This window comes from Vipera berus (assembly GCF_964194415.1).
Source record: "Vipera berus genome assembly, chromosome: 1".
Lineage (NCBI taxonomy): Eukaryota > Metazoa > Chordata > Lepidosauria > Squamata > Viperidae > Vipera > Vipera berus.
This window is the reverse complement of record NC_138202.1, coordinates 241,660,003-241,732,091: the sequence shown is the minus strand read 5'-3', so window position 1 is coordinate 241,732,091 and position 72,089 is coordinate 241,660,003. Positions and strand designations below refer to the sequence as shown.

At 38.5% G+C, this 72,089-nt stretch overlaps 1 protein-coding gene across 2 annotated transcripts; it reads left to right on the top strand.

The window, feature by feature from the left end:
- The first annotated feature begins 31,439 nt into the window (after window positions 1-31,439).
- On the top strand, window positions 31,440-63,795 carry TBX18 (T-box transcription factor 18). 2 transcript variants are annotated; one of them, XM_081326692.1, is made up of 8 exons: window positions 31,440-31,829; window positions 34,802-34,979; window positions 37,941-38,042; window positions 44,010-44,181; window positions 52,431-52,598; window positions 53,705-53,769; window positions 60,000-60,094; window positions 62,784-63,795. In XM_081326692.1, the coding sequence occupies exons 1-8, from the start codon at window positions 31,526-31,528 to the stop codon at window positions 63,506-63,508; spliced, it is 1,809 nt and encodes a 602-aa protein (XP_081182818.1). In that variant the 5' UTR covers window positions 31,440-31,525; the 3' UTR covers window positions 63,509-63,795. The 2 variants fall into 2 exon arrangements, with proteins under 2 accessions (XP_081182818.1, XP_081182817.1); XM_081326691.1 differs by having other exon boundaries at window positions 31,440-31,853.
- Window positions 63,796-72,089: the final 8,294 nt, after the last annotated feature.

Below are 72,089 nucleotides of genomic sequence, written 5' to 3'. Positions count from 1 at the left end.
GCAGAGCACATCATGAGAAAGGCAGGGCTAGATGAATCAAAAGTTGGAATTAAGATTGCCGGAAGAAATATCAACAACCTAAGATATACAGATGATACCACTCTAATGGCAGAAAGTGAAGAAGAACTAAAGAGCCTCTTGTTGCGGGTAAAGAAGGAGAGTGCAAAACCTGGGTTGAAACTTAACATTAAGAAAACCAAGATCATGGCATCCGGCCCTCTCAATTCCTGGCAAATAGATGGGGAAGAAATGGAGGTAGTGACAGATTGTATTTTCCTGGGCTCCAAGATCACTGCAGATGGGGACTGTAGCCAAGAAATTAAAAGACGCTTGCTCCTTGGGAGGAAAGCCATGGCAAATCTAGACAGCACACTAAAAAGCAGAGACATCACCCTGTCAACAAAAGTGCGTATAGTCAAGGCTATGGTCTTCCCAGTTGCAATGTATGGCAGTGAAAGCTGGACCCTAAAAAAAAGGCTGAGCACCAAAGAATTGAGGCCTTTGAGCTATGGTGCTGGAGAAGACTCCTGCGAGTCCATTGGACTGCAAGGCAATCAAACCGGTCAGTCCTAGAGGAGATCAACCCTGACTGCTCTTTAGAAGGCCAGATCCTGAAGCTAAAACTCAAATACTTTGGCCACCTAATGAGAAGGAAGGACTCACTGGAGAAGAGCCTAATGCTGGGAAAGATTGAGGGCAATAGAAGAAGGGGACGACAGAGAATGAGGTGGCTGGATGGAGTCACTGAAGCAGTAGGCGTGAGCTTAAATGGACTCCAGAAGATGGTAGAGGACAGGAAGGCCTGGAGGAACGTTGTCCATAGGGTTGCGTTGGGTCGGACACGACTTCGCAGCTAATAACAACAACAAGAATTACTAAAGACTTCATATATTATACACAATCATTAAGTTCTTTATACAGTTATTGACCAGCTCAAAATAAATAGATAGCAAACCTAACAAAATATTGGCATGAAAAATAGATTTCCCTTATCACTAACCTAATTCCCTACAAGTCGTTTGATAGACTTGACAGGCTACAGTTAATTTCACTGTGCTAATAATAACAGCTGTATCTGCCAATAAAAAGATGTATAAAACATATTGAATCTACTTAGGCTATTAAAAAATAGAGACACAAATATCTCAGTAAAATAAGCAATACATGCATAAGTATGGATTTCAATCTTCTCTGAGTCACAAGGAGAAATTCAGCTTCCCTTAGGGATAGTGAGAGTGTATGTGTGAAAGAGATTTAATAAACACAGATTTATTATAAACAAAGAATAGGGAAAGAAACCCATCCAAATACCAGGCTTACTTGAAGCAATAAGGAAAAAACTCTTGTTTCAAGGAACTTTTTCCCCCTCTGCTCCCTTTTTTTCTCAGAGGTCACCAGCTGAAGATACACATCAATTTGAAGGCTTCCAGTTGCAATGTAGGAATCTTTCATCTGTTGTGTTCGTTGGACAAAAACATTTTCTTTCTATAAACAAGTTGAATATGTCTTCATTCAGACCTGTTATTTTTTGTGTGACTTATTTGCAAGTTAAATGATCTGTCCTTTGCAGAGGATTATTTTAAAAGTGGCAAATATCCTAGGATATTCACATTGATGCATGAGAGTCCCCATATTAGTTTCAGACATACTGAGGTCCCCTGGAAAGACAATTGATGCTTTTGATGAAATTTGCTGTTTTGTGCAATTTATTCTTGTGTTCTGGTTGTTCTTTATTTGGGAGTATTGAGTTTTCCACATGTTTGCAATGCTGGGGGGAAAAAAAGCCACTAAGAGACTGTGCAGTACCATGAAAAATTGCAAACCAGATTTAGCATAAAAGACATGAAGGAAAACGCCCAGATGCTAAACTTAGACCGGTGAGTTTCAATACATCATTTGCATATATGTCCAAATGCTGCACAGTTCTATGAAGTCCTGGTAGAAAAAGTAACTGAAAGGTGCACATCTAATTAAATACACGTAGTCTTAACATATGACCACAATTGAGCCCAAAAATTTATGTTGCTAAGTGAAACATTTGTTAAGTGAATTTTGCCCCATTTTATGACTTTTCTTGGCACAGTTGTTAAGTGAATCACTGCAGTTGTCAAGTTAGTAACATGGTTGTTAAGTGAATCTGGCTTCCACGTTGACTTTGCTTGTCAGAAGGTCGCAAAAGGTGATCACATGACCCCAGGACATTGCAACCGTCATAAATATGAGTCAGTTACCAAGTGTCCTAATTTTTATCACATGACCATGGGGATGGTACAATGGTTGTAAGTGTGAAAAATAGTCATAAATCACTTGTTTCAGTGCCAATGTAATTTTGAATCATCACTAAATGAACTATTGTAAACTCTATAAACTCTTCTTTACCATTTACTACTAAATGTTGTAACCTCTACAAATTCTTCTTTACCATTGCCTCCCAGATATGTTGAAATTACAAGTCCATAGCAGGGATCTATACAATGTACAATGCCTTCTGGTAGATGCAACCCATCTCCTCCAGAAGTTAATCCAGATGTTTATGTTAGTTCATTAATTGTTGTAGGGTGAGAAATAAAATATTATGATTCCTGGAAATCATTAGAAACACACTATGCTAGTACTCATCTAAAGATTTTTAGACAAAAAGCAGACATAAATTTAGGTTCTTTGTAACAGGATTTGTGTTCTAAAGTGTGCACAGAGAATAGGAAGAATGTGATTCTTCATTTATTTCAGTCATCGAAAAGAACTTGAGCACATGAGCTAATTAATTTTCATATAATTTTAATAATCAAATCCCAACATAAATATGTTACTTCTTTCAGCATCTCTCAAAAAATCCAAATGTGGTTTCTGTTGTGATTCAGGGTCAGCCTGTGGGTTCGGCAGTTGGGTCGGATGAATCAGAGGAGGAGGGGGGTGTACTAGACCTTGCTGAGGGGGTTGAAGATCTTGCTGATGATAGCCCTCAGGTAGGCCCCTCCCACTTGGTCACCATGGAGACCCAGCTGTGTGAGCCTGACAGTGTGGATGAAGATGACCCACAGCTGGCCCTGTTCAAGGACGCCCGACGCAGGAGGCAGTCAAGTAGGAGTAAACAGAGGGAGGCTGTGGGGCTTCTCGGAAGGAGGCAGAGAGAGGCCACGCCCTGAACTCTTTATAAAGGGAATGTGTGGGGAGGGCTGGTTTGCTGAAAGCAACCGCTCAGATAGTGTTTCAAAGCTCCGGTATCTTGGTGTCTTGTTTGTTTTTGTAATAAATTTGGCAGACGTATTCCAGCCTCTTGCCGTCTGTAAAGGGGTTGCCTTTTGTGCAAGGCCGGTAGCAGGCTGGTACAGAACAGTTTCCAAGTAGAAACAAAATTAGTCAGTTCTTTCTTCAATCAAAGCTATCCGTTTCAGCATCACCTATTCCATCACCTTTACCATCCATTGTTCCATTGTAGATTGATGTATTTGTAGAAACTTCCGCATTTGTGCCTACAAGTAGTCCATGACTTATAACTGTTTGTTTAGTGACTACTTGGAGTTATAACGGCACTGAAAAAAGTGACTTATGACCGTTTTTCACACTTACAACAGTTGCATTTTGATTAAGTGATCAAAATTTGGACACTTGGCAACTGACTCATATTTATGACAGTTGCAATGTCCCGGGGTCATGTGTGATCAGCTTTTGCAACCTTCTGACAAGCAAAGCCAATAGGGAAGCCAGATTCACTTAACAACTGTGTTACCATCTTAACAACTGCAGTAATTCACTTAAAAACAAGAAAAGACGTAAAATGGAGCAAAACTCACTTAAAACTGTTTCGCTTAGCACCAGAAATTTTGAACTCAATTGTGGTTGTAAGTCAAGAGCTACCTGTATAAAAGTCTCACTGCTGTTATCACAAAAGCAAAAAATTCATTTCCATTTGTTTCCATTTGTTTGTCCATTAAACCCAAAGGAAGATCTCTGGTTTCTATTGTACATTCACTTTTCTGGCTTTCTTTCTCTAAAAAAAGGGCCACAATTTGTTATATTTCCAACAAATATTTGAAATTCCCTTATACTTTTATGACAGTTTTTCTGGTCCCATATACCAGTAACATATAATTTTATAAAAAATTCTCTTTAAGTTTATAATTCAATGCAAATTTCAACCCTGTTGAAAATCCTCTGTTTCTACACATTCTTAGTGTGTTTACTTAAAGAAAACAACTTGTTGAATAAAATTGGTTTGCTCTAACTTATCCAGAAGGTAGAAATTATTGTGAAAGCATAGTAGGGAGTGGGAAGGAAAGGAAAAGAAAAGAAATATAGGTAGGCTTTGCAGTGGAATTAAATGCATGCCTATTAATGATGCTCAGTTGCATTTTAAAGGACAGTGAAGCAAACAATGAAGTGCCCAATAGTCTTTAAATTGGGGTTCACAATATTTTATAAGCTGAGGCTGGTTAAGTGGCCTGCTAAAGCAACGCTCCAAGAAGTCAATGGTGAGATCAAGACAAATCTGAGTCAGAACTGAGCCACAAATATAATTTTTGTATATTTAATTAAAATTAAACTAGCACTGATCATATTACTCCCCATATAGTTAATAATTCTCCCATGTTTTTTTAAACATTACAAACAAGGAAAAGTGGCTCTGAAAACTGTCCCCAAGCCTGAACCTTCAAGTTGTCCGCTCCTGCCTTAAATGCTCACAAATGGTCATTGTTCAAAAGCAGGAAACACCTCCAAAGTATCTGGGTTCTTTATATCATAACATCTCAAGCCAGTTTAGAGAAAGATCAAAGATTCTTTGTATTTATTATGCAGAGGTTAACCCATCAGATGCTTCTTGACACTGTGAGGGAAATTTTCACATATTTTCATGTTTCATCAAAAAACTATAGCACTTGCTGATACGTTCACATTCTCTCTTTCTTCTTTTTTTCTCTCTGTCTCTACAGCCATACACACTTACGCAGACATACACAATACTTGCATAAAACAAAACAGTCCTTATATTTCACAGCCCGGAATGTTTTTCTTCCAAAACCAAAGTAAGCACTGCTCCAAGATCCATACTACACTTCTAACGACAGAGAAAAGAGGTTGTATTTGCTTCTTGAAAGACAATTTGCTTGCTTAGGTGCCCATTAAATGCTGCCAAATATCTGTCCCTATTCTTGTTGTCCCATTGGATAAAACATAAACAAAATGCCACCTGGTTTGTCTTTAAGAGCCTTTCTTTGATCTTAAGTAAATGTTGATAAAAGAATCTCAGTCTGTCTTTTCTTCCTTTAACACACATATGCATAACTTCCATCAATGTCAATGTGCCTAAGAAGAGAGAAATAGAAACAGTGGCTGGATAGTATAATGGTCACAAGGCTGCCATTTGATGTGGCAGACTGGGGTTCTAATCTCAGCTGGTACCTACCTTACCAATAGGGGTCCTTGGGCAAAGAACCTAATACTTTACCTGTCTACCTCAAATATGAGAAGGACACAAAGAAAGTCATGCCAGCCCAGATGTCACCCGGATTGACAAGGTCTGCATCAGATGTTGAGAAACCAGGACAATCTAACAATAATTGGGCTACTGGAACAGACATGTGAACCTTGAAATGTTACTACCACAACATGAGAAGGGATATATGAAACATATGACAGAAACTATGAGTGGACAGAAGATCTATATTCACACTAACTAAGAAACAGCTAGTTACCCAAATCTTTGACATAGTGAAGAGGAAAATGCTCTCCCAGCATGAGACAGACCTACTACGCTTCACATCTTGGACCCAAGAAGACCCAGAAGAACAACTGGATGTGCAGCTGGAACATCACTGTCACCCTTTCCATTATATAGCACTCCAGCTGGAGGCTGTACACCAGTCAGAAAGAGGATGATGGAGTCTGGTGAGGGTCCAAGCTCCCATCCTGGATGACGCCTTAAGTACATCAGTAAGATAGCACCCAAAGATCAGCTGCTGAGAAAATGCCTGTAACAGCAGCAAACATGGGAAGAAGGTCAAACAGAAGGTTGTGGAGAATAAGAGGGCTAAGATTCTGTAGAACCTCCAGATCCAAACAGACAAACCAGCAGGTATTGGGCAATCCAGATACTATGGTAGTAAACAAGGACCAGAAGACAGTAGTGGTGATAGATACAGCAATGCCAAATGACAACAACATCAGGAAGAAGTATGAAAAACTGGAGAAGTACCAAGGCCTGAAGGAGGAAAACTACTGGAAAGTAAAGGCCAAAATGGTCCCACTAATGGTAGGAGAACTCATGGCTGTGACTCCTAAGCTGGGAGAGTAGCTTCAACAGAAACCAGGAACAACATCAGAACTCTCTATTCAGAAGAGTGCTGTGCTAGGAACTGTTGTGATTCAGGGTCAGCCTGTGGGTCCGGCAGCCGGGTTGGATGACTCGGATGACTCAGACGAGGGGGAGGAGGAGGGTGTTGAAGACGAACTTGCTGATGATGGCTTGGAGGCTTCGCAGAGCCCCCAGCCAGGCCCCTCTTCTCAGCTGCACGAGCCCGACAGTGCGGATGATGATGACCCACAGCTGGCCCTGTTCAAGGACGCCCGACGCAGGAGGCAGTCAAGCAGGAGCAAGCAGAGAAAGGCTGTGGGACTCCTCGGAAGGAGGCACAGGGAGGCCACGCCCTGAACTCTAATAAAGGGAGTGTTTGGGGAAGGGCTGGTTGCTGAAAGCAACCGCTCCGTTTGAGGATCAAAGTTCCGGTATCTTGTTTCATGTTTTGTTGCTTGTTTGTATAATAAATCTTGGCAGACGTTTTCCAGCCTCAGACGCTCTCCAGCCTCTGCCGTTTGTACAGGGGTTGCCTTTCTGCAAGGCCGGTAGCAGGCTGGTACAGAACAGGAACAACTAAGATACTGTGCAGAACCCTCAAACTCCCAGGGCTCTATTAGACAATCTGAGGATTTTTAATTATATATTTTAAAATATATAATTTTGGAATTTTTGTTTTGATAAGGAAAGGAATAGGGAAATTTACTCGATTAAGTTAAGCCAAATATAGTGTATACTTAACAAATAGTAATTCTAGTTTCAGAGTACATTTACTAGGCAAAGACACAACTACAAAAATTACATGTGCTTCTGCTAAGACAAGAAATTTGGAATTCCTTTTCTATAGCCATAGTGTATATATTGATGATACAGTTACATATTTCTATTTTTATTCCACATTTATTTTTTAAATAACTCAAGGCAGCAAACATACCTAATATTCCTTCCTCCTTCTATTTTCCCCACAACAACCTATGAGTTGGGCTGAGAGAAAATGACTGGCCCAAAACATCCAGCTGGCTTTCATTCCTAAGTCAAGATCAGAACTCGCAGTCTTTTGGTTTGCAGCTTGCTGCCTAACCCGTTAGACCAAACTGGCTCTATCGTATTAAATTGTATTTAATGATCATATCAGTGAAGATAAAGTCCCCTTTAAGTCCAGTTCAATTCACAAATATGTCAACATTATTTTCTTAATGATAATATGGAAATATTTTGTCACTCCTTACTTTCAGGATGTTTTTCAGTTCAGTCCATTATCCCTGGCATTTTTGCAATAATTTCAATGAACATTTTGAGTCTTTTTAGCTTTTTTGAAATCAGCCAAGATTGGCTAGCCACTGAAGACATGAGGAAGGCCAATCAAAACCAATGCATTAGATAAGGAGTTCAATTTATTTATTTGATTAAAGTTATAAAACTCAATGAGTGCCTTAACAAGGAATACAAAACTCGCATAAAAGGTGGGTTAATCATAAGACAATTCAGACCACTCTTAAATTTGGCTAACATTAAACATCTAGATCGACAGTATTTGCACATGCATCATAAAATAGCCAATCACATTTTAGCCTCACTTGTATGTATCATGCAAATTCAGAGAGAAATAGCAATAGCACTTAGACTTATATACCACTTCACAGTGCTTTAAAGCCCTCTCCAAGCTGTCAGCATATTGCCTGCAACAATCTGGGTCCTCCTTTTACCAACCTCAGAAGGATGGAAAGCTGAGTCAACCTTGAGCCTCATCAAGATCAAACTCCAGGCTATGGGCAGAGTTTTCCTGTAATATTGCGCTTTAACCACTGCGCCACCAGGCTCCTAATAAATCCAAGACACTTTTAAAATGATTTAATTTGCTCTTCTGTGTATTAGAATTCCACAGCTCGATTATTTGATGGTTTGGGGCTTTGCAAGGCTGAGGACATAATTTTGTTTTTAAGCAGCCATGTCATTCTACAACATGGAATATAGAAAAACCATGGCTTCCTGTTCCTTTTTGCCTGTTGAAATTGCAAAGCACCATGTTATTAGTTTTATGCTGATCTACCACCTAAATAAGACAAAACAAATGAAATAAAATAAAAACATTGTTAGTTGACAATTCTGGACTGTTCTACAGCCAGGTAAAATGAGCACAGGACACCTGCTTGAAATCAAGGTGGAATGTATTCGACTTTTTGTGTTGCTGATATTGGTTTATTTCCTTATATGAGATGTGCTTGATCAATTGTTAATGTGGGCAGAAAAGCTTAAGCAGTTTCTTTGCGTTTGCCTGTGGGTCAGGGGTGGTTGTAGTCAATGTGTGGACTGGCTAACAGAGGTCTCATGGAGGCTTTTACTTTCCAACATCACTATGGAGCTTCCTAAATTGGCAGCAGAAAAACTAGGTAATGCTAATTGGACAGGCAGAGCCTAGACCAGGGCTAGGCAACCTCGGCTCTTTTATGACTCGTGGACTTCAACTCCCAGAATTTCTGAGCCAGCCAAGCTGGCTCAGGAATTCTGGGAGTTGAAGTCCACGAGTCATAAAAGAGCCGAGGTTGCCTAGCCCTGGCCTAGACAGAGACTAAGGTATGAAATGAAATAAAATAAAATATTTATTACAGCCAAAGACCAATACAATTAAAAAGACTCAAAAAGTATCTAATTAAAAGTTCTGGAATAAAATAATAAAACGTACGTTAAAATCGTTAATTTGGCATCCTATCTATCAGTTGCACTTAAACAAAAACATGGCCTAAGCCAGAGGTCCCCAACCTTTTGGGCAGCAGGGACCGGTTCTGTGGAGAAAGGTTTTTCCATGGATCAGAGAGCGTGTGGTTTTGTGTGCTGTCTGCATCCCATGGATGGGGCTTTGCTTGTTTGTGCAGACCGATTGCTGGCAAGCCGCAGCCCATTAGCAGTCTACGGACCAGGGGTTGGGGACCCCTGGCCTAAGCTATAATAGGCCTATAGTCATTAAATACTAAGATGCAACAAGGTGATAAGACAAAGGTATGCTCTAGCTCAGGGGTAGGCAACCTCGGCTCTTTTATGACTCGTAGACTTCAACTCCCAGAATTCCTGAGCCAGCCAAGCTGGCTCAGGAATTCTGGGAGTTGAAGTCCATGAGTCATAAAAGAGCCGAGGTTGCCTACCCCTGCTCTAGCTTTTATCAGTGAGATCCACAATGATTATGCAGGCAGGTGAACGTGAGGGATATTTATTTATTAATATCCCGCCTTTATTATTTTTATATTTATATGTATAAAATAAAATGCAACTGCAAACTATTTAGCCAGCTAAACTATTGATTTAAATCAGAGAGTGGCTGCCCACTGATCATGGTCACAGGCATAGTAAAGCATGAAGAACATGCTTTACTATGTAAAATGATTCCTATGAAAACCTCCTTTCTTGCAGTGAAGGAGGCCAAGCCCGTTTGGGAAAGCCAGCGTGCCGCTCTTTAAAGAAGAAGAAAGCTCCAGATGTATCTTGTCCTGGCTCCTGCCCCCTTAAGCTATAGAGCCGTTTCAGTGTGAGGGTGAAGTCCGTTTATTCCAAGGGAGCCTTTCCCAGTCTAGATTTCTGTGTCGCTTCAATCCATGTATTACATTGCTCCAGTCTGTGACTTCCTGCTTGGACTACAATCAGATGCAGCTCAGCTTGCAATGAGCCTCCGCAGTGGCCATTCTCTAGGAAGGCCACGCGGGCCATCTTGAACAACAAAGATGACAATCTTGCATAGAGAAGTTTCATTTTCCCTCTTCCCTCAGGGCAATAAAGAACAAAGTCGGATTTGGGCATCTGCTCCCCCTTCCTTCCTTCAGCTTTGATAGTGAACTGGAACTGTTAGACGGATGGCCTCAGGTTGATGGAGGCTTCTGGTTCAGGTCTCAGTGGTGAAAGAAACCTCCGATAACCTCCTGCTGAAGATTTATTAAGCTTTGTTCGCCATTTCTCTCCCTCCAGCTCCTGTAGTGAATGCTGTGATCTTTCTCCAAATTTTGCGTTCCAGGAGACGAAAGGGATTTTTTCAAGGCACCTGTGTAAGAAGCACAAAAACTCTGGGTTCTCTGGACTTTGCAGGAAATCAGGGCACAAGATGAACCCTGACTAGTCCCCTAATTTGGATTGGAAAAAAGTTAATTGGAACAACCGCAGGCTTAAACACACTCCGATTCCTCTAAATGCAGTGTCTCTTCATTTGCCCCCACTTCCCTTGGACTAATCTCCAGCCTTAGAAGAGAAGGAAGTCTGGATAAATTTCAGTGTGTTCCCTTCCACACAGCATTCAGGACTAAGACTCTCCTCCTTTTGTTCTACATTAGTTCAAGGCGCATACAACCCTCTTCCTAGGTTCTCTCACAATCACACTGTGAACGGGTTGGACTGAGAGAAAAGGTGACAACTGCAGGTTTTCCTTATCAGGCAACCTCTTTCCATTGATCCGGCTTGTATGGGAGTGATCCACTTAACAGCCTCCAACCACCTACTAGTACTCTAAATCTGACCAGCAGAGACAACTATCAAATATTAATTTTTTTTGTAATATTTTATTGATTTTCTAATTTTACATTTAAGTATTTAAAAAGCAACGTAGCAGCTGGGTTAGTCAATAATTCAATAATTTACAAAAAATCTTTAGTACAAGTCTCAAACTATCACATCAAATATTTCCTCTCCTTTTCCCTTAATATCTACTATCTCATATTTAAACTAATACAATTCTTATTATATTCATTAAGTAAAGATAGCATCGTTATTTATCAATAAATTTGTAGCTTATACATATCCTAGTTACTTTAACATTCAATCTTTATAAACAGTCAATGTCCTGTAGTTAGTTTTTCCCCATTTTTAGTTTCCCGCCAATATTTAAATTTAACATTTTATATTTATAATTTCCAAATTTTTGGTAACCAAAGTTTCCTTTATTACAATTCTTAATGAAGTCTAACATTCAAAATACACATCTTATCTATTTGAGTATATTCTATTTCCCACCATCTTACATCATCTAATTAATAATACAATATAACATTTCTTATTTTCAACTAGTTTCTAAATGTCTTAAATTGAATGACTAAAATTTTTCAACATCAAATATTTCCTCTCTTTTTCTCTTGACATCTACTATCTCATATTTAAGCTAATACAGTTCTTATTATCTCAATTAAATAAAAACATATTTATTACATTTATCAATAAATTTTAGCTTATTACATATCTTAATTACTTTTACATTCAATCTTTATAAACAATCAATATCCTATTTGTTTTCCCCAATTTTTAATTTCCCATCAATATTCAAATTCAACTTTTAGTCTTTATACTTCCAAATTTTAAATAACCAAAGTTTTCTTTATCTCAATTCATAACAAAATCTGGTATTCAAAATACACATTTTGTCTATTTAAATATATTCTATTTTTGTTAGAAATATAAAACCCTCACTGATAAATCAAAACCCCAATTTTCCTCAGCCTTATTCTAGCTTTCTTCCTATGCCATCTCACCTTCCATGTCAGTGCTTTTAGGTCATCAAATAGATCTCCCTTTGTTGCTATATATATTATTTGAAATAAAAGAGACCATCCAGTCACCATTTTTTTGGAAGGGCTAATAAATAGTCTCTCTATTATTCCATATCCCCATAATTGTCCTGATATGTTTATCTTCCCTTCGGTCTGTTCTTCTTGCTCCTCAAGTTTCTTTTGGTTTATATAGAAAGTCTTTTCCATTTTCAATGTTGTCAGTCCCTTTTCTGGACTTTCCATTGACTGTATTTGTTGGTCATTTGAATCCTCTGTCATAGTATTTAATTGTTCCACTTCTTCTCTTATCTTTTGTGTAGTTGATACTTGAGCTGTAGTCAAAATTTGAGTTCGTATATCTAGGCTGACATCTTGTTCTTTTCTGTAGCATCTTATTTCATCACAAGCTGAAAGAATGATTTCATGTATTGCTTTTAACATAAGGAGAATCTGTTCCTGGTCTTCATCCATATTGTCTTAGTAGTGTGTTAAATTAAGAGCTTTAAAGTCAGAGAGTGAAAATAATTTAATAATTGAGTACAGAACACAGCTGAGCTTCTCACAGCTGATAGTTGTTAAGGTTAAAAAAAGTCTTATCTGTAGTCTGGACTTCCAGCCAAGTCTCCTTTAGACAATAACAGGTTGTAATATCAAACTTAGCCACAAGATGTCACCAATGTCATTTAAGGTTTTTTTTAAGTCCAAAATTTTTATAATCCTTTTCCCAATTTTATTTCTTTTTTGTAAATAAAAACCAAGGTCTTCGATAAGAATAAAAAATCTTTTGGTCCCCAAATTCTAGAAGCATATAAATCCAGTTAGATTAAGGTTATTCTTTCAGTGTTTTAACTCCCCTGGATAGTCAATCACTGTGAGATAAAAGTTCCCTTCCCTCTCTCCTCACAGGGGGGAAGATACTTTGGACAGCTTTTGCAGGAGAAAAAAATAATAATTGGGATTAAAGAGAGGTTCAGATCTCACCCAGTCTCATCCACGCTGCTTTGGAGTGCCTGGTGGTAAGTTTGACTTCGGCTGTCTGCAGCCTAATGATGAGCCATATTTCTATGGCAGGTCTTTCATCCCCCGGTTTGGAAGGCTGCCCCAGATCAAGCGGAAGGGCTACCACCTTCCCGCAATCAAGCGGAGATCCCCTCCTTGCTGGTTGCCCCTACAGAGTGACTTTCGACCCTTTACAGGGTCCCTCAGCAGTGCAAAATTGAACGTGGAAGATGGAGCTCACCTTCCAGCAGCCGCAGCGGCCGCAATGCAAAACTGGAAGTCTAGACAACTTTCAAATATGTGCTCAGTTGCCATTGGTTGACCTTCAAATTAGTGAAACAGCAGTATTAAGCCACGGGTTCGTCATCCAGGTGCCCTCCACATTTGCCATTATTGGCCAGGCTGGATTCTAGAGTCTCCATCTAGTACACACGGATGGCAGGAAAAGTACCTTAGTAAATGTCTAGAGAAAAGCTGACTGATTGCTGGATAGTAACTTTGGTTATCTTTAAGGATGGTATGTGTGTGTGTCTGTGTGTATAATCTTTATTCCATGAAGTTATGACAATTTTAATGTTCCTAAATTCAGATTAAAGAACTGGGTTCTATAAAAGAAAGAAACAACAGGTGTGACATTGTTAGTTTTTCTTACTCTGGTACAGATCAGACATCAAAACTGCAATTTTTTTTAATCCCACAGAAGTGGTTTTAGTATACAAAATTAAACTATTCCTTATTTCTAATCTTAATGCTGCTTCTAAGCTTCCTCTATTTTCCTACCTATCCTAATCTACCATCTTCCTCTTACTCCAAACATATAACTATTTCTATATTATTTAATCTATAAACTAAGGTTTATGTTCCTATCTCTCTATTTGTACACTATAACATAACTACAATAAGTCTTAGCTCTGTAAGTCTTTCCTTTATCCCCTCTTTAACTCCTGTAGCCAATCTCAGCCATTTGCATGTGAAAAACCTTTTCATTCTTTTGGCCTTTTTTCTCCCACCTCAGCACTCATAGTTCTCCCTTTCTTAAGATGATTTGTGGGGCTCTGTGCCTGGACATTTGGGATTTGGAGACTCTCACTTCACTGCTTGTAGCTTTCCTTGTTTACTGGGGCCTGCAGCTGAGATGCTTGCCTTTGTTGTTGGAGGTTTTTCTTTCCTTCTTTTCTGCTGCTTTCCTGGCTTTACCCCTTTCTCCTTGCACACACACACACAGAGAGAGAGAGAGAGAGAGAGAGAGAGAGAGAGAGAGAGAGAGAGAGAGAGAGAGAGAGAGAGAGAGAGAGAGAGAGAGAGAGAGAGAGAGAGAGAGAGAGAGAGAGAGAGAGAGAGAGAGAAAGAGAGAGAGAGACTTCCTGTTCCATTTTATGGGACAAACTCTCCAATTAAGGAGACAATGGGGCTATTTGAACCTTCCTTCCCAGGCAGCACCAAAATGCCAGCTCTCTCTGGGTAGTAAGTTCACTCTTCTAAAGGCATGTTGGATTAGATGACACCCACCATTACCCCTTTGGTCTGTGTCAGTCAGTATGTTCAGAATGTGTGCACCGTCTATTTCTATGCAGCTTTTGCCAACCTGGTGCCTGCCAGATGTGATGGATGTCAGTTTAATTCCTAGAATTTCTACCCAGCATATGCAGGCACCAGATGGCAGTTTTGATTTACTTATAGACATAGAATCCATACATTCTATTTTGAACTTCACTCTGATGCAGCAGAACTTTCTTCCCAATCCTAAATACATTCATCTTATAAAAGAAATATAATACACTATCTGGAATAGCCTAAGCCTTCATTAACCAAGATCTGATGATTTACACACATCTAAGCTAATATACAAACCACAATGACTGGTTTCGCATGTATCAGTAGTCGAAACCAAACCATATTATGTCTTGATGAGTTGTGTAAACCTGGGAATTGAAGGCAATTCAGTGGGAATTTCTTTTCCTTTGAATTTGTCTGAAATGTTCTAAACTTAACTTTAATACAGTATTGATTAACTTCATTTTTGTCTCATTTTCTATTCTGCTATGATCTATATAGAGTCCAAATTCAACTTAGATCAATTATGAGGAGCACATTGTTTTAATTGTGAGAATGTTTTCACATGCAAAAAGATCAAGTGTTGGAAATGAAGCGTTTTTGCTAAAATATCCAATGATAGAAGTGCTCTTAGTTTCATCAAACCAAGTATCTTGTTTTATCCTTGGCTATATTGGAAAGCCATTAAAACTGCCAAGATCTGCTTTGGCTCAGAGAGATTATAAATGGGGTAACTCCACAAAAACTAGCCAAATACTGTAGCAGCCCTGAGTTTTTTTTGTCTTGGAAAGAAGAGAAACACCCTTAGGCTACCTTTGAATACCCACTTTTCTAAGAGTAAAGCAACTGGGAGGGGGTGATGATACAACTAATGGAAGAAGTCTCTTACTTCCTATTGGACAAGTTCCAGTTTGGCGTATAAACTTCCAAATTAACTGTGGATTTAAATCAACCCATCTTTAAAAATGCCAACTGTGCTTTTCCTTAAGTCCGGGCTATCAATTTTAGAGCTCAGAGAGCTAAGCAATGTATCATATACATCTCTTTTCCTGAGCAACTCAACAGCTAACATTGAGGGGCACACTGTCTTTCCCAAATAAAAAAAATATAAATGAGCTCTCCTTCTAGTTGAGTTTGGCTTCCAGTGACTTCGTGAACATTTCATTTTCTTGGCAATGGGCAGAGATGATTGCCATTATATTCTTCTGGAGTGTTCGTTGGACCTTCCAAGTCTGGATTTTAATCCTAGTGGTCTCCCATCCAAATCCTTATCCATCCAAGTCCTGCTTAATACTGGGCCTAGATGAGATGGGTTATAAGGCAAATCTTACCTGGGCTCAGTATTTGTGTGTGTGTGGGGGGGGGGAATATGCTCAGTAAAGTAGGTTGTCCTGAAAGAAGAGCAGAAAACATGGAATGTGGTTGGGGAAAGACCAGAAGGCTGCTGGAGATGAGACGATTATCAAACAGGAATCCCACCCCTAAGAGAGTTATCCTAAGAATCGAGAAGGCCCAAAACCCACAACACTTACTCATATTAAGAGGTAGGCACTGTAGGGCGAGCATACTTTCCACGCCCTCCCGTTCGTATGATAATCGCTGTACCTATGATGATGAAGGATAAATTGAAAATAAAAATAGAATTTTTGTTGGCGGGATACAAAAACCAAACACACCGAAGATCGGGGCGGGCGGCGAGGGTCCTTCTCTTCCTTCCCGCCTGTTTTTCCCTCCCTGGGACGCAGTAAGAACTAGGTTATCCCCTGCCTGAGATCGAGGCGCAATAACAGGGCGATCCTCCCCCCCCCCCCAAATTTCCCCAGTCAGCGATGCTTGCAATGCTTTCCCCTCAAAAGGCAGCCCCGATCTCTCTTACCCTGCCCGACTTAACAACCCGGAGGAGACGGCGTTTTCCCCCGCGGCCTCTTTCAGAGGAGCTGGTAGTAGGAAACGCAGCTCCGCGCAGGGTAAAGGAAGAGGGAGGGGGGAGAAAAGCCATCCCCGCTCCGATCGCCTTCGATGACCACCAGATGTTTTCGGAACAAGCCCGGGTTTTGATCCCAGGGAAACCCGTTCCAGCCACAGACCTCCAGCCACCCATCTCCGGGGGAAAAAAAACATTCGGAGGCATCGGGCACACTCTCCCCCTCACCCATCCACCCCCTCGCCGCATACATACAGGGAGGGCAGCGGCCTTCCTTCCGCAACTGCCAGTGGTCCTGGTTCTTCAGATTTTCCGCCTAACGCCTGGCCCGCCGAGGCCTTTTCCAGTCCCAGCGCTTTGTCCCGAGCGCTCGTCCATCTCAATAAAGGAGAATATTTCTAGCTCGGGGTGGAAATGAGGGGGACCCTTGCTGCTCTCCGACCTTGCTGGTTTTTCATGCAGACAAACATGTTATTACCCTTGGTGGAGCAGTGGGCTAATGCCTCCTTAAGTAACACCAGCTGCCTGCAATTAGTGCAGGTTCGCGTCCCACCAGGCTCAAGGTTATTTTTTTATTATTTTAATCCCATTTATATCCCGCCCTTCTCCGAAGACTCAGGGCGGCTTACAATTTAAGCACAAACCAATGTGCTTAGCAATAGCCTTCATTCTATGTATATGCCTGCTTATTAGAGCTTTCGGCCCCCACCAAGCGGCATTATTACAAAGTCAGCTTAATTGCCCCCAATAATCTGGGTCCTCATTTTACCTACCTCGGAAGGATGGAAGGCTGAGTCAACCTTGAGCCTGGTGGGATGCGAACCTGCACTAATTGCAGGCAGCTGGTGTTACTTAAGGAGGCATTAGCCCACTGCTCCACCAAGGTTGACTCAGCCTTCCATCCTTCCGAGGTAGGTAAAATGAGGACCCAGATTATTGGGGGCAATAAGCCACTGGGGGGGGGGGTAAAAGCCCTAATAAGCAGGCATATACATAGAATGAAGGCTATTGCTAGGCACATTTGATTTGTGCTTTAGATTGTAAGCCGCCCTGAGTCTTCGGAGAAGGGCGGGATATACGGTAAATGGGATTTTTAAAAAAAACTAGGTAACACCTAGTTACCCAGTTTGGGGTAATGAAACGCCGCAAGAAAACCAGCAAGCTCAGAGAGCACCGAGGACCCGCTCGTCGATCTGCGCGCACGAACTTGGCAGACGGCGAGCGCAAAAGACCCATCCCGCCTTGCTCAGCCGAGGAGTCCAGGAGACTCCGCTGGACGCCGTCTTCGGGCGCTGCGCGGAGTCCGGGCTTTCCAGCCTGGCCGTCCCATCTGCTCTGCACCTCTGGCTTTCTCCCGCGTCAGGACCCGTCGCCCGCCTTTCACCGAGCCGCGTCTCGTTCCGCTTCTCAGCCCGAACAGAACTAGGCGCATTCTGCTGACAGCGCCCCCGGTTCGCTAATTCCGCCCTTCGGCACGCGACGGCTGACCCCGAGTTAAATCCAAGGATCACAACTTAAGTTGTTGTTTCCTGAAAAGCCGGTTGCCAGGCTCTCGCTTCTGACGAATCCAGCGACCTTTTTGCCTGCGACGATTCTTTCACGGCTGCAATCCTAGCGTCGGACTAAGCGGCGCTTACTTCCGAGTAAACCAAAATTGTGGACCCTCCTCTCCCTTTCTTAAATCGGCTTTTTGCACTGAGCCTCTCTGCAGAAATCCCTCAAGTTTATTCGAAGATTGACGTTTGCTTGTGGGGAACGGTTGACTGGATTGCAAAGGCAGGGATATTTACCAAATAAAAGTATATTCGATTTCTTTTTGGGTGAGCAGAAAATGCGGAAAAACATGTTATGACCTTCCAGCCCCAAAAGAGTTAATTGCTTCAGCAGAAATATGGCAAGGATCTTGAACAGATATCAGCAATTTATTTCGATGGGAAGATCGTTCCTATACATCTAAGCCGCCAAGTGGGACAAATCCGTAACAATAACACACTTCTTTTTCCTTTAAACTTTATAATTTAAAGTTTTCTTTAAACTTTTTAGACTTACAAAAGTCATAAATCTGGTCAAATATGGATTCAAACTGGCTGGGAATCCAGTATGCAAAATCTAAACTGTCTTAATTTAACTCGGCATAGCACCGATAACTCGGCACGGCCTGATATAAGCAGTTTGTTACTCACATTGACAGAATCCCCCCCCCACACACACACACACATCTTTTTAAAATTGGAAACATTGTGATTTAAGCTGCTTTCAGGAGTTCCGTGGCTTGTAACACGAGAAGCTGGGTAAAACTAGAAGAAACTTGCATACAATATTCCTTGTCTCCGCATTTCTGGCTCTGTGAAAATTGTCTGCAAGTTCCAACGACATGATCCTTTTAACCGTTTTGAAAACAAAAAACAAAACGAAATGAAATTGCATTTGAAATACTAGGCGAATATTTCACGCTGCAATCCTAGCATTGAACTTACTTCCAAGTAAATCAGAATTGTAGATTCTCGTCTCCCTTTATTAAATCAGCTTTTTGCATGGAACCTCTATGCAGAAATACCTCAAGTAAATTCAAGGTGACTCTTAAGCAAGTGAATGCGCAGCCCCTGGTCTCAGCCCTCTAGTTTTAACTTGGGTTGCTTCAGATTCCGGATGGTTCCCATTTTTGTCTTTCCTAGAGCCAAGGCAGTACCCAGAGCCTGACCCCATTGCTTTTGCAAATAATTCTTTAGCCAATAGGGGGCACACGATGACCGTCTCCCAGTGGCAAAATCTGGGCTTAAAACTTCCCTCCCATTTCCCCCCACAACTTAAAAAAGAAGGGTTTATGTATATTCGCCCGATCTAACTATGTGCTCTTTTCATTCTCCCATCAATGCATGCCCTCCTGGGACTTCATCAGACCCAGGTATCTTTCAAAAAAAAGCTAAAAAATTAAAGTTGCACGTGTCCTTACTACGAAGGAAAGCCCTTAAGATCTGTTTATAATAGTTACTTTAGAAACAAAATTTATAACAGTAGTACAGGGTTGTTATTGTTGTTTTTAGGGCAATATGCATCCTCCATGTGTAGTTCAATTCTTTCTTTCACTTTTTCGGTTTTGGAAAACTGGAGCAGGTAGGGCTTCCTAAAGGAATATTACAGGTAATATGAGACCCCTACTGGTATCTGAAGACTGAAGTTTCCATTAAACTCAGGCACACCTCCAGTGAATGGAGATATACTCATCCCTCTGGCTACCGAATGTCTCACTTACTTTTCCCCTGGAGCAGCGTGCAGGTCAAAGCCTGGTATTTTTGGAGGGAGCAAGAAGGAGATGGAGTGAGAGAAGACTAAAAGAATAATTACAAACTGACACCTACTACCTTTATATAAATGATGTAGATTTTTATATCCCAGTTTTTTAAGCCCTAAGCCTTAGGGCCTAAGGAGTTTTGTTCCTTAAAGGTTTCACAGTATTCACACAATATGCCTAGCTCAGGGGTAGGCAACCTCGGCTCTTTTATGACTCATGGACTTCAACTCCCAGAATTCCTGAGTCAGGAGTTGAAGTCCATGAGTCATAAAAGAGCCGAGGTTGCCTACCCCTGGCCTAGCTGGATCAAATGAAAACCGAGACACAACTTGTACACAGCATAGTACATTTGGTTAGTGTTAAACTCAGGGGGTGTTGGGGAGGGTGGCTTAACCTGTTGCACAAAGGCAGTTGTGTTAAGTTAGTTTCCAGATCAATGGATTGTGAAAGCCAGAGAGAGAATGGATTCAGTCACCAGATCAAGTGCGTTGTGTTTGGTGCAGAAACCTAAGAGAGAAAGAGAAACGGAAAAGTGGTTTCCACAACTTTAGGCTCACATCAGTGAGTCTGTTCTGTGCCTGCTCATTGCCAAACTTTCAAGAGAATGTGTTGGGCAACCCTATTGGAAATATGAGATATGAAACCCTATCTTTCTGAACTGCCATTCAAGAATTCCAATTGGAGAGGTGGATCACTGTTTCTTTGATGCCCTGATAATTGAGAGAAACACAAACAGCCCTTCTTCTTAAAGAGGTCTCTGAGATGCCCTTTGAATCTGCATCTTTCCCCTTGCTGTTTAAGGCAGGCTTGATGTGTGAACTGGAACAATTCAAGGGTGCCATCACCTCCACCACTGCACTATTGTAAGCCCCATCACCCTCTGTGGACTGATAGATTGGTTGGCACAGCTGGTTGGCAGTGCATGCTATGAGATTGAAGACAGTCAGACTAACCATGGGGAAATATGTCGATCCTCCCTAAGGCAAGGGACATGGAGTGACCAGCCTCTCCAAGCATCTGACTCAAAGCAAGGGGAGGAGACTATGTTTGCTCCCAGGAAACTCAGAAATGCATTGAATTGAGCCAGGAAGTACTTGTCTTGGATGTCATTCTACCAATTTTGTGCAACACTTGTTCCCAGTACCAATGGCCACCCCATTGGGCCACAGGGGATCACTCCAATCCTCACAAGCCAGGAAATTTAGCTTAGCACCCTCTAGTGACCACATCCATCATCATTGCCTATCTATCATGCCTGACAATGGCCCAAGAGCCCAGTTGGCTACCTATATAGGAAGAGATAGCATCAGGATTTTTTTATTATTTTTTTTTTGGGGGGGGGGAATGTGCTTCCTTTTTTGAAAAGCTGAGCAACAGGGGGTCTTCACAGGAGGTGATCAAAATGTTCAAGATGTGCATAAAAAAACAGGTGGAGCTTTGGATGCCCTATCCTGAACATCATTTTGACTTTTTTGACCATGCCCTGCAGACACCCCTCCTAAACAGAGTCTGATCTGCTAAATGCAGATATGGGCAATCATTTAAAAAGCCAAAGCTCCCTTAGGCTAAAATGGTAAAAGCCACCTCCATAAATTTGCCAGGGAAACTGCCTCAGCCGATCCATGAAGTCACCAGGAGCCAAGCACAATTTGGACTATCTTATTAGTTCAAGGCATTGAAGGAGAATCAGCCCACTCTGGAGTTCCAACAAGCTCAGCTGGCTTGCAAGGCCTTCCTTTTTACCAGGGCCCAGCACTGAAATTGTCCATTTCAGAGGGGGTTAGGAGAGAGGAGAGAAATTTGTTCAAAGAGGAGAGTGGCAAATGTTCTTTGCTTCTTGCAGCTCCTTCCCTTGAGAGCCAATATCCCCCACTTCCCATCCCCAAAGCCCAGATGCCCCCCAATACAGAAATGCTGCCAATTGTGGCCAATTTTCCCCACCCCACCCCCCACACTTCCACTGCCAAGGAGTTCATAAACATAGTGTGGTAGAATATGGCTTGAGGGGACTGTGCTTTATCTCCCTTGGGAAATGCCCAGTGATGCCTAGTGGACTTCGTTTTATTCATTTTTTTACATTATTACATTGATATCCTATGTAACAGTGTTCCGTGCACCTTTGGCGTCTAGTCATGCCGGCCACATGACCACAGAGACGTCCTCGGACAAGCGCTGGCTCTTTGGCTTTGAAACAGAGATGAGCACCGCCCCCTAGAGTCAGAAATGACTAGCACGCATGTGCAGGGGAACCTTTACCTTTACCTTTATTGATATCCTGCCTTTTGTACAGAGCTCAAGGTGGACAACAAAATTCTTCATTGTCCCATTTTTCTTCACAATAGCCCTATGAAAAGGCTGGGCTGTGACTGACTCACACTCAGTCTGCATCCATAGTTGAGAATAGACTTCTAGTTTGACATTCTAATTACCAGGGGTCTTCAGACCTGGCCCTTTTATGACTTGTGGATTTCAACTCCCAGAATTCCTCAGCCAGCACGCCTGGCTGAGGAATTCTGGGAGTTGAAGTCCACAAGTCATAAAAGGGCCAAGTTTGAAGACACCTGCAATCACTACTCCACACTATCTCTAGTGAATCATCACAGAAAGGCCAGGCCTAGTTCCAGTGTTTTTAAACAGCAACTTTCCTTGCTTTGAAGAATATCTCTCCCATCTCTGAAAGTCCTTTTCTCTCCCTTCATCCCAGAGTTTGGGATTGCCACAAAGTGCTGGACATGAGGTTGTGGGAAAAGGTCACTCTTATAGACTCAGACTTTATTTGAACCAGGGATCTTGGGACATATGTAAAAATCAAGAGTGCGTGTGAGGAGGTGCAAGCCGCCTTTCCCTCAAACTCTTTGGCCAGATCCTGAGAAGTAGATCCTGATCTTTCTACCTTTCCTTTTGCTTATCTGAAATCTGGTGGGGTCAACGCAATTGCAATTTCGCTCTATTCATTTTTATGAGAATCAGGAAGTAGGACCAACTTAGAAGTGAAGTCCCACTGAATCCCACCGAATATCAGCTCAACATTATCCCCAAATTTGGACAAATTTTGTTCAGGAAATTGAGGATTCAGAACAGCACGAACTCACATTCCCTTTTGCTAAACTGGGCTGCTTCAGCTTCTAGCCGTCGGCAGCCTGGCCCAGTTACTCGGTGTTCCTTGGGACCAGCGCCTGACTTAGCGCCTTCTCCCTTTCCCACGGCCACCTGTGACCTCCACAGTGCTCTGTCCGCAAAGACTGAGATCCACAGGGGGCTCATTTTAAAAGGAAGCAAACAAAATATTCACACACCAAGTATGACGCAGATCGAAGTAAGGGACCACAAATCTTGGACCGCGTTTCTTGCGTTTCTAGAGAATTGTGCAATGACTTCAATGGGCGGAAAAACCAGCGCTCTCGCATCTGCCCTTTAAAGAGACACAGCGGTCATTAAATTAAAGGCACCATGTTAACATCAAGCTGCCGTGTGTACTTGTACGTGTGTATGCATACCAACCAGGGACAAAGCACTCAAGGAAATGTCTAGATGACACTTCGGGTCCTGAGCTTACAGGTGGGACTTTGCCGGAAACGAAGCGTGTTCTCTCCGCCATCTGGAGTTCTAAAAATGACTTGGTTTGTGGGGAGTGGTTGAATGTCAGAATACGAGTGGTCAAACTCTAAGTCCGCATCAGCCCCGCTTAGCCGTGAAGTTCGCCGTGTGACTTTCGGCTTATCTACAATACTTCCCAAAATGAGGAGAAAAGGCTGGTGGTGTAATCTTGAAGTTATCCCTTTATCCCCCAGCCGTTTAGTGAAGGTGCCCTGTTTTTTTTTCTTTTCGTTTTTTTTCCCGATTAAATAGGGCGACTGTTGTCTAAACGGCGCTGGGCTTCAGACTGAGTTTTTAGAAACGCTTTCAAATGCATATATAGCAATATACGTTCACACATTAAAAAGCAAAAACTCTCTTGGAATTGCCTTTGCCAACAGACGGTGGCTTTTCTAAGCTTTGTCGTGCATTGAAACGCAACCATGACCACTCTGTCGCGAAACGGCACCGCCAACTATCTCTTCAGGAAAAAGCGGTTTCTAGATGCTGGCTACTTCCTTGCTAATAGCCACGCGGCCTGAGCCTGATGGAAGCTGCTATCCAAAAGATTTGAAAACCTACTTCTTAAAGTTCGGGGAGGGGGGGGAATTATGTTCCTAATGAAACTAACAGCCGATTCTCAATGAACGAGTTGTCCCCAAGTAAATGTGTGCAGAGCAACTAGACGTTGGATCAACCGAGGCAATATCCTGCGGGGGAGACGATTTGGGCCGAGGCAATGGTGATATTCAGGAAGTTCGGTTTTACTTATTTATTTATTTTATTTTAATTCCATTTATATCCCGCCCTTCTCCGAAGACTCAGGGCGGCTTACAAGCTTAGCAGTAGCCTTCATTCTATGTATATGCCTGCTTGTTAGGGCTTTCACACACACACCCAAGCGGCATTATTACAAAGTCAGCTTAATTGCCCCCAACAATCTGGGTCCTCATTTTACCTACCTCGGAAGGATGGAAGGCTGAGTCAACCTTGAGCCTGGTGGGATGCGAACCTGCACTAATTGCAGGCAGCTGGTGTTACTTAAGGAGGCATTAGCCCACTGCGCCACCAAGGTCAAATTTGGTCAAATTCGGGTTGAAACTTGCTCAGTGGAAGCCACCGCTAGAAGTAAGCCTTCTCTTTCCTTTTCCTACCTTCAGCTTACCCTTCTTCTCTCTGGAAGATGGACTTATTGCAACGAATCCAGGCATTGCAACGGCCGAGTTTCAGGCAAAACGTTAGGACGCCCAAATAGAAACAAACGTGAAAGCGAAGTTTATTTATTTATTTATTTGTTTTATTGGATTTGTATACCGCCCTATTCCCGTAGGACTCAGGGCGGTTTACAGGGCAGTTAAAACCATGAATACAAAAAAATTAAAAGTTGTCCGGGGCTGGCGAATGCAGAGGACGCTTTCACTACTCAGGGCAATTTTGCAGCGCTCAGTGAGTGCAGTTCGGACTTAGCTGCTCCGCAAGCCAGCGCAAGCCAGCCAGACCTCCAAGTTTGAGATAGTCTTGGGATTTGCGGCGGGGTGGGGGGTGGGGAGAGGGTAAACCGGGATCTAACAGCGAATAAATAGGCTCCACTAGACCGCAGTTCCGGAGCTGGGCGCACCCCTCTACTTGCCCATCTTTGGGGGAGCACAGTACATCGCTTTCCTCCCTCTTCCTCCTTTTAAAACGTTGATCTCCTGTATTTGTTTGCTCTGTCCCTTTTAACTGAGGGACTTAAAATAATTCTCTTTTTTTTTTGGAGTTGCGACAGAGGCAGGAAAACAGGCGGGATGATGGAGGGACGGGTTTCAGTGTTTGAGAAGGAGCCGTCTTCATATTTACTTGAAAGCAGACTGAGACTTGGATGAGGAGGGCGAAGAAATCGCTCCGATTGCCTGCTTGCTTGCGGCAGGCGTTCTTCGTCTCTTACCCCGGGGTTTTGCTGGCAATGCTTGGTGGGTGTCACTACGGGGCTTATTCCCAGGCATTAAGCGGCTAAATTTATTTTCCTATGCTAACAAACCGAGGCAACTAGACAGCGATCTATAAAAGAGTCCTTTCCATTTTTTTGGCAAAACTCGAACAGATGGTGCTAATGTGGAATATTCTCATAAATCCCTAAAGGCTCTCTAACAAGCGGTTTACCTGCAAGCCGCATCAGTGAATCACACATCTATCTTTTGAAGTGGTTTCCTTCCTTCCTACTTTCTTTCCTCCCAACCTTTGAGTCAAGGGCGGCTTATTCCGTTACTCTAGAAATGCATCAAAGGAACAGAAATGTTGGTTTGAAGGTAAACTTCCCAAGGTAAATCTACTTCCAAATGAATTCATTTAGAATCAAAGACAAATAACACAAAACGGGAAGTAGAAGAAAAGGGATAATTCAGCCTTCGTACAGGACAGATCAATCTTTTACAAAGATTTGTTTTAGTCTCTTGTCTTTCATACAGTTAGATGGTAGACAACTGACTAAAGGGGTCACTAAGGGGAGAAATGGTATTGGGTGGTTTTTCCCAGGCAGGGAATCCTTGATGACAGCTGAAATAAATGATATAGGTTTTTATATGGCCATTATCCCTTAGGGCAACCATTTAGAGCTCAAAGGTCCTTGAATTGGAGCAGTATGCATTTTTGCAATAGGTTCCAACCCAGAACATTGGTCTTTATAAGCAGAACAGAGATCAAGAATGAATTTTTAAAACATCTCTCCTATTGCCTTACCCATGGGAAATTATTTTAAACCAGCGTGAAACTTTTTAATCCCATCTGCACGAAATCCCATCAATAAATTTACAATGATCCGATCCTAAATTCCTTCAACAAATATCCTTTCTTGTTTATCTTCAACTATGATTTTAGCATCCTAAACGCTTACTTATTTAGAAGTGGTTGGAATTCACTTCCATTGCATGTGTAGAAAATTGTGGCAATAACAATGCTTGAAAATAACGCTTATTTTTCTTTCTTTAGTACGAGAAAATCAACGAGCAATATTGACATGTAGTTGCAAAGCACCCTATGAAATCCAGAAAGATAGGGATAAAAAACGGGGGAACAGAATTTTGCTGGTGACACCAAGAAAATCTTTGTAATCCTCACACAATTTTGCATTCAGAACTGACTTAATATTTCTGGAAGATTCCTTGTATTGGATTAGGCTTATTTTCAAGCACATGTGCAAAAGGATTCCAATTTTAGTGTTTTTTTCCCCCTCTGTAGATGAAAGGAAATATTTTTCTTTAATAGCCCTACCTTTTCTCTAGGGCATTGTCATAGTAAGGCACAAACTGAAGAAACACATTTACTTGAGAAATTTATTTATTTATTGAACGTAACATGTTCTATTGCCTTTTCATTGAGGCCCCCAGGGCAGTGTTCAAGATTGAAGAACAGAACCAAAAGGAACACTGAAAGATATTGAAAGGTGAAGTTGCAAAAATGATGGAGATAAGTGGAACTAGGTACTCCAAAGTAATCTTTCCCAACTTGGTGCTTCAAATATGCTACACTACTAACCTCTTATCATCCCCAGTTTTCCTAATAGCCTTCATTAAATTGAAGCTATCTTCTTAGACTACAGAGTCCATTATCTTCAGTGACATAGTGGTTGGGGGTGATAGGAGTCATAGTTGTAATACATTTGTAATATATTGGATGCCAGATTGGGAACGCTTAAAGGTAAATGGGATTAAACCCTATCGCTTTCTTTCGCACTATCTTATGCTTTGGTCCCCAAATAATATAGAACTGGGGGAGGGCAATTTAAATAAGGGAAAAGTAAATCGATTGCACATATGCAATGATTTCAAGTATGATAATTCTTTTGGCCATTAAATTACTTTTTAAAAAACTGCGCTCACTTTCTCAGAGTGAAATCTATAGTAAGCAGATGGCTTGTGGGAATAATTAAACTCAGCTGAGAATTCATTAGAAGAACAACCTTTCCGCCTCAGCCATCTCTCACACAAGAAGGTAGAGTATGGACAACTCATTGAAGTTACTGAGAGAATATTTGTAGCTCAGGGTTGAAATGAGGTGTCCTTGCTACATTCTGAGCTTGGTTGTTTTCTTGCAGATGTTTCATTACCTAATTTGGGTAATGAAATCTCTGCAAGAAAACAACCAAGCTCTAAGGGCACCGAGGACCCCTCACTTGAAATTATCCTCTCCGAAAGAGGAAAAAGTCCCATTCTTTTTTAGGGGGTTGTAGGGATCCAACAGCTCACCCGAGGACAGGTCACCTCCTTCCTTAAATTCAATACCCGGCTCCTTAGCATCTGGGGAGGGGTCAGAGAAAGATGCCTGGACCCTGCAGAAGTTTGTCTGTAAGGCTAGGCGAATGGCTCCTGATGCCTCCTTTCTTTTCTGTAAAGTTTTCTAGCTTTTTGTGGTGGGATTCCGAATAGCTTTGAAAAATTTTCGTGTGTGAGAGAGAGAGAGAGAGGGGGGGGGGAGAGGGAGAGAGAGAGAGAGGGAGGGAGGGAGGGAGAGAGAAAGAGAGAGAGGGAGAGGGAGTGAGGGGGAGAGAGAGAGAGAGAGAGAGATCTGGATTGGGGCTGGCTGGTCTGATTTTGGACTCATATCCTGTCTTGTCCTTATTGCCAAAATAGGAAGGTGGGTTAAGAGAGCCTGTCCATGAGGAAAAGGAACACCAAAGCAACGGGTTTCAAAACCTTTGAGCTTCTAGCTTCCCCCCACCCCACCCCAGTATATTTCTTTTCCTAGTGTATTTCTTATTTCCATCACTCTGTTGCCACTGAAGCCGCAAATGAGTTGTGTTTAATATACTTCTTGGCAGGATATCATTTTTCTAATATACCTTTTTTTTGCCAGAATCCCAAATCAAAAGCCAAAAAGCAAAACAGGCATATAAAACTTATGAACCTGTTACTGATTTTAAAATTCATATTGCAAAGTGATTTCTCACTCAAAGAGAGTAAAATAAATCAATCAGTAATTTACAAAGGGGATTAGCACTGAAACTATATTACAATATGCAAATGAAGAGTTACATTACGGAATAAAATGAATTTTAAGAGACCATTATTATATTCACATTTAAAATGTCCTATGGTATCATAAACTGTTAATTTTAACTGCTGATAAATCTTCTGGGTTGTTTTTTTTCTGCAATAGATTAAGACAAGCGACTCTTCTGGAAACCTTAAATTTATAGAATTCGAATTATGGCACTTAGTTCAACCAAATTGGGTATATTCAGGTTGGTTGTTTGGAATCAACAACCAGATTGCTTACTCTGGAGTAGCCTATTTCAAAGGGCCTTTTTGGAATGATACCTCAGTATTTCAATTCCCTCAAAAAGAATATATTTTATTGAAAAACCAAAAAGAAAATATTAGGGTGGGGTGAAATTATAAAACTGATGTTGAGATGAAGCTTTGATGTTCATGCTTCATGCCAGTGAAAATCTTTTGTTAATGATAAACTGAGCAAAATATGGAGCCCCTCTGAGCAAAGCAAAGTTGCCAAGCTTGTCTAGTATTAGCAAGGGATGGTTTTTGTTTCTTTGTTTATTGTTTTGGAATTGATAAATTTCTTTCAAGGGATGTGTCATTCATTAGGCAAATTAACTTGGCAACAGTTCCATAAGACATCCAAGTTTATTTTTAGAACGTTTGCTGACATAATGAATTTAATTTCAAGTAAATACCAAAAACTCCATTATTCTGTTTCAGCAAAAGTATTTACAATCTGGCACATTTGGGATTTTTTGTTTTTTTGCTTGATGTGTATCCCAACCATCTGGGAAATCATCATTGAATACTTTGCTATCAAAAGACCCAAGAAGTGAAGGGAGATATTGATCATTCAATTAAATACACCGGTGCTCCCTCCCAGCTGCAAAAGTAGTTGCACAAAGTATGTTTTCTGAGCAGCAACTGGATCGTCTTGGGCCCCCGGTTGCTTTTACAGCGTGTATCTGGATTGTCTGGAGTCAAAAAAAGCGAGAAAATATGTGGGAGGACCAGAAACAGGGATGTGATGTGAGCAAAAACTACCTGCAAGCATTGTGTGTACCCAATGAAAACTAAATTTTGTGTAGAGAAGCCTCCCCATAATGCTGACCTTTTGCTTGCTAAACTGATCTTCCATGTACAGGAGCAGCTCTAGATAGCAGCTGCAGAGCAAAGCCCCTGGAATATTGAGTTGCGTATGAGATTCCTGCAAGCATTACCAGCTAAAAGCTTCTGCAAGCAGGTGGTTCAGCCCAATTCTGGCCCTAGTCAAGTCCCAGCCTTGGGTCAGAATATTGGAGAAAGCCACTCTTTATAGGCAAAGCTCATGCTTCCATGCCTTATTTATTTAATTTATTTATTTATTTTATTTATTTTAATTCCATTTATATCCTGCCCTTCTCCGAAGACTCAGGGCGGCTTACAAGCTTAGCAGTAGCCTTCATTCTATGTATATGCCTGCTTATTAGGGCTTTCACACACACCCCAAGCGGCATTATTACCAACATGGAACAAGGATGGGTGCTGCAGAAGTTCCCTGGAAGGCTCAGCGAGCAGCCCCTCCTTACCTTTCCTAGTATGGATCTTGGCAGAGTCAGAGGCTCTTTTTTTCTGTGATGGGTAGAAGTAGTGGAGGAAAGCATGGATGTGTCCCAGTGTATAGATACTGGGCGGTGGCATAGGAAGAACTTTTTGGGTATTGCAGGCCTGCAAGTTTGTGGTTTTTTTTAAGGGGGTGGAATATTCCCAACATCAAAGCTCCCCAGTTTGAATTGCCATATTGGGGGTGTGTGTGTTAATAAAAAGGGACCCTGATATATCTCTTTCTCATACACAGACAGAGAGACCCCCTTATGTTTTCTCCTCTGCAGAAAGATTGCTCTTGAGCAGCAGTTGCTCACAATGCAATACCTGAAGCTGACCATCAGCTGCAAGGTGTCGGGAAGAAGCTAGTCAGCTCAGATAGCAAGTCAGAAGTTTCACGCACAGGACTGCAGGCAGGTTAGAGGGAGCATAGTTACCACTTACGATTTTAAGAGGAATATGGACCTGGAAGGCCATGGGTGGCATCCCATTCCTGTTGCTTCAGGATATCTTGATCTTCATTAGAGACCTGGAAAGAAAGAAATAGCTATAGAAATAATGGGAATCTCATTCTATTAGCTTGCCAAGGAAGTGTCACGCAATTTTGTTGTAAGAAGAACAACAAAGAACCGGGTGGCATCTTATTCTCAAACTTTGTTGTGGCATATACTTATCATCACCACTGTTAGTAGTTATGAATTCCGGCAAGAATCTTTGAAGCTCAGGCCAGTTTGGGATGGATGTTGTATATATAGAGACAGACCATGATATACTCTATCAATCTGGCATAAAGGTCACTGATAAATTGGCTTTGGAAACGAGTAAATAATTGGTTTTAGGAGATATGTTTACTAGAAGAACTCAGTTATGTGCTCATATGGGAAAAAGTTATTAACAGCAGCCCGTATTTCTTGAGCAGGCAGGCAAACCTAAAACTTACTGGTCTCAACTATTTTTTTATCAATGACATACAGTATTGAAATGTTTGCTTTAGTTCACTTTACAAGTGAACTAAAGTAAAAAAAAAAGTTTACTTTAAAACCGTGGATATTTCTGTTTGCATTATTCCCACTTTCGGGATGGAGAACTGAGAATCTGAGGGAAAGACAGCACGTCGTCCAGTCTGTGAAAGAGAGAGAGAACTTCAGTTCTCCTTTCTGCCTGCCGTTTTGGTCGGGAGAAAGATGAAAGGTTGTAACAGCCTGAAAGCGAAAGTCTTGCTCTGAGGGTCCAATCAAAGAAGCACAAGAAGTACACACTCTGGCTTCTCTAACCAGGCATTTTTAGTACCCTCTAAGGAAGAAGCAACGGGGGGGGGGGGAGGGGGGAGGGGGAGGGTATTTCTAATTTCTGATTGGCCAAAGTCCCCTCTTGATTGACAGCCCTCCTCCTCGCTGGTCTCCGCCCCTCCCCAGCCACTCCACTGACACTAATGAGCAAATTCTTCCCACCGGTCTCCTGCCTGGAAGTGCTGACAGATCAAGGCAACACATTTCAATTCCAAGCCCTAATTTGTGTCCGCAGAGCGTTTGTTACCCATGTCAGAGCTGTTTGGCCCCTCAGACGAGGCAGAGCTTGCGGGAGAAGGAGGAGGGGAGGACGGGAAGCCCCGCTTTGGCATAGAGAGGGATCCTCTGGGCTTGCAAAGGGAAGAGGAGGGGGGTAACGCTCGGCGACCCACTTCAGCCTGCTAGGAGGTGGATGCGAAAGGAGCGGCGAAGCGAAGGCAAGGCGAGCGGCGCGGCCCGGAAGAGCAAAGCAGCCGGCGGGGGCGAGAGAGAAGACGGGAGGGTTCCAGTTCGCCGGTCCGACATGGCAGAGAAGCGGAGAGCCTCGCCTTGCACCGTGCTGAGCCTCAAGGCTCACGCGTTCTCGGTGGAGGCGTTGATCGGAGCCGAGAAACAGCAACAGCAGCAGCGGCAATCGCAGCTACAGCCGCCGCCGCAGAAGCGACGAAAGCTGGCTGGAGTCAACGGGGAAGAGACGCCGTCCGAAGGTAGCGGCGGCGGCGGCGGGAACAGCTGCGAGGCGGACTCCGGAGAAGGCGCCGGGCAGAGCGCCACTTCGCCCTCCGGCGCTGAGACCTGCTCGGCCGCGCCCGAAGCAGCGAAGAATTGTGGCGTCCGGGAGGTAGCTCCCGGTAAGTCCTTGCGTCCTCTTGCTTACACAACTCGCTCTCCACTTAAGAAAGACCTCTCTCTCTCTCCCCCCCCCAAAAAATTTCCTTGCCTGGTCATAACTAAAAAATGGGGACGTTTTCCCTCCAAAAGAACGCGACTTTCAATGGTCCCAATCCCCAGACTGATGTCTCTTCTCGGTCGGAGAGAAGGCTGTCATAGCTTGGCTCAGCGGCCTGTCCTTTCCCTTCAGCTTACCCAGACTGTCCTGCGGTTTTCAGAAGCATCAATAGGGTCCAGTCCTGGTAGCAGAAAATGCAGGATTTTTAAAAACAACTGGGCCAAGTTCTACTTGCTAATGCCCTGTTCAGTCTTTACTAATAAAGAGTAAAGCATTAATAACCACACAGTAAAATGATAAGAAGTGAAGTGTATTTTTATTCTGTTTTGTTTTGTTTTTCTGGAAGGAATTGGTTTCTGTGCGATTAGCCCACAGTGGGTATATAGTACTAGTATGCTTCAGCTCCAGTACTTTGCAAAAAAAAATAATCTCCTAGCCAAGGAGTTCAGGGGGACTCAGCCCCCAGCAGCTTTGCACTCTAGAAGGAAAAAAAGCATATGTCCAATTGGAAATAAATAAATAAAATCACACCCTAAAAATTCACCCTAAAAATGAACCTGGTTACTGAATAAACCCCTTTTGCTTGAATTTGAATAATACAGATCTAACCAAATTTGATGTTTTGGCCCACAATGCTAAGCTACAGAAAGTTTAATATTGTCCTGTCTAAGCTTAGTATCTATCAATTCTTACATGATTAAGCATTTTGCGTAATGTAGGAAATAATATTTATTACCATCACTGATGGGGGTAGGGTTTTTAGGCTGCAGTCCTCAAAGCATATATCTGGTGGTGAATACCATTGAACTAAATGGGAATAAGCTCCATTGAACACCCCATAGACATGTCTAGGAAGGTCATTCACTTATGGGTTTCTCAGATGAGCTGCACATAATATTCTCAAACCTGACTTAGTTCGACTTAAAACAAGATCTTTACATTTTGTGGATAGGCATTTTTCTAGGAATAATTCTGTTTACTCTAAATCGCTACTAGGAAAAATTATTTATATTAACTTAAACATGGATGGGATCCACTTTAACCAGATAATCCTTACTACTTTTCAGCTTTTCGCTTTTACTTGGACTGAAATGTTATTTATGACAATGAGACATATTTTTTTCTCTTGATAGCTAACTACAGTAGTTAAAAATGTAGATGTCAATATTATTAAAACACCCCCCCAACAGCGACATTGCGTTTATTATGGTCCTATCCAGTGTATGCAAATCAGTTAAAATATACTGAATATATAGTAATATTTTTTACCAGGGGTGGTATTTAAATATGTGAACAACCGGTTCTCTGGATGCACACCACTTCCAGAAGTCCATTCTGGGCTTGGGCAACAAAATATTGGATACCAATTCTGCCGAACTGGCTGAATCCCACCGTTTTTTTAACCTCCCCCCTTTAAATTGATAAAAAATATTACATACTTTCCTTCTAGTGAAATATAGGTGACCACAGGTTTTCTTACAAACAATAATTTGGTATTTAAGTTAATTGAAATTTACAGATTTATCTTCAAATGTACTTTGGATTGCTAAATTCTTTGTTTGAACTGTTTGGGCAAATAGTCAATGTAATCTGCCCATATAAAATAACAAGTTGATTGTGGTGTTTTTGCTTATTTGTTTGATGATGATGTTTTTGTGGGCGCATTGGATAAAGAGGCCTAAAATCCATGAAACTGTATTTTACAATACATCCGAAAATGAAATAATACTAAGGCTCTTTGTTGTCTCAGTTTACTTCCAAGTCAGTACACCCAGGTACAGTCAGTGCAGAAAGAAAGCGGTTCGGGATTTCAGTTAATTCTTTCGTTTCTGCCGCCTTTTAAGTAGGATTTGGGCCTAACGCGGTGAAGTCTCCAAAATCTGCTTCCAATCCATTCCCCAAAAGAGCCCGCAATTAAAAGACGTGTAAAGTATTGAGCAGGGCGAACTGTCTTTCCTGAAATTGAGGCTGACTTTAGTTCAAATGGCCCTGGAAAAGGGACGGCTGTCGATAATAACCGTTAAAAAGAGTGAAGGCGAAACCAACTTAAGACTGCTTCTGAGGAAGGCGATTTATTATTTCCAGGAAGCAGCCCTAATTGACGTTAGCCTCCGCTGCCTTTTTGCTGCAAAGGAACCACGAGACCGATCGCAAAGACGCGCCGGCTCTATGAACGTTATCTCGCCGCCCCGGGTGGGCCCTGGCGCTCTTTTTTGCCTAGGGACGCTCGAGGTGGGGGAGGGGAACGAATTCCCGCCTTTTCCCAGCCAGATTTTTCTCCCGAGCCTTTCGTTTTGCTTCCTCGCCCCCAAACCGTTGCCCGTTCACGGACACCCGCGTGGAATTGAGGCCCGAGGGAGCGGTGTTGGCGCTACCCCCCCCCCCCAAAAAAAAAGCACCGGCGGACGACACGAAAAAAAGCACGCGCCCCTTTTCTAAGGGAGGCACGTGCGCATAAAGCGCGGGAGTCTGCGGTGAAGAAACAAGCGAGCCACGCTTCAGGCGTCTTTTCCATGGGGGGGGGGGGAAAGCGCGCAGGGGTCTTCAAACTTGGCCCTTCTATGACTTGTGGACTTCAGCTCCCAGAATTCCTCAGCCAGACACGCTCGCTGAGGGATTCTGGGAGTTGAAGTCCACGAGTCATAGAAGGGCCAAGTTTGAAGATCCCTGGTGGTTAGGGTTTCTGTGGGATTTTTTTTTTAAAAAAAATATTCTCTCTTCCCACCCGGGAGCGTAGAGATAGCTCCCCTAGTCGCCTCTACTTCCGGGTTCGGCTTAGCGCTTTTAGGCCGTGTATTTGCCCTACCGCCCCCCCTCATATCTTTCCCTCCTCTGCTTTGATTCCTACAGGTGGCCGTGAAGAGAGTTTCTTAAACAGCGCGTCGCCTCCCCTGACTCCTGCAGGCTCCGCCAAGGCTGCCTCGCCTTCACTTGCCCCGCAAGTGCCTCGGGTGGACCTGCAGGGCGCGGAGCTCTGGAAACGTTTCCACGAGATCGGCACCGAGATGATTATTACCAAGGCGGGAAGGTAAAAAAAAAAAAAGGCAGGGCGAATCGTCCGACTCAGTGATTCAAAAAAAAAAAAAAACCGGCAGTGCCGCTAAATCTTGAGAATCGGCGCGGCTCTGAAACGCGCTGTGGAATTTCCGTTTTGGGTAGAAGGTTTTACGGCCGAATTAGATTAGCTTAGAATACGGGGGTTACATACATGTTGCTCTTCAAAATTCGGTCACAGAAACGAGCCCGTTCCACCCGAACGTGTATGTTGCTGGTGGACGAGTTTCCAAATAAATGGATAATTAAATCACGAAGTAGTTTGGAATAACGTTATGAAAAGCCCATCCGTCCCCCTCCGTGTTGATTTGGAAGTAAATCTTAAAAAGTCAGAATATGTTTTGGAGTGACATACCAATTCGAAATGCAAACTGCGTCCATGTGCATACATACAGGATTGCAGGGATTGGTTGTAAATTATTTGAATTAATTGCCATGTTCTTTTATTTATTTATTTTTATTTTAATCCCATTTATATCCCGCCCTTCTCCGAAGACTCAGGGCGGCTTACAATCTAAGCACAAATTGGGCATAATTATTTAATTGTTTTTTAACTTTTGTACTTTGTATTTAATATTTATTTCCCTGTACACCGCCCTGAGTCCTTCGGGAGAAGGGCGGTATAAAAATCTAATAAATATATATATAAATATAAATAGCCTTCATTCTATGTATATGCCTGCTTATTAGGGCTTTCGCCCCCCCCCCCAAGCGGCATTATTACAAAGTCAGCTTATTGCCCCCAACAATCTGGGTCCTCAGTATTGCCATACTTAGAGAGAGATTTTAAAACAAGGAACACAATTTTAGCAACGGTCCTAAAAAACGATGTTTCCCCCCCCCCCCCAGCTAATCACTGATCTTCAATATATTCCTTGGAAAGGCTATTGGTTTGAATTAAAGTGTTTATTATCCATAATGATCAGTCTATTTTAAAAAATCTAATGTTAGATATGGCTTGAAATGTTATTCTCTGTTGTATCTATTTTTTGTTCACCACAGTGAAAATATTTACCATTTCTAGCATCCTGAAGTATGAGTCAAAGAGATGTTTCTAATAGCAAAATCAAAAGATTAGATCAGAAGCAAAATATTCAGGAGAGACCATTGGTTGCCTTTGGTTTTCTGTTTCAGATAATTTGTATTGTCTCAAGCATTTTTTATATTCAAACTTTCACCATTATGCTAATTAGATACAAACATTTACATTTTACTGTTCTGAAAGTTGGAAATTTAAATTATCTCTAACATAATATTTAAGAATGGTGGGTATGAATTCAAATTTCTGATATGTGAAAATAACTTAGCAAATTATGAAGCTGGAGAGGCTATTAGAATTATAAATGATGCAGAACGTGAGGAATGGTAGGTTTCCTGTTCATTATTTTAACAAAATACATTATCCTAAAGATAACTTGTTCTTACTCTGTAAAGAATGTATACATGATAAAAATCTGCATTATAGAAATATATCTGAATGCATTAACAATGACAAAAACACATTTTATTGAAGCCATATGTTACCTTCTTTATTTTCAGTGAGGCATTATTAATGATTGAAATGCAATATTTGGCTTAACATTGGCTCCTGTCAATTTTTCCTTTTTATCTTACAGATTAAAAAAATGTTAACTAGGTAGCCATAGTTAGTTTTGCTTCTTGGTTATTTTAAACATGTTAATTTATTATTTCTAGAATGTAATTTAGATTTCATACTTTTAGAAAAGACTGAGAATTTTAGGAAAATAGAACTGAATCTATGGTCCTTTTATGGAAGGAAAAATATACTATATTTTTGTTATGAAATTCCTTTAAAGCTAAGACAGTTTTTACTCAACAGCTAATTTGAGAAATACAATACAGTGCTTTATAAATGTCCATGTAGTGATTTCCGTTAGGCAGTAGCAAAATTGCTGTGTGGATTTTTTTATTCTTAATGAAGTAATTTTTGAGATAATTTTTGAAGTATTTTTTCTCTCTGAGGGAGATGGGCAGTTTAGAAATATGAAATATAAATACATTTTAGAATACCTGTTAAATATTTAATGTCTTTTTACTGTATTATTGGAATTTGTTTCTAAATACACATTTAGAATGGTACCTTTATGGACATGTATGTGTCTATATACTATATGAATATCATTTAGATGATTTGGAGTTTATGTATATACACACTTGTACATATATACCTCCCCCAAAACATTTTAAGTAGTATAACCCTGTCCTGGGAAATTCACCTCTAAAACCATGCTTATTGTTTCTGTAACATATATTCACTGCAGAAAAGGTGACATGCTATACTCTCACTGTGCTAATTATTAGAAGCAGCTGATAAAGTCATAAATCTTCTTTTCCCGTGACAGAACTGATAGTTTTGATCATCTGTTTAGATATGAATTTGGGTGTGTGTGCATATGTATGCATGTAATCCTAGAGGGAAAATGTTTATATTCAGGGCACTGCAACATGAAAATGAGCTGTACCTATTTACATTTGAGAAAACATTTTTGAGGATCAGAATGACAAACTGAAAATCATATTTATGAGTAGCTGCAGCTGCTATTTCAGCCTCTGATGTGAGTTTTAAACAGAGCAACAAATTAAAAACAAAATTGCTAATTCACATCTATACTGAGTTTGTTGTTTGAAGGAATTTCACTAACAATTAAAATAGATGTAAAAGTTACTGAGATGCAGGGGTGTCAAAGGTCCGGCAATGGGGGAAGTCAAGATATGTCACGACACATCACATGACATGGTGAGTTTGACCCCCCTGTGTTAGGGTTTTGTGAGTGAATTGGCTCTAATGATTTAAAAAGGAAAAAAAGCTTGCAGATAACTTTAAATGAGAAAGAGTTGAGGGTTATACTTCAATCTTGTTCCTAATTTTGTCTCCCAAATCTGTTTTTTATTAAATACTCTTTTCTATATTCAGACGAATGTTTCCTGCAATGAGAGTGAAAATTTCAGGCCTAGATCCTCATCAGCAGTATTACATTGCTATGGATATTGTCCCTGTAGACAACAAAAGATACAGGTAAAGTAGCATTAATATTTAATACATGGGATGAGGGAACTGCAAAATATATAGTTTATTTGGAAAATAACAAAATTGTGCTTAATTCCCTTCCAAATTCCTATGTTCTTTTTGCCCATGAACAACCCCAACTTTGATTATTGTTTTTTGTTTTTGTGTTTGAGCATTTTACATTTGATTCACATATTGAATATCCTGTTATCATTATTTTTCTTATCTTGTAAGCAACAGTCCTTCAGCTCCTTACTTGCAAATAGATTCACTGTAATTAGTAAGACTGAAGTGAAGTGGATTGTCTTTATGGTGCAAATCACTTTGCTAGCCCAGTTAAAAACAACACTGCATGAATATGGAACTACTCGGTGGCTAAAGTTACAACAGCTGTAATTTGTCTGTTTTGCCATGGAAATGATGTCTACCTAGTCAAGAGACAAAGGTGATGTGGTATGCCTTACAGAGATCTTGACGTTTGATTAGCAGGTCCACTAGTGACAGCACAGAAACCTCTTCCAGCTAGTGAAATGCTAGAGGACACTACAAAGCTAAAAGAAGAAATGTACTTGCTTTGCTTTAGCCTTAAAGAGGTGGTGGGATGGAGTTTGCTTCATGAAGCAGTTATGATAAAGCATCTCTTTAAAACTCATACCTGGTCTTTCGCTTAAAAAGAGAAGGAAATGGAAGAAATACTCAACCATTTTAATACCCTAGATCTGCTTTGAATTATTTCAAGATGGGACATTATTGCATAGGTTTTACTGGACTGAATATATTTTCAAGATGGACACTACACAGCCATACTAGAATTATGATTATTCAACTGGATATTTGCTGTCCTTCTCTTTGTTAGGGTAGATGTGTAGCAGTTGATTTTCATGCCATCTCTAAAAATGTACCAAAGATAGTTGTTCAATTATTCCTGTGTATGATTGCTTCATGAAGCTAAACAAATGCCCTAAGATAGATAGATAGATAGATTAGATTAGATTAGATCTTAAATTAAAATGAAAGTTGAAGAGACATTGGTGAAAGACTTGAGAAATTATGACAGAATGTAGAACAGAAGCCTATTTTAAAAATATTCTAAAAGAGAAATGGGACAAAGATATTTTTTCTCTATTATCATAGTAGGTGCACTAGTTAGGTAATGGAGCTTTTGCTGGTATATGTAGGTCTATATTTGGGCTTCGAAGAAATAATGCTGGCTTAGTAGTTCACTGCATCCAGTTAAGCAAAGGATTTTGCAGATAAATTCATTCATACCCACTAGACTTGAATACTATCATTAAAGGAGTTTAATAAAGTTCTATTATTCTCCAATTTTGATGAATATTTTTCAGCTTAAACAGCCCAAAGAACTGGATAAAATTCTGGAAAAAGTAATATACATCATGTCTGTCCTTGAATAGTTGAACCATATTCTCTCTTGTTTATAAAAGCTAATAGAAGAAAGCTAGCCTTGAATTTCATTATGTTGTGTAATTTTCAGATTTTTGTAAAACATGTTTAGGAGCATATAATGACGTGCAATATACATTTTTTTCCTTGGGAGTATTGTACACTTTACTGAGATTCACTTGAATATGGGTTGATAGTTATTACAGGATTGAAATTATTTTGACTGTCTTAGTACATGCCCTTCAGTTGGGAACTTGATAGGAGAGTGAATTTTTTGTGACCCCGCCCTTTGACCCTTTTATCAGTTTTAAACAGCATGAAATATAGATTCCTTCTGAAGATTGTCCCTTGCTTTTCACCTTGGTGTTACCACAAATTGGATGATTCCTAGTCCTATCTGTCATAATCCAAAGATAATGTTGATTTTTTTAAAAAAATACAGTTTGGTATGGATTGAATGAGAGCAAACAAAATGAAAGCATCTAGCTCCTCTCGGCTAGTAAAAAGATAGGATACTTAGTCCGAGGATATCTCTAGATTTAATCATAGTTTGGATACTTCACTTTCATTGGTATCCAGGAGTCTTTTGCTTGGCTCCAAATATGCCTGTTGAGGTGTCTGACTTAGCACTGGTAAGACATAGTATAGTTACATCTGGATTAGATCACTTCCATACGTTTGAAGATTGGAGACTTCAGCTATCTTAAAATGCCGTAGCCAGACTGTAGACTTAGACCAGTTATAGAAAGAGTGTAACCTTTTGACTACAATTTATATGGCTGGTAGTTTGTTTATGGGTACAATTCAGAATGTTTATTATAAATTCTTAGATAATATAAGATCAGTTTATTGAAAAATTGTCTTGTTTGAGATGAGATGCCCAGCTGTCAGATTCTTCCGAGCAGACTCCTTCTCTATCTCCTCCAGGTTTTATATGCATTTGGTGTAAATTGGAGTCTTTTTCAGTGGTTTGTACTACATTTGGAAGTCACCAATGAAGAAAACCTACTCTTGGTTGATAGCTTTCTGCTAACATGCAAAAATAATTTTATTCAAGACAATATATGATTTCATTCAAACAAATATGTTTCTTTTGCTGCTCTGTATTTAAAACTTTATTTCATTTAATAATAATTTATCAGGCTCTTGTCTTTATAAGTTTATGTCATTGTACTCAATTTTAAATTGTTTTTTTAATCAAGGAATATAACTGTTAACCATATTGGATACAGACTTAAATTACATAGAATTAATATTCCTTTCTGATTTTTAGTATGGAAAAGCCAGGCTAGATAGCAGGAGACTTTGAATTCTAGTTTCATTTTAGCCATGAAACCTATTTGTTGGATGATTTGGGGCTGGTTATCAATAGTTTTCAACTTACAACTGGTTGCTTAGTGACTGTTCGAAGTTATGACAAACCATAGTATGGAAAATACTGGAAAAGTTTCATTTAGCTATTTAATATGTGCTTTTACTTCTGTACAATTGAATGGTTGTCAGTAACATTTGTTAAATATATTAATGTAAGATTTCAATCTTGTAGCTCCTTGCGAAGGCGGTGTATATCTGCAAGTATTCCACTAGAATTCCTAAATTTGTAAATTTGTAATGAATGCTTTCAGAAAATAGCAAATTCAAGAAATTAAGACATTTGTTTTCAGAATATATTTGCTATTTCTCTGAGGAAAGATTGTGGTTTTATTTACTGGAAGTACTTTTAAAACCATTGTTGTTTGAAAATGTGTTAATATATTCTTTTTTAAAAAAAATCCAAGTTACGAAACATAACATCCTTATATTTATTCTCCTTTCTCCAATTCTGGTTTATCTTTTGGATTTATAGAAAAAATAAGTCTTTATTGATTAGCCCTTGGGCCATATCAAAGTGCAAAGTTCCAGCAACAAATTGTTACTAAAATTTGGTAAAAGCAATTTAAAATGGAATTTGATAAAACACAGTTTAAAATGGAATTAGAATAAAATACGATTTAAAATGAAATGGAAATAAAATACAGTCTAAAATGAAATTGTAATAGTGTACAATAATTTCAGATATAGATAAAATATGATAAAATTATATTTTGGAGTCGCCCTTGCAATCTAGCCCAATCAGTCCCACATATGCAGATCTCAGCCGAACCATTTTGTTTAAGTACTGTGCTACGTTAAATGTTATTTTCAAGTTCTGGCCGGACATAAGGTAAGTTGTTTTGATATGGGGATTCCAATGGGTCATTCGTTTGGTATATAGACCAAGATACCTGTCTCTCACCCTCTTATACAGGCAACAGTCAAGTAGGATGTGAGCCAGGTCTTTTACCTCTGCTGCTCCGCAAATGCAGAGACGCTCATTGTTGTGTATAGCATGAAATCTCCCATATCTGACCATTGTGTCAAGCTGTTCGAATCTCACTCACGTAAATATCTCCCTAAGATGTTTTGGCAGTTGTAACTTCAAATAGCTGTCTACTTGAAAAGTACGTTTGTATTTACTCAGCCATTTCAAGTTACCCACCTTACCAAGGATTTATAAAAAGGCCCAATTCTGCATTTCATATATTCTGAAACGTCATCCTAATTGATTCTAGTGCGTAACATTGTGATAATACTTAATAAATGACCCAGTCATTTATTAAACAGCTGAGAAATTTTAGTAATCATGTAAGGGTCAAATAAATACATATAATTGAAGACTAATAAAATATTTTTATGAATCTGAATTGCAGTTGAATCACCTTCACTTGCAGATCTTAAATAATAATTTTCTAAATAATCTTATTCAATAGAATTTCTTGCTCTATTCACCACGAATGCAAATATATTTGCAGGTGTTATACAAAAGACCGTATTTCTAAAATAGCCTACCGGTAATTTTTAATTTAAATTTTTAAAATATTTATTTTTTACTACTAGCTTTAGTGAAACTTAAATTTACAACTCATGCAGATAATTTCTCATCTACATTTAATTCTGCACAGAAATAAGAATGTTAAATAGTGTATTACGAATGAGCTTTTTGCTAAATGATTACCTAAACATAAGGAAAGAAATCTTACAAATACAGATTTAATGTTTGGATACACCACCCAAAGCCCTTCTCTAAGTGAGTGGGCAGTTTAGAAATAGGAAATATAAATAAATTTACTTTTTACAGAGATAGAGATGAGATAGAGACAGGCTTTGCGTGCTTGTTGTTGATTGTAAGTTGATGGTTCTGTTGTCTTGACAGAAGGAGCGGGTGTTGATTTTGCTGATTTATTCTTCTTGTTCAGCCCTATCAACTCAGTGGTAAAAAAAAACCATACAAATCATCCTCCTGAATTAGGTCAAAATCCATCTTAATCCAACATTTCATTTCTCGATACTGGATACTTCTCTACACTTATAGGCATGAAACAGACATTCCACGGTCCTTTGTATCTGCTATCTGTAAGCTATTTGCCACAACTTTCTCCAAAACTAATAAATGAATCCTCTTTTAAAGCCGTGCGGGTTAATGGCTACCATCATGTCTTATTGTGGTGAATTGGTGGTGAGTTTCTCAGGTGCAATCAGTTGTGAAATAGAGGTATCGTTGGATTGTAAGGAGGAGGGACCACTAATAAAAGCTGACTCTGTCCTCTCTTCTCATTCACCAGGGAAAAGCACTGCTGGGTCAGAAGCCTTTCCCATTAACAAAAGGCCCTTTCTTTTTGTGGGCTGCAGTTCTAACACTTTTACCTGGGTGTAATTCTTATAAAACACATGTAGTTTATTCCTGTACTAAGGGCATAAATTTACTTCTAAGATAACAAGCCTAATTGATTTGTTTTTCCAAGCAAAGTTTTTGTTGATTCAAATTATAATATTTGAATTGCTTTAATTATCAGTGAGGGATTCGGAACAATTTTTTTCTATCTATAGTTCAATTTACTGATAGACAAATACTGAATAACTTATTCAGTAATGAAACTGTTCTATTAAAATATGACCACTAAGCTTAAACAATGTTATAACTATTTTTCTGTACGGTAAAGAAGTAATGTAGACCAGGAAAGCAATCCCTCTCTTTTCTCTTCTGTAAATATGTTGCTTTGCCTGACTTTCTGGAACACGCACACACATGCACACACAGACGTCTGCATAGCCCCAGTTCTGTTGCTTTTAGGAAAGCCTTAAGACTGGACTCTTCTCGAAGACATTCGGCTTAGACAGTGCCTGAACACAATAGCACATAGCAGACTTTGAATCTGTCTTCCTTGGTGTGGTGGTTTTACTTCTGTGATGCTTTAGCGTTTAGTGTTTTGATGTTTTTAACCCTCTTATAAGCCACCCAGAATCTCTTGGAGAGTAGGCAGCCTTAGAAAGTAAATAAATAATAATTATTTATTTACTATATTGCTTTCCATGCCAAAGCATCTTGAAGCAATTTACAGTAGGATCAGAAGTAAAATGCATAATGAACCCTACTTAAAAACAATATAAAACAACATCAAGTAAAATCTGATGGGGGATTATAGAGTATACTTCTATTATAGCAAACTTGCAAAAGAATATTTTCACTGTGAATATCATAAATCTCTCCCATAGGTATGTTTATCATAGTTCCAAATGGATGGTAGCTGGCAATGCTGACTCACCTGTGCCTGCCCGTGTGTACATCCATCCGGATTCACCTGCCTCAGGAGAGACTTGGATGCGGCAAGTGATTAGCTTTGACAAACTGAAGCTTACAAACAATGAACTGGATGACCAGGGTCATGTGAGTTTATATATATATATATAGATAGATAGATAGATTTGTTTTTCAGCAAGACCAGCCACTCTTACAAATAAATAAAGCTTTGGACTTAACGTTAACAAAAATTGATTGATTTATGTCAGCTTTGTTAATAAATGGGTTCATATTTTGCCACCTCAGTAAATTAGTAATAGTTTGCTTCAGATGTTTCTTTCGGGCCTTTGGACAGAAACAAAACAGCATATGAAAAATATCAAAACTGAAAGTACAGAACAAACAGCCTTTCTCTCTGTAGTTGTTGAATCTTTTAAAAAAATAGTGAAAAAACATAGACTATAAATCCTTAAAATAAGTGTTCTCAACATGCAGGAACCATAAGTGCACTAAAAAGTGTATCTCATGATTTGATAATTTTTGCAAAGCTCCCATGAGGTTTATGCTATACTCAAAAGGAACAACATGAGAGCTGTATTCACTTTGATAATGATTTATTACCTACCTTATACAACAAGACCTTTTCACAGCTGAAGCTCATTACATCTGCAAAACTGGAAGGGAATTGTATAGTTTAACTATTGTATTTGAAAGCTCTAAATTGTTTAGTTATGATACTAGCTTATTTGATAATATATGCTATAGGAATATTTCCATTATTTTCAAACAAGGACAAACGGAATATATGTATGTGTCTTTAAAATGCCTAAAATATATCTCATGTTACATAACAACAATAATATACAAATAGCTTCAAGTTGAGTATTTTGATAATTTTCATAAATTCAGAAACAGGTGACTACTTGGACTTAGAAAAATAGACTGCATTTTGGAGATACATAAGGTCCTTTTTAAGAATACAGGTTCTCTGTGGAAGTAGGGTTTTGTGTGTTATCGTAAATCTACTTCAGCTTGCAATTCTAGGTGAAATATGGTTTAGATCAGGCATGTCAAACTGCCGGCCCACGGGCCGGATGCATCACAACGAAACCACGCCCTCCCCATTGCTGGCAATGGGGGAAAAGTCACGTGATGTCGCGAGTTTGACATGCCTGGTTTAGATCGAATATTACATTGACTATTTTAAATTGTGTTTAAATTTTCTAGTTTTGCATAATAATTAATTGGAAAAATCTTTTACATAATTCTGGAAAATCTATGAAACTTTAATATTATGTTCATACGGTATTATGATTGTGTCTTGTTTTTTCTCCTTTTATTATTATTTGTTACCTGTATCTTTATGTCAATGTTAGGCAAGCTTGAGTGTGGCTGAAAATTGGCCCTACTAACTTAATTCTTTTGTAAATGATCTTCTAGATGGCAATGCAACTTTGTAAGACAGTTAAAATTAAATCGTTTTTAAGATAGTTTATTCCTAGATGAAGAAGAGTAGTTCTGTGAGATTCTCAAAGGAATCAAGAGACTCAAATAAAAACAAGATCAATAATAGAAATTCCAATCATTTTGGAAGGAATGTTGGATTTCCGCATCTCGTTTGAACAGGAGTGGAGAGAGTGGCCTCAAATGTCAATGGTATTTTTTAGAAGAAAGCTGTAGTCTTATCAAATACTACTTTACTGTAGTCAGTTTAAATTATTCAGAAGCAGCTGGTATTCAAACCTTTGTGAGATGGATAACAACACTTCATGCAAGATATAAAAAGCAAATTTTCTATACCTTCTAAATTTTCTATTTAGAAGATTTACTTAAATCCTTTCTGAATTAAAACTGTATAAACTTAGCTATTTATTATTCATGTTGTAGTTTTAAAGTTAAGGAAGTGCTGTACATTAATGAATACTTCAGTTTGGAAGAAAGTCAAGTATCTGTCTTCTGGATCAATTGAAAAAATATACACCCAAATGATTCAAAACTAACAAATTGAAAATTTGAGACAAATGTTTATATTAAAAAATGAGATTGGAAACAATATCATTTATTGTTACCCAGTCAGAATTATAAAATGGAGAAAGATCATTCAAAAGTACATTGCTTTGATTATTTAGGCACCAAGTTTGAATCAGAAAATATTTCGAAATGGTGGAATTTTTTGCACATTGAATAAATCACGTGTCTTATGTAAATTGAATATTGATACAATATTTTTATAATAATGCTGTTGTAAGCTTGCAGATATATGAAATGTTATATAATTTTCCTGGAGCATTTAAATATATTATTTAAATAATAGAATATTTTATGCCTTATTATAAGTATATATGGATTTAGTGCCAAAATACTTCAAATAAAAAGTGTTCAGATTTGTCAGGGAAACAAGTTTGTTTGATAAATACATTTTTACCATTTATACCTTACCATTTATACTTTCAATGTCTGTAATCATGCTGTGGACATTTAAGTGTATTGATACTGAAAGCTTCTGACAGTTTTTAATACATAAATAATTCTCAATTTGAAAATATAAATTTTGCCTCTCCAAATCATAGGAAATTACATTTACATTTATATTTACCACTTAAATTGATTCCATCTTGATAAAATTTTAATACTTTCAAGAGGTATTTCCTAGTATTGGGATTTAGGATATTTTGCAATGTCTTGCATAGATATTTTTGCAGAGATCAAATCATTTATCTTTTTACGTTTGGAATTCCTATTGATTAAGTTAATAAAAGTAATAATACTTACAAAGCAATCTAATCCTGTCAAATATAATAGCACCTTGGGATAGGTTTAGAAAATATGACATAATTCCATATTTTAAAATCCCTGTATACCCACATTATTCTATTTATTTTATTGGTGTAAAATGCCAATAGAACAGAATTTTAAACTGAATTTATTTCACATTCATATAGACTGAAAATTATTTGTAATATCAAACATATTTCCTAAAATGTTCTCCAAATGGCACGTCTAAAGTTTTTCCCCCTCAATAATTTTATAACTTCCATAAAACAAAAACCTGAACAATTCTTAATATAGTGCATATTCATAGTTGAACTATTGAAGTTAAAAGGGTACAGATTAGAGTAAATATTCTTGTACTCATTTCACTAAACCAAAGGATAATGTTGTCTCTTTGTATTTATAGTACTTACTGAAACACTATTTTCTTCTCTCAATGATGGTATACAAAAAAATTAAATTAAATTCAAGTTTGCCTAATCTCCTGCTGTAATTTTTTATTAATTCTTGTAAGATTTATTATATTCTTCAACATAAAACAAACTATTTTACTGGTATTAAAAATATAGCTGTTTATTCACTGTAATGTAAACAATTAACATGCTTACTAGTAAAATTATGTTTCTTGTTCTTGAAATACTTTTCTGCATTCTATTTCTTTAATAGTTCCCAAATTTTAACTCTATGGTTATGACAATATAATTGAAAGCATAAAAGAGGCACTGATTTAAAAAAATGATAAAAAATATCAACATAGTAATGCCATGCAGGGCCACGCAAGATGGACAGGTCATAGCAGAGAGTTCTGACAAAACATGATCCACTGGAGAAGGAAATGTCAAACCACTCCAGTATCTTTGCCATGAAAACCCCATGGACAATTGTCCATGGGGTCGTGATGGGTTGGACACGACTTCACAATTAACAACAACAACAATCCTTTCTTCACTTGCAGCTATGATCAATACTATAATGCTCTGGCAATCTCAATGTTTCCCCTTTACCATAACCCACATTTTAAGCAGACTTACCTTTGCCTTTCAGAAAAATAACCAGTTGTTCCTGCTGGATCTCTATAAATTTTACTGTTTCCCACTTTCAGACATTTTAGGGGAGATGTTTTCATGTGACCAATTCTTTGACAAATTCCTGGCAGAAGCTTGGACAATTCATAACATTGCCTCTTCATACAAATTAGTATTTCAGAAGACAAGATATTAACTGGAGCCAGGAGCACATTTTGTTCTCCAAGTAAACTATGGTGTCGGCAAATTAAGGGCTGATTTATTCTGAAGACCACTAGTGAGGAAAGGTTTTGATAAGTTTTCAGTCCAACACATAATTAGGCAACTTGATGGCCTCTGGTTGAAAACATTTCAAAACAAATGTTAATTTTCAATGGCATGCATCATCATCATCGTTATTATTAATAATATTATTTAGTGTTTGAATGGATCTAAATATGAAATAATTACTAGTATTGATCATGCAGATTTGCATATTTAGAAATTGCAGAGCAAGGATGAAATGTCTAGGATAAAAAGATTAAAATAGAATGCTATTAGACAAGACGAAAAAGTCCTCCAATGTAATATTCTATTTCCCATAATCCCCAATTGAGATGTCTACCTCTAGAAAATGTGTTTGGCTTACACTGTTTTGGCCACAGTAGAGATGTATAAGTGAATGTTTTGTACTTAATCATTTATAGCTGAATACATTTTATAGTAACCTAAAATAATATTTATGATCCAAATTTAGCTGTAATCCTGATTTAGTTCCTTGGAGTGAATCCAAGTGAACTTCAGAGTGCATAGTCCTGAATAATACTTTTGAATAAAATACTTTTTTTACAGCGAGGGTGAATGTCTTCTAACAAACCAGTCATGGCAATGAAAATTAGAAGCAGGGACACAAATACAGGTTGCAAGTATAGTTTTCAAAAATCTTTTGAAAGCTATAAAATTTCACTCCAAACATACCAACATACTGATTATTTTATTTTTTCAGAAAGGCTAGAAATTCCAGCCATTTGTTTATTATTATCTATACAGACTCACTGTTGTGAAATTCTAAATCCATGAGGGAGAACAGATATAGCATAATGATATGGCCTTTGTTGTCACACATATGTTGCTTAAATCTGGTTTCTGGTTATGCTGGATGTTTTACAAATACTTAAGTGCTGCTTGCTTGAAAAAGGATTTAGTGTAGTTTGGGATCTTTTATCAATCTATTTTCTTAACTTGCTTTATATTATTTAGATCACTAAAAATAATATTTTAGTTGGACTTTTTATCTCCGTATTATCTTTTGAAGATACAACAAAATCATAATACCTATTTATACCAATTTCTTCCTCTATCTGCATACATTTGTGTTTCATCTGCAGCACTTCTAAGCATAACCAAACACAAAAAAAGTTTCAAGAATCTGCAAACGGGAAAGGGAAAGGAGCAAATTTGAAATATAATTAGTATTCAAGCTACAATATAGTGTTAAAAATCTAAAACTACTTTTAGGCTTTTTTCATAGTGAACTTTAAAAAAAATTATTTCACAGTTGCAAATTTTTTTATCTCAGTCACATTCAGGAATACACACATTCAGGGAAATATATTGAATTGAAATGAGAGATAATTATTTCTAATCCTGAATATAATCCTGAGTGACTTTGTGTAATTGCAACAGACCATTTACTGGTTTGCCCGGTACTTTTTAGCATAAGAAAGAAACATCATAATTCAGTTCATTAATTTCATCCAGAAGGCTTTGACATGAAAGTTAAGAAAATGAAGGGAGAAATTCCACAGTAAGTTTTATTTTTATTTTTTAGTTTCTTCTTGGAAATCATAATCCACAATGCATTGGCCTCTCATTCTTAAAGGGAAGATTATATCTTTATTTCTAATTTCTCCAACCAGTCCTTGAATTCTCTTGTACTGTGAAGAAATCATCAACGTTGCACTATCTGAAGACCCTGGGTTATTAACATTATTTTGTTAAGTCAAAATCTTTGGCCAGTTATTTCTGTAAGACAGCTAGTAGTGATAGACTTTTTTTTAAAAAACCAAAGTCTATTGTCAAATGAGTAACAACAAAAAAACAATCCCTCATTGTGCAAAAGAGTTTCTAGATGGAAAAATAAATAAATAAATAACTTTCCATATGGATAGTGCCAAAAGCATTCACACTCACTCATTCACTCTACTCTTTCTCACACACAAAGAAGTGTATTAACATTTTCAGAATTATGGAGTGATTTCTTCTTCAGTGTGTTTTTACCAAAGCAGTACAAAGTGTCCAAAATATCTAGAATACTTTTGAAATGTTTGCTTCAGCAGAATGATTGTTGATATCTTGTTCTGATAAAAATACAGATGTTGGGGAAAGTACTTGAAGGAAACTTATCTAAGCATGTTTGGTGTGCATCTGATAAAACTGTCAAAAATCAGAGTTCAGTGTAATGGAAGTTTACGTATGTGGAATTTTGCTTATCCAAAAGACTGTCACTTTCTCAAGTGTGGAATGATTTCACTTGAAAGTGTCCTAATGATAGCCAAGATTTTTATTTTTTTTCAAACATAAAATCCTTCCATTTTTGGGCACAGTAAGATTTTATAGTATTTGGCATTCAATAGGGATAAAATGGGAACCAGGGAATGATGACATGCAATGCTGAATTTAATATTTTGTGGCCCATAATGAAACAGGAAATTAAAAATTGTATTCATTTTAAATCAATAGACTATTGGCTGATAGACATGAAACTTCAAAATAAAACAAAACAACTTTCAAAAGTAACATATTTTTTATCTGAAGCAAATTCATATGCATCCTAAAACTGATGTAATATTTTCTCCAGAAATCTTTGAAAATTATGGTTTATAAGATATTATGAAAACATTCCTATGTTCGTTCTAGAGGCGTCACATGAACAGTTGATCTTGGGAAGGAGTAAAAAGAAAGGACTTTTCAGAGATGTAGTAGACATCGCACAGTCTGATGGACAGTGTCTTTACAACTCCTTTTCAGAGATATTTTTCTTCTGAGGGAGATGGGTGGTTAGAAAAATACAACAAATAAATAGCAATTTAGAATCTGTATAGATTAAGTGAAAATATTTCTAGTTCCCTTGGATGCCTGTTGTATTTTCAGTTTATAACTAGGTCATTGAGCTTTTAGTTTTGCTATTCTAATTCCATTTACTTTTGTTTTGCCCAACCTCAGAGTTCACATTGTTAACCAGAGTGTTAATGATGAATCCACATACAATATGTAGCTTTATGAACAGTGGTACAGTTTTCCCAACTTAAGAGTCTTTAGGTATTTTGCACCTGAACTCCAACAATTCTTAAACATGGACTGGGTATTATGAATGCTGAGATTGAACACTTCTGTGTTATTAGATGGGGAAATTGCTCCATTGAGAAGGAAACAATATAGAAAGGCCAGCTCAGGGCTTTAGGATTTGTTTAAAAAAACTTGCTACCTGGATGAATACATTGAGATTCTATGAATGACCTAGGAGACAGAACAAGTAGGAATAGGGGAAGGTATACAAAGATAAATCCTGTTTGAACACTGGCATGAAAGACTGGCATAGTCAGTACAGTTGCAGGGTGGGTAGGAATTAGTTTCATGAACAGTCATGATTAGATTGTTTGAAACATTAGTCAGGAGTATGCATAATTATTATTTGAAATTAGGATCTTCTTTGCAGGATTGCCTGCATTCTTTGGCAAGCTTCTCATGGCATCAATTGAGCATCCTTATTTTGGTTTGTATAGGTCAGGGGTAGGCAACCTTGGCTCTTTTATGACTCATGGACTTCAACTCCCAGAATTCCTGAGCCAGCCATGCTGAGGGGAAAGAGAGGTTTCCAAGCTGAGCCATACTGGCTCAGGAATTCTGGGAGTTGAAGTCCACGAGTCATAAAAGAGCCAAGGTTGCCTACCCCGGTATAAGTAAACACTCCATCTTTTGGAGTTGTGTGAATATTATTTGTATTATGTTTTGGACTGGTGACTACAGACTCTAAGAACATGATTTAAGTTCTGGTCTAAATGGATTTAAAAGATACAGTGAGTATTCCATTAGTGTATAATGCAGTAGTGACATATCTTTGATTAAATTAAAGTCTTAAGATTTCCTTTGCTGTGGTGTAAGTTATGCTATCCTAACCCAAAGATTTTCAGAATGACAGTTTACTATCATTCTTATAAAGTAATAATATGGTTTTTTAAAAAAAATATTGTGTTTATACTGTATAATAAAAAATAAAATTATTCCTTGTAATGGGTATATTCAGTGGCTGATGAATACATGATTACTTCATGATTCAGCAAACAGAAAGTTCAAGAGTATTTCTGAAAATCTTTAGTCTAATCTGAACAGAATCAACTTCAGTCTAACAACCCATTTTTAAAATCTTTGATTATTGCTTCTGATAGCTTAAAAGCCATTCTATTGAACTAAAGCAGGGCAGTTTTGAGATTCAACACAGTATATTTGCTTTGGCCAGAATAAAGCAAGATGGGCAATTCATATTATTATATTTAAAATATTTATGTAGAAGAAATGGGAAGAAAATCAGAACACTTTTCTTTCTCTTTTTCAATATAGATAATTCTTCATTCTATGCACAAATATCAGCCACGTGTCCATGTCATTCGAAAAGACTGTGGGGATGATCTCTCCCCAGTCAAACCCATTCCTTCTGGCGATGGGGTGAAGGCATTCACTTTTCCCGAAACTGTTTTCACTACTGTCACAGCATATCAGAATCAGCAGGTAACTTTTGTTTTATTTTCTGTTAATGCTGATGGCTTACTAGGATAGACATTCATTAAAGTCTAGACAAACAAAAGAAATACTGGTAAACAGCAAAAAACTATATTATAGCTTTACAATAAAACCAGTACTGACCTATATAATATTGAATTCCTAGTCTGTTTTGAAGGGCTGATAGAAAGAGAAGATTGAAAACTATATGGAATAAACACAACACTGCCTCCTTCAAGGCTGCTGGTACCTGTCCATTTCCCCCAAAATCATTAATCACTTCTTGAATCAATTCTTTATCCCTCTCCTGACTATCCAGAGGAAGTAGATGGGAAACATATCCAACCTGCTAGTGGTAGTAAGTAGACGTTCTTACCCACTTCCTCAGACTCAACAAACTCAAATACATCACAGATGACATTATAGCACACTCAAAGCACAAATGATGGTTATACTTGCAAAGTGCCTAATCAACATCTTGTACATTATTTCCCAGCCAGGTGTGAGCCACCATGTACAAGGCTATTGGATAATATCTGCCGATGCTATAAGAATAGGGGAATGCAAATGCTTTGTTGCCCTTTCCACAATCCCTTTAACCTGGACATGGCTAGGTTTGATTTACACAATCGAACAATGTGCTTTTGAACATATTAGGTGTTAATTATTTATAATATCTGGCTGAAAGGTCAAAAGGCTGCATTTGATTCTCTTTGTTGACAAATGTAACATGCCAAGGGTATTATACACCTATCAATGCATCTCTAGCCTCCAAAAAAGCAGGATAGTAGTAAAGCTATTGGGTAGAAAAATCAATTCAATCAAAATGAGATTTGCTATTGTTTTAGATTTTTCCCCATGATTTTTATAGGAATTAAATTTCCATTGAACTATGTCCCATTAGTTTCATCGAACAAATAATAACTTGATATATTTAACATACCGTGGTTTTTTGGTATGTATTTATAGAATATGCTTGCATTATTATTTAATAGTGGTAATTCAATTTTCATGTAGACTTTCTGTGTGTTATATTAAAAATTAGTGAATATTATATTGGTTCTAAAGTCTTACATTTTATAGGTCTACACATTTTCTACGTGTTATCTTTACAGATCACCAGACTCAAGATTGATAGAAATCCTTTTGCAAAAGGATTTAGAGATTCAGGGCGCAACAGGTAAATGTTTTGACATTTATTGTAAAACTACAAGTTGTTTGTGCAGATGCATAAGTATTTGGTGCAAAAGTAGCATATCTAAGTTGTGTGTCACATTTGAGAATTAAAATTTGGTATAGATTCATAAAGTTGGAAGGAGCCATTAAGGCCAACTCCTTGCTCGGCATATAAATCAGATTAAAGCATCTTGTGTCTGCTTGAAACCACGCAATGAAATGAAGCCTGTCTGTTTCACTAGTTGTTTCATTTTGGAATTGTTCTTGTTGATAAGTCTTTTTTTCCAATATTCCTTTGGAATCTGTCTTCCTGTAACTTGTGTCACTTGTGTCCTGTATTCTGGAACAATAGAAAACAATCCTTGATTGTCTCCTATTTGATAGCCTTTCAGGTATTTGAAGAGTAGTCTTATATCCCCACTCAATTTGCTTAATATTTAATAAGTAAATCTTCAGCTAATAGAGCTTTGTTTCTACTTTCTAGGTCACATTTATTGTCCGTTTCCAAACCTGTTTTGCGTTCTTTGAAACTCCTGCAATTCTTCTTTTGGGATGTTTAGCAAAACCATTTAGTGAAAAAATATTTATCCTTTTTTCTTTGCTCATGTTATTTACAGCCTCAGACATTGTTTCTAAAAACCAGCATTTTGTGTGTGAAAAGTATACTGTGTATGACTGACAATCTTATGAGGTAAAATAGGCTTTATTGAAAATAGAGTTCTTTGGACAGACTTTAGAAAAGAATGTTATACAAATCTTTACTCCAGGAGATGAAATGTATATTTTCTCCCTTCTCCCTTAGAAAAAAATATGATAGGTTACAGTTAATAAAATTGGCCATTTGGAAGTATAAATTTTGATGGTGATAACAAGTAGGACATTCCTTAAAAGCATCTTGTATAAATTATCACATTGGTTTCACTTCCTCAGGAGATGGGCTTTTATCTGTACTTTAGCAAAAAAATAAAAAATCTCCTGTTACCACAGGGATAAAAAAATTAAGGCTGTTTTTGAAATTCACATATCATACTATTTCAAAATTCTTTCCTACAGTGTTTTTGGGATCAGTCTGGCACCACTGTCTTAGAAAAGCAATGTCATGGGAGATACTGGTTGTTTCAAATTGCTAAGCTAAATTGCCATTCTGGTTTGATTGTGTCTCCAAAGAAAGTGAATTCCATAAGTTAATTATGTATTCTACAAAAGACGTGCTTTGTCTTTTCTCTCTAGACTCTATTGCCAATGAATTTAATTGGTTGACTTCAAGTTCTAGTGGTATGAGACAAACTAAAAAATATATCTTTCTGCATATCACTTATCATTTTGGAAATTGCTACCCCATTTTTTTCTAAATTAAAAGGATCTAGCTGTTTTAGTATTTTCTCAGGGATAATTTTGGTTGCAATTGTCTATACCTTTCCCACATTGATTTTTTTTTAGTTCTATGAGATGAACAGAGTAAGGAAATCATAATTATATGTAGGCTTAAGTGTTTTGTCTTTGGTAGAAATATGTAATTTAAGAGAAAATATATCTGTATCTCAGGAATATGCTGATAATTGTTATCATGCAAGCCCATCCCAAATTAGAATCCCTGACCCACTCACCTGTATAGCTGTCACTCTATTGAGTTTAAGCAGTAAAATTTTTAAGCAAACTAACATTCTGGCAATTGCAGAAATAGTTCACACTGAAAATTAGTTCACACATTGGGAGACAATGTATTTTTAGTTTTTAAAATATTTGATTTAGTAGCAGCCTGAAAGAGAAAAACCAACGTCCTTTATAATTGGCATTTTTTATGGGTAACAAGCAAGTTCATCGGAAATGACTTTAGATCCATAGAACCAAAGCTTGGGTGCTGTATTGGTATTAATATTCTGATGGATATGATTATTATAATAGGAACATTATACTACAAATATATGAGTAATCAATTAAATAAATTCCCATGTAATATTAGATTATGCAGGAAATTCTTTAAACCTGAATAAGACTTCCAAGTTGAGAATTTCATTTGTTTAGTAAGTGATATAATTTTCTCCAAGTCCTTGTTGGGTAAGATATTCTGCCAAATCATCATGGTTTAAAACCAGAGATATAAAGAATGTGATCTCCCTGCAAAAACCCTCAACGTGACCGCTGGTGACAAATGATGGGCGTTACAGTATAGTTCTGCAACTTTGGTAGATGTAATTTGCACACCACTGTTTTAATATAAACTAACTTTCAAAACAAGACAAATTAAAACAATTGGGTTGATTTAAATGACAAACCATGAATTAAAAAAATTAAAACTGGGTCATGGTTTTTTTCCTATTGTACAAAAGAATTGCTCAAGTTCAAAGCTTTGCTTGAGCTTGCAGAAACTCACGCATTTAAACATTTTAAAAAATGCTGAAAAAATTGAGAGCTTATTAACAAAATTGTGTAACTTCAAAATTAATTATGAAAATAATAAAAAGGAAGGAAAAAGATTAAATCCCTGGAAGGTTATAAACAAAAATAAAAAAAAATCAAGTAAATATTGCTTGAAAGCCTTATTTCCCACTTTTCAGGATGAGATGGGATGTTGTAGGAAATCCTAATTCAGATGATTACAAAAAAAACAAACCCCACAATCCTTTGCTGGTTAATAGCACATATATTTCTTCCCTAGGTCATATAATAATTCTTTTAGCTATGCTCACGCCCTAAAATCTATAATTTGGGAAATTTGGAGAGGAGAAGAAGAATGTATTATCACATGCAGCAGTCAATCCTGGGTCGTATTAATAAACCTATCAATAATAGTGCAATATGTAATGGTAATAGGACAAAATTAAACCATGAGTTATCTTGAGTTGTTATCTCTAACAACATTTGTAACCTGCCTTTATTCCATATTTGCTGCAGTGCACTTCAGCTTTATCTGTGAATCATGCTTAGTGAATTATTGTTGTTGTTGTTAGTTGCGAAGTCGTGTCCGACCCATCGCGACCCTATGGACAATGTTCCTCCAGGCCTTCCTGTCCTCTACCATCTTCTGGAGTCCATTTAAGCTCACGCCTACTGCTTCAGTGACTCCATCCAGCCACCTCATTCTCTGTCGTCCCCTTCTTCTATTGCCCTCAATCTTTCCCAGCATTAGGCTCTTCTCCAGTGAGTCCTTCCTTCTCATTAGGTGGCCAAAGTATTTGAGTTTTAGCTTCAGGATCTGGCCTTCAAAAGAGCAGTCAGGGTTGATCTCCTCTAGGACTGACCGGTTTGATCGCCTTGCAGTCCAAGGGACTCGCAGGAGTCTTCTCCAGCACCATAGTTCAAAGGCTTCAATTCTTTGGCGCTCAGCCTTTCTTATGGTCCAGCTTTCACTGCCATACATTGCAACTGGGAAGACCATAGCCTTGACTATACGCACTTTTGTTGACAGGGTGATGTCTCTGCTTTTTAGTGTGCTGTCTAGATTTGCCATGGCTTTCCTCCCGAGGAGCAGGCGTCTTTTAATTTCTTGGCTACAGTCCCCATCTGCAGTGATCTTGGAGCCCAGGAAAATAAAATCTGTCACTACCTCCATTTCTTCCCCATCTATTTGCCAGGAATTGAGAGGGCCGGATGCCATGATCTTGGTTTTCTTAATGTTTAGTTTCAACCCAACTTTTGCACTCTCCTTCTTCACTCGCAACAAGAGGCTCTTTAGTTCCTCTTCACTTTCTGCCATTAGAGTGGTATCATCTGCATATCTTAGGTTGTTGATGTTTCTTCCGGCAATCTTAATTCCAACTTTTGATTCATCTAGCCCTGCCTTTCTCATGATGTGCTCTGCATATAAGTTAAATAGGCAAGGCGACAGTATACAGCCTTGCCGGACTCCTTTCCCAATTTTGAACCAATCAGTGGTTCCGTGTCCAGTTCTCACTGTTGCTTCTTGGCCCGCATATAGGTTTCTCAAGAGACAAATAAGATGGTCTGGTATGCCCATCTCTTTAAGGACTTGCCACAGTTTGTTATGATCCACACAATCAAAGGCTTTAGCATAGTCAATGAAGCAGAAGTAGATGTTTTTCTGGAACTCTCTAGCTTTCTCCATGATCCAGCGTATGTTAGCAATTTGATCTCTAGTTCCTCTGCCTCTTCGAAATCCTGCCTGTACTTCTGGTAGTTCTCGATCCACATACTGCTGGAGTCTAGCTTGTAGAATTTTAAGCATAACTTTACTAGCATGAGAAATGAGTGCAATGGTGCGATAGTTTGAACATTCTTTGGCACTGCCTTTCTTTGGAATTGGAATGTAAACTGATCTTTTCCAATCCTGTGGCCACTGTTGAGTTTTCCAAATTTGCTGGCAAATTGAGTGTAGAACCTTTACTGCATCGTCTTTTAAGATTTTGAATAGCTCAGCTGGAATACTGTCACCTCCACTAGCTTTGTTGTTGCTCAGCTTTTCTAAGGCCCACTTCACTTCACATTCTAGGATGTCTGGCTCAAGGTCAGTGACCACCTCATTGTGATTATCAGGGACATTAAGCTCATTCTTGTATAGTTCTTCTGTGTAATTTTGCCACCTCTTCTTAATCTCTTCTGCCTCTGTTAGGTCCCTGGTATTTTGGTCCTTTATCATGCCCATTTTTGCATGAAACGTTCCCTTCATCTCTCCAATTTTCTTGAAAAGATCTCTGGTCCTCCCTATTCTATTGTTTTCTTCTATTTCTTTGCATTGTTCATTTAAGAAGGCATTCTTATCTCTTCTAGCTATTCTTTGGAATTCTGCATTTAATTGGGCATATCTTTCTTTTTCTCCCTTGCCTTTCGCTTCCCTCCTTTCCTCAGCTATTTGCAAAGCTTCCTCAGACAGCCATTTTGCTTTCTTGCATTTCTTTTTCTTTGGGATGGTTTTGGTTGCTACCTGTTGTACAATGTTGCGAACCTCTGTCCATAGTTCTTCAGGCACTCTGTCTATCAGATCTAATTCCTTAAATCTATTTGTCACCTCTACTGTATATTCAACAGGGATATGATTTAATTCATACCTGACTGGCCTAGCGCCTTTCCCTACTTTCTTTAATTTAAGCCTAAACTTTGCAACAAGAAGCTCATGGTCTGAGCCATAGTCAGCTCCTGGTCTTGTTTTTACTGACTGTATAGAGCTTCTCCATCTTTGGCTGCAGAGCATATAGTCAGTCTGATTTCTGTGTTGACCGTCTGGTGATGTCCATGTGTAAAGCCGTCTCTTGGGTTGTTGGAAAAGAGTGTTTGCTATCACCATCGTATTCTCTTGACAAAATTCTATCAGCCTGTGCCCTGCTTCATTTTGTACTCCAAGGCCAAACTTGCCTGTTATTCCAGTTATCTTTTGGCTTCCTACTTTAGCATTCCAATCTCCCATGATGATAAGGACATCATTTTTTGGTGTTAGTTCTATAAGGTGCTGTAGGGCTTCATAGAACCGGTCAATTTCATCCTCTTCAGCACCGGTGGTTGGGGCATAGACTTGGACTACTGTGATATTGAATTGTTTGCCTTGGATTCGAACTGAGATCATTCTGTCATTTTGAGGGTTGTATCCCAGTATTGCTTTTCCTACTTTTTTATTGACTATGAAGGCTACTCCATTTCTTCTGAGGGATTCTTGCCCGCAGTAGTATACCTGATGGTCATCTGAATTAAATTCACCCATTCCTGTCCATTTTAGTTCGCTGATACCTAAGATGTCGATGTTTAGTCTTGTCATCTCTTGTTTGACCACGTCCAGCTTTCCTTGATTCATGGATCTTACATTCCAGGTTCCTATGGAGAAAGAATCTTTACAGCATCGGACTTTCCTTTCACCACCAGACATATCCACAGCTGAGCGTCCTTTCGGCTTTGGCCCAGTCGCTTCATTCTTTCTGGCGCTACTAGTACTAGCCCTCTGCTCTTCCCCAGTAGCATATTGGACGCCTTCCGACCTGAGGGGCTCATCTTCCAGCGTCATATCGTTTTGCCTTTTGGTACTGTCCATAGGGTTTTCATGGCAAAGATACTGGAGTGGTTTGCCATTTCCTTCTCCAGTGGATCACGTTTTATCAGAACTCTCTGCTATGACCTTTCCGTCTTGGGTGGCCCTGCACGGCATAGCTCATAGCTTCATTGAATTACGCAAGCCCCTTCGCCACGACAAGGCAGTAATCCATGAAGGGGAGTGAATTATACCGTCCTGAAAATGCGAACAAGTTTTAGGTAATTCAGATCACAAAATATTCTTGTTGTGTTATCTAGGATGGGGCTGGAAGCTTTAGTAGAATCTTACGCATTCTGGAGACCGTCACTGAGAACACTTACGTTTGAAGATATACCTGGGATTACAAAACAAGGTAACTGTTGTTTATGGATTGAATGATGCTAAATATAATCTATGTTTTGTTTCTCTCATTTAGGTAATAACTTTTGTTTATTTAAATATTTGGCTATAGAATCCTGTGTTTGTTTTAAAAGTTAGACTGATAGATTGAACCCATTTTTCTTTTAATAATAGGAAATCAAACAAATCTAATAAAAATATATTAGAGAATTTCAGCAAGGGCTATTAAGGAAAAAATAATTATTAGTAAATATCATACAGTACCCCATTTCATCAGATACTGAAAAAGATGAAAAAATATAGTCCATACCACATGCAGAAGTGATCGGGAAGAAATCAAAAGGTTCCTTCATTGCAATTATTTAAGAATCAGACTTTTCCTTGCTATTAGACCTTCTATAGATTCTCTAGCCCCCCCCCCAAAAAAAAGTGGTTAACTGTCATCCATCAGATTGAATCTGCCAATACATTTCCTTGTTAGAAAAGCAGGTTTTTTTTCTTCTAGCATGATTTCATACAAATACTTAGATTCATTTCCTTCAGAGGTTCCAGAGTTCCTGAAATTAACAGTATGAGCAACAAAACTTAAGAGTTTATTCAGTTTGCGCAGAATAACATGAAACTGTTATGTGTTAGAAATATTTGTGAAGAAAAATAAGTTCTGAAGCTAAAATCCAATTTTAAAGAAGTTGAAGTCCTATACTGATTCCATAGGAAAAGAGAAAAAAAATTGATATCGTATTATGTGACAGGACACTAGTCCAGATATAGAATTAACAGGAAAAACATGTTCAACATAATTGATTTTAAATGTTTTATGTGATTTGTATAGTTAATGTATAACAACTAGCCAGAAGTGGATATGGGCAGATCTTGCTTGTAATTATAACAACTTATAATTACAGTAATAATAACATTTGCTACATCAGTTACCATTAAATCATTAAAATTCCTTTCCTCCCATCTACATTTGCTACATTAAAAAAAGGAAGAAATATTTTGAGATTACCAACTGTATCCTAGCTTTTCTCCTGGACTTTTCTATTTCTTTTTCTGTCCCTTCTCATTACAATATGCTCTTTAACATATCGCTACAAACTATATTGTGCACATTGTAATTCACCCACAGTTATTGTGTACTAACAGATTCTAATCTGGGTTCTCTCAATCTTTGATCTAAGACTGAGGAAGATTTTTTTGTGCAAGCTACGCACTTAGCTGTTCAAATACAGTAGTGCATGCCTTTCCACAGCGAAGCAAATGTTTGATCCACTAAGGATAAATAATAGGTGTTTAGTTCTATAAATACACAATAGTTATAGTAGTGTGAAGACTTTGGCTAATATCAATCAATCAGAATAGACCTGAAAGGGACCTTGGAGGTCTTCTAGTCCAGCCCCCTGTTCAAGCAGGAGACCCTATATATCCGTGGTGGCAAACCTATGGCACACGTGCCACAGGTGGCATGCAGAGCCCTCTGTGGGCACGTGCACCGTCACCCCAGTCCTAGGTCTTCAGCTGGGTTTTATAAAACCTTTTCATTTTAGGCTTCCGCTGCCATGTGCAAAAAAAAAAGGTTCGATCAATCAATCAATTTCAACTTCTCGCGGGAAAAAAAGATCTTGCAAAGTTGGAATTGATTGAACTTTTTAGTCCCATCCAGTCTGCCATTACCACCACAGCCACGCCCACCCAATGGGCCACGCCCACCCAGCACTTGACGATACATAAGTGGGTTGCAGCTTGAGCACTTGGTCTCTAAAAGGTTCGCCATCACTGCCCTATATCATTTCAGACAAGCAACTGTCCAATACGCACAAGTCCAACTGCTTTATGTATTTAGCTAGAGGTAGGCAGCTCAACATCCCTTCTAATTAAATGATTCAACATGAATGTTGCATTTATTAATTCCGTACTCATTTTCTAGATTTTTATTTTATTTATTAAATTTCTACACCACCCATCTCGCCTGTTTATAGAGTTCGGGTCTTGACATTGCAATGCATCATGTTTCATTACTTCTTCCCCCTTCTACTTGTAATGCCTTTTGAAGATTATTCTGTAAAATACAGTACATAAGGTACAACAGGAAATTAATGTCCACGATAAATAAAATTTTGAGCTATAATATATAATTGTGTTCACTAACTGTATAAAGAAAATTCTTTCTTCAGAACTGTCTTTAAGAATTGCAAACAGTTATTTACTTTTTAATATAACCTCTATTATAAAGTGTGAAGCTGATTAAGATGGCAAAGTCTGAGGAGTATAAAAGGAGCAGTGAAGTCTTCCCACTCCATTCTGCCTTGTCATTACTACCTATTGAAGGAAGAGTTACATTCTTGCATTTAATGTCAGCTTACTGTCCCCACATGTGGCAGTAGATGCTATCTTGCACTCTTGAAGCAATTGAACCACTAGTCCAGACATGTCAAACTTGTGACATCATGTGACATCACGCGACGTATCGGAGCTTTTTCTCCATTGCTGGCAATGGGGTGGGCACAGTTTCCTGGTGACGCGTCCGGCCCATGGGCCAGCAGTTTGACACCTCTGCACTAGTCTGTTCATTTTTTATCATGGTAGCAACAAAAAAGCCATTTTTGTGCTAACCTGCTATAATCTAACTTTGGCCACTTTAGGACAAAATGCAACAATAATAGATAAATGCCTTTCTGTAATATTCTGATACTTCCTTTCAGGAAACACTAGTTCTTCCAGTTTGCTCCAAGGATCTGCCAATGGGGTACCATCTACTCATCCACATCTCCTTCCCGGGTCACCTTGTTCTTCTCCTGGTTTTCATCTCACTCCCAATACTAGCCAGTTCTGCAGCCTTGCTTCAGCTGACTACACGGCCTGTGCTCGCTCAGGTCTAACCCTTAACAGGTACAGTACTTCCTTGACTGAAACTTACAGCAGGCTTGCAAATCAAACCAGTGAGACCTTTGCAACTCCAGGAACCCCCTCTTATGTTGGCGTATCAAATGGTTCAGCTGTGAATATGCCTGTGGCAGGTAGTGACGGTGATGCATTCAGTTGTCCTCAGGCGGGATTATCGATGCAAATTTCAGGGATGTCTCCACAACTCCAGTACATTATACCTCCTCCATCTAGCAATGCCTTTCCAGCAAATCAAGCCCATCCGAACTCCTACAACACTTTCAGGCTGCATAGCCCTTGTGCTCTGTATGGATACAACTTCTCCACCTCCCCCAAACTGGCTGCAAGTCCTGAGAAAATTGTTTCTTCCCAAGGAACTTTCTTGGGGTCATCACCAAGTGGAACCATGACTGATCGGCAGATGTTGCCCCCTGTAGAAGGAGTGCACTTACTTAGCAGTGGGGGGCAGCAAAATTTCTTTGACTCTAGGACCCTAGGAAGCTTAACTCTGTCATCATCTCAAGTATCTGCACATATGGTTTGATAAATACTTCTAAACTAAAAGTACAGTGCATTTCTTTTTACAGTGTACCCCCCTCCTTTTTGGAAAAATGCTGAGGTGATTAATATGACTTGTATAAATAACAACAAAGGAAAATAGTTTGAATCTTTTGATTTGCCTGTGGGCAAACATTTGGATAGATTCTGGCATCTGAGTTAATCTGATTTAGTTATCAGGAATAGTCCATTTAATTTCTGAGTAGCATGCACTTCATTTTATAACACGTTTGGCCATGTGCAACAAATTAAGCAGGACTTCCTCCAGCACTCTTTCCCACATTTTTCCTTCTTTAAGGAACAAAACAACACTCAGCTCTGATGTAGATGAAACAAAAAACATTTCACCATGCATACGTTGTACTTGTGTATTATATGTTTGTGTACAAACTAGTCTGAATACAGTGAGCCAGTGCCATAATGTGTACATTACTTCTCTGTTGTAAGAGAGATAACCGACCTTCATTAGACTTAATCTGGACTTCAAGCTACATCATGCTTTCAAAACAAAGAGACAGGATCATTTTCTTTTTCAGCTTTTATGATGTACTAGTTGATTCTGTGCTGTGCTCTTGTCCTTATGATGCATTGCTAACAGGACTATCTGCTGGCTTTGCATCATATTGCAGATGTAGTGTGACAACTAAATTATGGAGTGAAAGGGCAATATGTAATGTTTTGTACAAAATAAATTTAAGGAAGACTTATTCCGTGTGAAGAAAGTATAAAGATTTTCTATATAGATTTTCTATTTCTTAATTATTGAACATAGTACTACAAACACAACAAGACAAGATTTCTAAACCTTTCTGTATCTTGTTGAGGATAATGTTTCAAGGTGATAAAGCAGTTGGGTGTATTGTCACACCATTCTGTAAAACTGCAAAAATTTACCTATATACTTTTCTCCCAGTATAAGTGATTAGACGTGAATGCTAACTTCTTTTGAATTTACCAAGAACAAAATGTGGTGTTCAGTAATTGTTGATGATTTGAACTTTATTCCAGTGAAAACATCTTGCACTGTATTAATAAGTTGTTTCCAAATTTTGACTGGGATATTAAAATCAGGTATTAATACAAAAAGCTGCACACCTCAGTAGTTTTGATAGTTCCTAAAAATTATGTACATGACCTTTGAAATTACATTGTTGTGCAGTAAAGTAACTGCAATGGGTCCATTTTCTTTTCCATTTTTATGGCTAGCGGTTCTTCCATTCACCAACTTTTCAAAAATTTTATATTAGGAACATGTCCTACTAGAGATTTAATTCCAAAAAGATTCTTCAGAATGTGTAGTGGCACAAATGTAGTACCTTTCAGAAGCTATGTAAAGTATCTGTATCTTTTTCTAGGACCTTGCAGTTAAATTGTTGCAAACGGGCTTAGCTGCTATGTGTTCTGAAGCACTTTTTGAAATCAAATTTAAAACTGCCCAGCACTAATTTTTCATCTCCTTCAATGTGCAAATCCTTAAAACTGTTATCCCCAAATATAACTTTGTTGGAATAAATTAGACTGCATCGTAAAAACACACTTGGTTTTATTTTTTCTGAAATATTTATTTGAATGACTATAACTGTTAATAAAATAAAAGACCAGAGTACAGACGTTCTATAAAGCAATCTTTACAATTTTTGAAAAAAAAATCAAGGGAAAATTCAAAATTATTATGCTGTCTGTTTTCCAGTGTACTATACATGGAACAAGGAGACCTAATCTGGGCCAATAGGTACAATGACTGGCCATTTGTATCAGTTCTCCAATGTTTCAGATTGTACTTATAAGGAAAATAAAGGCTCTTTGTCTTAATTATAAATCTTGCCAAGTGCATATGTTATTCTGGTTTTGCTTTATTTTGAATCTAAATTCCAAATTCCGACTAGAGTAATTTGAATTCTCAGGACACAATCTGCTATACAGGTTCAGGTCCAAGCATATTATCCTTGATTTCTATATGAACATAGCCTTGTCAAAAATTTGTTTTTCAGCATTTCTTTATATACTTCTAGCCCACTCTGGACTATACATTAGTGTTCAAGAATGACTTTTTGTGATTGGGAGGCATCAAGAGTCCCTCTAAGGGAGATGGGCTATATAGAAATATAAAATCTAAATAAAGTACAATGGAGTTTATGGTGGAACTTACGTGGAGTCTGTTACACAGCTTCAGATTTTGTGAACCTTGAATTTCCAATATTTCTGCATAAATGTGACCTAAAATGTGATCTGTTCTTCACACAAATCTTAAAACTAGGGGAGGGGGGAGAAACCCAATTAAACAGATGAGTCAAAAACATGATACTTGTTCATTTATTGAGCAAAATGATCCAAAGCTACATATTGGGTAACGGAAGTGTGTGAACCTCTAGAATTATCAGTTTATTTGAAGGGAGAATTACAGTCCGGTGTTTCAGTGAATGGGATGCTAATCAGGTGTGAGTGTGGGAGGTCTTGCCTTATTTAAAGAACAGAGTTCTGAATATTCGCTGTCAAAGTCTAATCTTTTCAACACAGCTCTGTGAAAGTGTGTTATGGCTTGACCAAAAAGGAGATTTCTGTGGACCTTTGAAAAACAAGTTGTTGCTTATTAGGCTGGAAAGTTTTACGTATCTCTAGAGTGTTTGGATTTCACAAGTCCATAGTCAGGCAGATAGCATACAAATGAAGGGAATTCAACACCATTGTTACCCTGTCCAGAAGTGGTCAACCAATCAAAATCACAGAGCAAGGCTTGTAATATTCTTGGTGGTCTCAACAGAACCTCAGGCTAACATTGAAGAAACTAAAGGCCTCTTTTGCACAGATAAATGCCTATACTTATGAGGCTACCACAGAGTGAATACTGAATACAGCGATGCTAGGAGAAATCCACTACTCTCCAAAAGAGTATTGCTGCCCATGTACAATTTGCAAAAGGCCATGTGGATAAGCTAGAAGATTATTGGAAGAATGTTCTGTGGATAGATGAGACTGAACTAGAACTTTCTGGCTTGAATAAAATGTGGGATGGAATTCCAGCATTAAAACATCCCATCTGAAATGTGGCAGTATCATGGGCCTGTTTTGCTGTCTCTGGCCTAGGATTCCTTGCCATTGTCTGAATTAGAATTGTACCAGCAGTTATACAGGGAAACATTTATATCTGTCTATGAACTAAAAGCTCAAGTGTAAGTGGGTCATCCAGGAAGACAACAACCCAAAATATACAAATTGTATGACAAAATGATTAAAGCAGAAAAAGTTAATATTTTGGAATTGCTAAATCAAAGTCCTGACCAGTTCATATAAGGAAGCTCACCAGTGTCTCTGAATTGAAGCTGTTCAATAAGGAGGAATGGCTAAAATTTCTCCAAGATAAGCAGGACTTATCAACAGTTACTGGAAATATTTAGTTGCAGTTATTGCTGCCCAAGAGGTGAGAGGCAATTGCACACCACTTAATAAAAGCAAAGGTTCACATATTTTTACCACACATGAACCAAATATGAAGAAGGATAATGCTTTTTACTCATTTGTTTAATTGTATTCCCTTTTATCTAGTTGTAGGATTTGTGCAGAGAGCAGATCATGTTTTATGTCCTAATTTATGCTGACATAAATACTGAAAATTCAAAGTATTTACAAACTTAAACATCTCTGGCTGTTGGCCAGTACAGTGTATTGTGCACACTCGTGACCCAGATATTGCATAATTGTTTGAAAAAGTTTGCTTCTTATGTTGGAAACTCTTCTGTTGCCCGCATGATTGTACTGTAAATCTAGGAATTATCAAAGAGTGCAGCAATGTAAAAACAATGAAATGAACAATTTGGCCTGTTCCCTTTTAGTACTGTTTTTATTTCAGTGGGATTCCTCTGAAGCTTCAGGGCTATAATATGCTGCTATAACACAAGCATTAATGCCATTACTTAGAAACATAAACACAACATAGCAAACCTAATATTGTCAAATATATTTTTCTTTCAGTAAAGATTTGGGGCTTCTGGATGCTACCTTGGAAAATGTTGCTGTGTTTTCTAATCCTTTTAATAGATTTGGAATTAAAAGTATTCAACAACTTTCCAAAGAGATATTGATGAATAATTTGTAAGAGATCTTAATGAAGTCAAAATTTAAATCAATTCTGAAAAGCTTAGAATTAACACAATTTAAAATAAAATGTCAGGTTTTATGTTCACATATTAAGGGACATTTCAGGTGAAAAGCCACTAAGCAAATGAGTTCTTGCAGCCATACAAAGTGTGATACAACTGAACTTACTGGAGTTCTATGCATTAGTGATAACAGTAACTCTTGAATTTTCATTATCCTGCCTTGCAGTAGTTTTTCAAATATATAAAAGTTTGTATTGTATTAAAACAGCTTTTTCTTAAAATGCAATTCCTTTTGTACTTAAAATATCATTACATGATTACAAAGTCCAATTTTATGGAATATAATGTCAAATAAGCAGCATATCATTACATTTTGTTGTATTTTTTCTTTTTTTAAAGCTACAGAATGGAAATTAAACTGTATCTAAAACACTTTTTATTAAATTTTTAAAATAAAATACTTTTGAGAAAAACATGTCATCAAAAATATCATTTATGTTTATGGGTTGCATTTACTGTATACCAACATAACTTCTGCAATATGTCTGGCATGGTGAAGGTTATTATTTGAAGTAGAAGTTTCATTTAGGAATATATTTGGCATCAAATGTGAAGTCTCTTCATGCACATTTCTGACTTTTGGGATTCTTCTACAGTACTAAGTAATTTGATTTTCAAAAGCCTGCAATCAGGTTTCTAGTACTGTCTATTTCAAGAGGGACAGAGAAAACACATGGACAGTTAGACAAATTATTCACTTAATATCTGTATGCCACCTTTTCTTAGAGAAGTTAACATTAGAATGTAAATTATTTAAATATATTTAATTAATATTAACATCAATATAACAGTCTTTTAAAAAATTTACAAGTACTAAAAGATAACAGCCCAACTGGGATTAAGACTCTTTGAATTGTCTTCATAGAATCCTTTAACATGCTAAGGAGGGAAAGTAAAGACTTATTTGATGTCAATCTGCTGCTTTTTTAGGATATAAATGTTGTAAATTACAGGGATTGGAGGTAGGACGAGGGGATGGTTGCAAAAAGGCAAGGCAATCTAGCATCAGAAAAGAACCCTTTAGGCCAGGGGTGTCAAACTCAATTTCATTGAGGGCCGCATCAGCATTGCGGTTGCTCTCAGGGGGCCGGGTGGGTGTGGCTTGGGTGGGCGTGGCCTACTGGGTGGGCGTGGCTAAAGTGCATATGGCCTACTGGGTGGGCATGGCCAGCTCTACATCGTTCAGGCCAAGGCAGTGGGGGCTGTTCCCTCACTGTTTCCAGGATGGCTTCGCGGGCTGCATGAAACCACTTCACGGGCCGGATCCGGCCCCCGGGCCTTGTGTTTGACATGTCTGCTTTAGGCTGAAGTTACTGGTATCTCTTTTTTTTGTCTGAATGTCCATCCCAGCCCTTTTCTAATTTTGTCAGGAATAAAAGATGCTGAAATAGCAAATTAGTACCTGAACTGAGTGATATTTGGAGACATTACAGTTTAGAAGAATATCATAAACAAATGAGAAATAAATGGTTTTCTCAATATCTTTAAACCTACTGCTATCTGTCCCTTCTTGTCATTTGAAGGTGAAGTCTGTGATGAATGTTGGGCATATGAAGAGCCAAATGTTGACAGCCAATCGGCAAGGTTTTTATTTGGAGCATAGGACTGAATGTCTTGCAGGGCTGCACTAGTTCCCAACAGATCCCTGCTATTTGCCACATGTCTGAACTCATTCCAAAAGATGTGATGATAAGATGGAATCTGTCTATCAGTCCAAACTAGAAAATTAACACTTATGCATGCTTATTTCAGTTGGATCTGAGTCTTTCCCCTCTAGTGTGTGTAGTTACTACAAGACTACAACTACAATACAGATGTTAAAAGATAGATTTAAAAAGAGGTCCTACCATACTTTGGAATGGAAATAGCTATTTAAAAAGACATTGTAGGAACATTTAAGCTAGCAATTTCTGTGGGAACAACCAAGATCTTCATTCTACGGGGCTGTTTCTAAACATTTTAAGTTCTGTGACAAAAAAAATCAGTAATCCCAAAACATCAGACTAAATCAAAGAAAATACCCATCTAACAGACACATAGCTGCATACCTTTCACAATGCTGTTTTTTTTTCTTTAATTTTATTTTGCTTTTCTTGTTGTTTCTACTATTTATTCCCAAGATGCATATTCAGTTAACTACCTTCCCTTTTTAATGTGTCTTCTTAGATAGTTGCACAATTCTTTCAAAATATTATTAAAATCAATCTTTCCTGTTTCATACTTCTCTGTGCTTTAACTTTGTTTTGTCTCCTTCACAACCCTCTTATTTTTACAGTAATTCCTTCTTTTTGGTTTGGTTTCTTTACTCTTAAATATCTCTCCTCTATTTTCTTCTGTTCTTTTTCCTTCAAAGATTATTACTAATCTTGACCTTTTAAATCTAGTTTTACTACCCCCATTTCTCTGTTCCAAATGTTCTTTCTTCAAAGATTAGGCTTTCAGCAAATGGGAAAAAGCCTCTCTGATTATTTGTCCTGTGTTTCATCCCCTTTGGATTTTGTACTAAATGATTGTTGCAGTCGTTTTCCTTGTTTGTCTCCCACCGATATGAACAAATGCATTGATCCTATCTACTTTCATGATGTTTTCAATTATGTCATTATTAACATATCTCTTAGAATGTATTTTAAGTATATCTTAATCTAATTTTTCCTTTATCTCTTAAAGTTTCGTGGGATCCTGTGCGATTCTTTCATAAAAAATACTTTCATCTTTCCTCCTCTATTATTGTATGCTTTTATGTGGTTAATCACCAGCTATAACTTCATGTTTCTGATATGTACTTTATTCTGCTTATTCTTTTCTCTTTTCCCATAGATTTCTTCCCAGTTGAAATTCAGTCCAAATATGATTCTATTAAGTGTTTCCAATTTTCTTGCCTAACTTTATTCTTTTTTATAACCCTCCTCTGCTTGGGGAAAATTCTTGCAACCAGATATTCTGGATCTATTTAATAAATCTAGAGAAACTGAATCAAAGAAATATTTTAAGTATATTATTTTTAAAAAATTATTAACCCCCAAAATCTTCAAAGGAAAATATGAATACAGTGAAATGCTTTTTTAAAAACTTAGCAGAAAAAGTATTCCCTTCCTGATGGGCTATTTTTTTATTTATTTAGTGTATGGCATATCATATGTGGATTAGCAATATATATTAATATTTCACCTAGATTAGTAAAACACAATAAAATATAAACGTTAAAAAGATCTATGATCAAATACCAATGTCTAGCCATCTAACCATTGAAATGCAGCATCTTTTATATGAAAAAATCAGATACTGGACCAGTATGTGGCTTCAGGGGAGGATACTATATCCCATTTATACAGTGAGTCCTGGCAAACTCCATGTTGTTGTTAGTTGCGAAGTCGTGTCTGACCCATCGCGACCCTATGGACAATGTTCCTCCAGGCCTTCCTGTCCTCTACCATCTTCTGGAGTCCATTTAAGCTCACGCCTACTGCTTCAGTGACTCCATCCAGCCACCTCATTCTCTGTCGTCCCCTTCTTCTATTGCCTTCAATCTTTCCCAGCATTAGGCTCTTCTCCAGTGAGTCCTTCCTTCTCATTAGGTGGCCAAAGTATTTGAGTTTTAGCTTCAGGATCTGGCCTTCAAAAGAGCAGTCAGGGTTGATCTCCTCTAGGACTGACCGGTTTGATTGCCTTGCAGTCCAAGGGACTCGCAGGAGTCTTCTCCAGCACCATAGTTCAAAGGCTTCAATTCTTTGGTGCTCAGCCTTTCTTATGGTCCAGCTTTCACTGCCATACATTGCAACTGGGAAGACCATAGCCTTGACTATATGGATTTTTGTTGACAGGGTGATGTCTCTGCTTTTTAGTGTGCTATCTAGATTTGCCATGGCTTTCCTCCCAAGGAGCAAGCGTCTTTTAATTTCTTGGCTACAGTCCCCATCTGCAGTAATCTTGAAGCCCAGGAAAATAAAATCTGTCACTACCTCCATTTCTTCCCCATCTATTTGCCAGGAATTGAGAGGGCCAGATGCCATGATCTTGGTTTTCTTAATGTTTAGTTTCAACCCAAGTTTTGCACTCTCCTTCTTCACTCGCAACAAGAGGCTCTTTAGTTCCTCTTCACTTTCTGCCATTAGAGTGGTATCATCTGCATATCTTAGGTTGTTGATGTTTCTTCCGGCAATCTTAATTCCAACTTTTGATTCATCTAGCCCTGCCTTTCTCATGATGTGCTCTGCATATAAGTTAAATAGACAAGGCGACAGTATACAGCCTTGCCAGACTCCTTTCCCAATTTTGAACCAATTGTTGTGACTCAGGGCCAGCCTGTGGGTCCGACAGCCGGCTCCGATGTATCGGAGGACTCAGATGTGGGGGAGGAGGGAAACGAACCGGCTGATGATGATGATTTGGAGGCTTTGCAGAGCCCTCAGC

Excerpts from the sequence above, each read along its gene's own strand:
- TBX18 (XM_081326691.1), top strand. The coding sequence starts at position 31,526 with ATGGCAGAGAAGCGGAGAGCCTCGCCTTGCACCGTGCTGAGCCTCAAG. Across the intron at positions 44,182-52,430 it reads AACTGGATGACCAGGGTCAT|ATAATTCTTCATTCTATGCA; the intron begins GTGAGTTTATAT and ends TTTTCAATATAG. Across the intron at positions 52,599-53,704 it reads CAGCATATCAGAATCAGCAG|ATCACCAGACTCAAGATTGA; the intron begins GTAACTTTTGTT and ends TTATCTTTACAG.